This window comes from Calliphora vicina, chromosome 2 (assembly GCF_958450345.1).
Source record: "Calliphora vicina chromosome 2, idCalVici1.1, whole genome shotgun sequence".
NCBI classification, from domain to species: Eukaryota; Metazoa; Arthropoda; class Insecta; order Diptera; family Calliphoridae; genus Calliphora; species Calliphora vicina.
Window position 1 is genome coordinate 25,965,237 of NC_088781.1, and position 72,089 is coordinate 26,037,325.

Below are 72,089 nucleotides of genomic sequence, written 5' to 3' on the forward strand. Positions count from 1 at the left end.
TAAAATTACAATTTTGAAATGCCTATAAATCTGAAATTATAAAAGGATAAATAGCGGACGCAAGCATGTTTTTTCAAGACCTAGGCGATCGCTTTCCAAAAATATAAAAATTCCAGATTTATTTCCAAAAAATTTTGATTCTGCCCCAATGTGCGGTGTGCTTCAGCGATACTTTTTTCAAATTAAAGAAGTTAAGTCAAACTTCCGGCATATGACGCTTTTTGGGTACATAATTCGATTACCCTTCAAAATGCCAATTAAGTTTTTAAAAATAAAAACAGCTTTCAAAAGATACGCAATCTATTGTAAATCCCGCATTTTTCAATCATTCACACATACTACCTACAATTGGACAATTATATAACTAGTTCCATGTAATCAGCTTCTAGAAATGAATTAGATATAAGCTGGGACGAAAACACATTTGGCTTTTTGTAGGTAAGATCGGCAATGTGAACACTAGGGATTGGTTCCTGTAAGGAAGATATCGTGTAGCCGTTGTATTGGTTAAAATTCCACATTTAAAATTCACTGATTAATTTCCAACTTTTTGCTATAATTGCACAACTTAATCACTTGACTAGATCGTTTAAATCAATTTCTCGCAGGGCTTTGTAAGAGCCTCCTTTGTCTGTGACATACTCGCCAAATCCTGCGATCTTGCAGGCCACTCTAAAAATAATATTTTAGGCGACAAAATGTCCATTGAGAGGTCAAAAGGTCTTATATAACTGGAGCAGATTTATACTGTTTGAAAACTTAATAATATTAGTCAAAATTAATCGCCATGCTTTAAATTATGTTTAAGTTTGCTCACAAAGTTTAACTTCAGTTTCTGCCGAAAAACTCGGAAGTGTAACCGAGACATTAGTGACAATCATGGACTATGATTTAGTATAGCACTCAGAGCTCGATTCGATTTGATGACTCTAAATGAATTAATACTCAGCCAATGACTTACTTTTATTTTAACCCTATTAATATAAAAATAAAATAAACATTAGTCAAGTTTACTTGAGCAAGTCTTGAGTAGGGTTTTTATTTTCCCGACCTTTTTTGATTCCCGCGAATAGGGAAATTTTTTTCTACATTCCCGGGTACCCGACTATTCCCGAAATATATAATGATACTGTAAATTAGGAATATTATAGCCAAATTTCATATAAAAACTTAGTGATATTATTATTAAATATCAGAGCTTCGAATTAATAACATTTGAGCTTAATTCACTAAAATATTAATCCGTAATTAAAGAATGTCAGCCTTTCATTCCATAAATCCATTCCTAATATCTAATTTTGTAGATTCATTCCAAAGCCTTTGTTTAAACTGAATTAATTTTAAAGTTAATTAATAACAGAATTTATTCAAACTTTTAATGATTGCATTTTGTGTTAAATCAAATCATTTACTAAATTAATTTAAAAAATTGTTTATTTATTTAATAATTTTTTTAAGCTATTTTGTAATCCATAACAAGAAGAAGAAATTTAAAGAAATTAGAATGATTCAATAAGAAATATATTCTATAAATAATGAATTCACTTTTTAAAGATATAAGCAAAAAACTGTAAAAAACTTTTCACTGATTTTTGGTGAAAAAAAAGAGTTCTAACTTGTTTTCTATATATTTTCGTCAGTTTTTTATCTGACGTGGGTAGTGAAAAATTGGAAAAATTCCCGGGAAATTTGTACCGGGAATTCCCGGGATAAAAACCCTAGTCTTGAGTCTTCTTTCTTTTAAATCTAAACCAGGGAAAGGCAACCTATACTATTGCATTTTACGATAATATTAGTAATACATTCTCTCCGCTCTCACCACGAATCGGTGTTGCCAGTAAACTTTCGTCTCCTTTCCCCAATTAAAAATGTAAAATCTCATATTGTTCATCATACATCTTTAAAAGTTGGGACATTTTTTTTCACTGGCAACGCTGATTCTTAAATTGTGCGATAAAAAAACGATATATAACCTGCTTGTTTGAGTTCTCAAGCTAGACTGATTAAAAGTTGTTTATTTCTCTACAATGCGTGTGCACACGTACGTAAGAGAAGAGTAAATGAAAAACGCGGCGCCCATGTTTTGCCTTTCCCTGATCTAAACCCAGCGCGCAGCCTGAAATTTTGCTAATAGATGATATTTTCATGTAATCACCGATTTAAAAAAACTAGTTTATTCAAACTAAATACTCGCATATTTAATATAGTTTCAAAATGTTTAAAATTTACTTTTGTAAAGTGCTTTCCCAAGTCTATTACTACCAACAGCTTATTTGTTTTAACGGCAGCTATCGGTTTTTTAATAAACTAATTGTCCTGTGTAAATGAAAATGTATAAGAGATGTTATCAAATGATATCTAAAATGCGATTGTGGCGGCAGCTAAAGGCAAACATATTTACAAATGGACAAGCAGCATTTAGCCAACAACCCTTTTGGTCAATAGTTCAAACAAAACCGTTAAAACGCAAACAACGTAAAAAAGTAAAGTGCTAAAGACAGAGAACAGAACAAATCCAAATTACCAAACAATGAATACTTTTAAATTATACTTATCCCTGGTAATTATAAAATTGTATTTGTATAAATTCTTTAATTTCCTAAAAGGGATAAAAACCCAAAATTTATGTTTGTTTAACCAAATTTTTGTTTGCAGATTTATGGTGTCGTGCCTTATGAGCGTCTAAATGCCAAATCAAATATTTTCATTAGCTACGTGCAAATGTATGTAGTACCTTTATTCTATTTGACCTGCTTTGGTCTGGTTAGCTTTGGCTCGTTTGGGGTTTATAAGCAAAGTGGTTGTGATAGCATCTGTCGTTTGGGCAATTCGCTTTTTATACACTTGGGTCTGTTTCTGTACCTATCGACACATTTCCTAACACTGTGGCGTCGTAAACAATTCTTTATTGAATTTCAAAAATCTCTGGACGATATTGATGTGCATCTTCGGAAATGCGATGAGGTGGGTGTGAAAAAGGAGAAGAAAAACGAGCCAAAATATCTATATTATGCCACCTGGTTTGTGGTCATTGTATGCTTTAGTGTGGCCATGGTGTATGATATTAAGGAATTGTTATAGTGAGTGGAATTGTTTTAGTTTTTATTAAAAATTTTAATTTGTTTGTGCTATTTTTTTCAGTTATTATAACGAATACTTTTTTATTGTTTTCGTTGTCTCGAACTTTCCCTATTCTTCGTCCAGCATTGTTTTGGGTCAATTTATTTATTTTGTGGCTGAAATTTCTAAACGTTTTAGAATGCTTAATGAACTGTTTGAGAGAATTAATCGTGAGAGTGAACGTAAACATGCTCCTTTAATGATTTTCGACATTGAATCGGAAGTGAAAAAGGATTTACCAGCGAATCAAGAGCTAAGACATCGTCATATTGTGGATCATGTTTCGATTACTGAGGACAGTGATGAGTTCAATGATGATGTGAATGATTTTAACGATGCCGAAACTATACCAGTGGACGTGTAAGTAGAGAGCACCATCAGAGCCATAATCAGATCAAGACAAGTTTTAGTGTAAAATAATATTTTTTCAAATGAAGTTTTAAAAAAAACTGACTCCTTTAAGAAATACGTTATAGTGTTAACGGAGAAATAGAATTTTCTCTATTTCGCTGCAAAATTGCGTAATCAATAGGGATCTATCTGGAACCTGTTGTTTAAAAGTTCTCTTATATTACGATCCAAATTTAAGAATGCTGTCTTGATATGATGTATGTACAGGAGGGTGGCCCTTAATTAACGAATGTTGGATTTTGGCCATTCTCAACCCCCCCAGTTTGGTGAACATTAGTAAAAAAATCATCCTGAAAAATTTTAGGTAAATCGGCTGGGGTTAAGACGTGCCGCAAGCACTTGGGGTTAAAATGAACCCAAACTTCTAAAACCATAAAAAAATTTTGATTTATAAAAGTTTGGGGTCATTTTAACCCCGAGTGCTACATAGGGTTAATTTTAATTTTTCTACTGTTTTTGTAAATACTAGGCTTTGTGTTATATTTTTGTTGAGTTTAATCAAAATCGGCCCAAAAATATACAACATTTCGCTCTTTAAATTAGAATTTCAAAATATTGAAAAATTTGACCTTTGACCTTCACGATTTAAGGGTTAACGTTTTCCAATTTTAGTAAAACTTTTACAGTATATTTAGAATTATCTGGACTATAATATTCTGAATAGTTTTTACTTAACAGTAAGGAAATAGAGGTCATTCGCCAAAAAATTGCCAAATAATTGGTTTTTCTCGAAAATTTCAAAATATAAATCGCAGGTACGGAAAAACTATAAGAGATATTTTCATAATTTTTTCATATTTTTATTCCCTATTATGTTCTCAATAAATCCTAATGAGATGATAAAAAAATTCTGAAATTTGTTTAACAAAATTTTTAAAAATTTGAAAATTGAGTTTTGAAACTGCCGTTAAAAAAAAATTATTTTTTTGGTCATACCTGCGAATAGTTTAACTTTTTCCTACGAAGACAAAAACTCATTTACAAGTAAATATGGATATATTTTAAGTAAAAATGAGATTTTATTTTAATATTTATCAAAATATGTTAATTTTGTTCCTACATTTTTTCTTCTAGTTGCCTGAGACACGGTAATGGCCTGGCGAATTTATAATAACTTTAACATTTTTTGACCAATTTCTCTTTTTTATGTTTCATTAGAACGACAATTACGTACACATTTCTATTCTTTTAAATTAAATTGAAAAAGTAATTTCTTAATTGCAAAATTTTTACAAAAACAGAAAAAAATGCAATTTTCCCCCTTGTAAATGCATCTCAAAACTTCCGAGGGCTTGCGGCACGTCTTAACCACAGCCGATTTACCTAAAATTTTTTCAGGATGATTTTTTTACTAATGTTCACCAAACTGGGGGGTGAGAATGGCCAAAATCCAACTTTCGTTTATTAAGGGCCACCCTAATGTACAGTAGCAAATCAATGCTTGGTAAACAGCTATTTCCTGCAAGAAGCATATCAGCCTATTAAAAATATGGCAGATCTAGAGTGGATGTGCGATAAAAGATTGTAACGTATCCGAAAGTCTCCGGATTAGGACACTTCCCTATTAACCATATTTTCTTTTCAACTAGAGATTGAATTAAACAAATTTTGAATAACAAGGCAGAACTGTTCATCATTGAGCTTACTAAAGCAGAGCCAGGAGCTCTAGATCCCAATACTCATATTTAAATGGATGACAATTTAGTTGTTGGTTGATTTGTGTCTTAACACAACTTTGGTAGCCATCACAACGCAAGGTAGAAGCATCGATGAGGAACGCAAGTTATACCTAAACCGATGAAGCAGTTCCTTAGAGATTTATATGAACTGAAGATTTCGAGGAAGAGAGCAATATGAGTAAATCAAATTCCGAAAAGTCTAATCAATCTAAACGGGACAACTGGAAAAGTAGTTCGGTATAAAAAATAAATACCACTAATAATCCGAACTGTAGTTCTGGATACAAGTATAGACTTTCGAATGGATCAACTCCCGAAAAACCCAGCTATCCTATCCGAAAGTCGTTGAAATAGTACGGCTAGGAATCATTCTACCAAAATTCGCATTCAAAATGTGGTGCAACGATTAGCCAAATCTCATTCAAACGGTATGTTTGGATACAATTGTGGAGTTTTGGTTAGACCAACTCCAGAAAAGCCTCCCAAAAATTCGGATAAGTCCAGCTTTCCTATTCGAACGTCGTTGAAATAGTGCGGCTAAGAATCATTGTACCTAGATTCCCATTCAAAATTTGGTCCAATGATTAACCAAAGCTCATTCAAACGGTAGTTCTGGATACAATTGTGGAGTTGATCTATCCGAAGATCAACTAAAGAAAAGCCTTCCGAAACTTTGGAAAATCTCAGCTCTGCTGTAAAGATATTGTTGACCGACTAAGAATCATTCTACCAAAATTCGCATTGAAAATGTAGTCCGAAGATTAGCTGAAACTTATCCAAATGACAATTCTGGATAAAATTGTGAGAATTGTAATAAGAGATTTATAAAACCACAAGGGAAATACCAGAATAGAAGTCGATCTCCTCATCATCCATCATCGCACCCCTTTTGGATAATCTTAATTAGGAGATCTAGAATATTTTATTGCTCTAAGGGCAACCTTAGGGTATTTACGGGATTACTGACAGGACGATTTGGTCTTAGTTAATATCAGTAGGTTCTGCGTAAGGGCGCAACAAAATTGTTTAGATTCTGTTGGTTGCAGGATGAAGCCCCGGAGCGGATACTTTGTGACTGAAAACCATTAGAGTCAAATAGAACGAAGTACCAAGGGACATTTAACCCCTCACTCAAAAATATTTTGGGCTTCATTAGAGAACTAAAAAGAGACTAAGAAAAAATAATTGTACAAAATGGGCACTAGTTTCGGGAGGCTTCATTCGTGAACTAGAAAGATCTAAACAGAAAAGGCTGCACAAACGATTGGTATAGACAGCGGTTCTTAGGGCCCTTTTAATTTACAGCACCAGAAACAGCATTATTCTTGCAAATACCTAATTTAGCAACTTGATTCCAAAAATATGTATAATTTTTCTATCTCATAATTTCTGTTTATTTACAAAATGTGTCAAATGTGTTCCAACAACTTTATCTTCATCTAAAGCCATGAAAAATAACTACCAAAGTAAATCATAACTAAATCATTTTCTCTTTTCATTATAGTCCCACCTCCGAAACCAATCTGCCCGAGCTCTTCAAGCTGCACGATAAAATTCTCTCCCTTAGTGTGCTCACCAACGCTCAATACGGACCGCAGTGTGTTCCCTATATGGCCGTTTGCTTTGTCATAACCATCTTTGGCATATTTCTGCAGACAAAAGTGTTTTTCGTAGTTGGCGGCAAGAGTCGTCTACTGGATTATGTGGTATTCCTCTATCTGCTGTGGAGTTTGACAACGATGCTGGTGGCGTATTTAGTTTTACGTCTGTGCTGTAATGCCAACGGGTATTCGAAGCAATCAGCCATGATTGTCCATGAGATAATGCAAAAGAAGCCCGCATTTATGTTGGGCAATGATGTCTACTACAATAAAATGAAATCGTTTACATTGCAGTTTTTACACTGGGAGGGATACTTTCAATTCAATGGCATTGGCTTGTTTACTTTGGATTATACATTTATATTTTCGGTAAGTTGGTGTTTTTTTTATTCCTTTTTTTATGGTTTTCTTAAAAAGATTTTTCAGATATTTAAAATTAACTGAAAAGGAATTTTGTTTATTTTATTTACTTTTGGTTTTTTTTTATTTATTTATTTTTAGACCGTAAGCGCTGCTACTTCGTATCTGATTGTGTTGCTTCAATTCGATATGAGTTCAATATTGAAGCAAGAAGGATTATTGTAATTTGGTTTGGTTTGTTGTTTTTTTTTGGATAATTTATGCTAACTTTTCCTTTTTCGTGTTAAAATGTTAAACAGTTTTTTATTGCATTTTCTTCTAATTGTTCTTTATTATTAAAGCTTGGCAAACAAAATAAATCATATTAAAAATGCTTTTTTCTTTATCTTTTAGCTGTAATTTAATTTTGTAGTTGATGTATTGACAGCTTAAATATGCAGCAGATTTAAAGGTAGGTGGCTGTGTTATTAAGGCTATTCAGCGAGGGAGGAAAGTAAAGTAATGTTTTCTTGGGAAAATATAGAAATGGTGGTCTGTTAGGGTCTCCCGATAGAATAGATAATATCTATCTGATGGCTACGGGTTCGATTCCCGCCAGAGACTCTGGATATATCTACAGACAAGCAAAAAACGTCGCAGTTTGTTAAAAAAAACAGTTGTGCAGGATCATCTCTGATCGATTGAGCGAGATCAGTTTAAAGAGAGGAATATAGAGATAAAATTGAAATATAGAGAAATATAGAGCTGATTTAAAGGTTGTTGTGTTATTAAGGGTATTCCGAGAGGAAGGAAAGCTAAGTGTTTTTTTGTTTGGGAAATATTAAATGGTGGACTGTAAACAATTGTGCCAGAAAAAAAATCACTGATCGTGTGAACTATAAGAACAGTCTAAAGAGAGGAATAGAGAGACATAATTTCACAGATCTATTGAACGAAAACATTGAATTCATTTAGTTTAGAAAGACCCACTTGTGCATGGCATCTTGAATATCCTAACTACTTTTAAGCTTTCATAAAATTCCATCAGCCATTATGATGTAGTTTTCTCCCACTTTTTCCCTCTCCCACTATACAAAACTTTAAACATCCTGTTCCTTGCTTGGTTACATCTTGTACAGAAACCAAAGACTGTTAACTTTTTGTCAGTATAAATAGTTTTGTTGGCTGGCTTTTTAACACCTTTTCGAATGTCATCCTGTGAATATTTTGAGTTCTTTGCAATTGCAATTAGATTACGACTAATGCTTTCCGCTTTAACTTCTGTCTAAGGGGAGCAAGTAACAAGATGGAGCAGTGATAGATCTATATAGTGGTTGTTATTATTACATTGCCAATGGTTGATTATGGAAGTTGTTTGGAAGGGAGTGTTGCTGGCAATTGAGGTTTATGTTGGAAAAAAATAAAGAAAACTTTTTAACAAGGAAATTGATTTGTAAGTGGTTGTTTTTGTGTGTATTTTAAATGACTTTAAAGGCTAATTACAAACTTAAGTGATTGAAGAAGCTGTCAATAAATTAAGGCTGAATTGGAAAGGAAATCTTAATTATGGGATAGTTATAGGGAGGGAATACAAAGTTGCTCATTCTTTAATTTGAAAAAGGGCTCTAGAAGCACACCAATTGCTCACCGGAGCATATGGTGAATGAGTTTTATAGATTTCAGCATCAGAAGTGGTGATTTAGATATGGAAGGCGAAGATCGCACAGGCCAGCCAAAAAAGTTTGAAGAGCAAGAATTGGAGGTATTACTCCATGAAGATTGTTGTTAAACTCAACAAGAGCTTGCAAAATCATTGGGAACTACTCGGTGACCAATTTCAAAATGTTTGAAAGCAGCAGGATTCATCCAAAAGCAGGGAAATTGGGTACCAGACTTTGAAAGGCGATTTTGTATACCTGTTATTCTGCTTGAACATTATAAGGGATAATAATTTTTGCACCAAATCATTACGAAAAATGGAGTCATTACAAGAGATCGTATGTGTAGGCCGGCCATCCAGACGAATCGACACCAAAGCCAAATATCCAAGGTGTTAAGGCAATGCTCCGTATTTGGTGGTAGCAAAACGTTCCTATCTATTCTGAGCTGCTGAAATCTGGCCAGACCATTGAATAAATTTATATTGTAGAAATGTTTCAAAATAAAAGCTAAAAATTTTAAAAACTCCAAACTCATAAATTTTTTATTTTTTTATCAACATTTTTGGTTTCCTCCCTACAACAAATATTTACTTAAAATGTGTAGCTATAAGAATGTTATTTTAAAATAAATTTTAGTAAATGTATGTTTGTTACCATTTCATACTAAAATTTTAAACCTTTTTAAATTCTTCAACTTTTAAACTCTCCCAACTTTATCATTTTGCCTTCATACTTTAATTCCTTCTTTTTAACTTTAATATTCTTTAATACTGAATTTTTTGTGCCATCAAATATATTTTTTTTTGGTCTCCAAAAAAATAACAAAATATTTTAATAAAAAACATAATTTTTCCTGGTTTTTTCTGTTTTTGCTTTTTTGGGGTTTTCTTTTGGTTTTTTCGTTAGCTTGTCTTATTTTTCATCTTTGTACAGATTAAGATTAAGAAATTTTTATGACCATACACACAATTACTCAGTATGGTAAGTGTGGTTTCATTTTTATGGCCATCTCCATCTTTAATTTAATATATGGAACCTCTATTGAAGGTGTATAAAATTTATTGTACTATTGGCGACACTTCTAACATTGTAAGTGTAAGTTCCAAAAACTAAGGTTTTTGTAGAAAATTATTGAGTGCATGACTGAACAATAGGTGACGTATCTTCTGAACGTGGATTTTAGTTTTTATTCTATCATTTATTCTCAAATAGTTATTGAATATTATACGAGGGCGGATCAATAAGTCCATGAATTTTTGAATGAAAAACTGTTTTTTTTTTTTGCAAAACAAAAAAAATATTTTTCAACATAATCTCCTTTTAACTCAATAAACTTAAGCTGGGTTTCCGCATACACCGTAATCGGCGACGATAACGAAAACTGAAGCTGAAAAACGTTGGTGTTCGTCACCGTCTCGTTTCTGAATTGTTTTCGTTTCAGTTGGGTGCGTTGCGGCATAAAACAGAAACGAAATTATTTTTTAATTTTGCATGTCGCACATTAACTAGAATTTCATTATTTTTGACAAAATGTATTATTTGTTCCTCTTCCAATAAAGAAAATTTATTTTTTATTCATTTTGATTTTCTTTCAATTTGAAATAATTAAATTATTTCGTTCCTACAGCATTGAAAACAACCTACTTGAAGTTGTTTTCGTTCCGGCCCCAAATGACAGGTTTTTCGTTACTGATCGGTGCCGTTTCGTTTTAAATTTTCGTTGCCGATTTCTGAAACGAACTTTATTTCGGTGCAAATGTATGGAATTTCGTTTTCGGTGCCGATTACGGTGTATGCGGAAACGAAGCTTTAGTCCAATGTTTCTTCAGTTTTTATCCCTTCCCAAAAATAGGATTTTTAGGTCCTTAAAATAGGCATTTTTTCGTCAATAATTTCATCATTGGAGTTGAATCTCTTTCCACCGAGCCATTTCTTTAGGTTTGGAAATAGGAATTAGTCACAAGGGGCTAAATCTGGAGATGAGGTAGATAGTGTTTTGCCATTGAGACTGCATGCGTGTGCACCCTCATTCCAAAACTCATTCAAAACGAGCCACCCATCTTCTTAAACCCAGCTGATCATTTAAAATCGAAACCATACTGCCATATGAAATGCCTATAGCATCAACAGTTACACGCACTTTCACTCTTCGGGCGGCCAACACCATATCGTGGGTTTTTTCGACATTTTCGGGTGTACTGACCTCAATGATGACAAAAAATGACAACGAAATTCAGTAAACCACTTCTTTACCATTGAAATCGATGGTGCATTACAAGAGGTTGTATGTTTTGAACAGCTATTAAAGGCAAAGTAAATGACGACACTTGCTCAAAATTTAACAGTAGTCTTGATGGGAACAGTGTTGCATTTCATATAACTACGAGGGAAGTTCTAAAAATCACGGAAATATTGATCCGCCCTCGTAGTGTAAACAACATCGGAAAGTTTTTGAACACCGATTGTTCACAAAAGCTTATGGTTCGGTTTAGAAGTGGTGATATTGACACGGAAGACACAGATCGCCCAGGCCAGCTAAAAAAGTTTAAAGACCAAGAATTGGAGGCATTATTCCATGAAGATTGTTGTCAAACTCAACAATAGATTGAAAAATCTTTGGGAGCTACTCAAGCAGCAAATTTCAAAACATTTGCAAGCCGAAGCATCCATCCAAAAGAAGGAAATTGGGTACCATACACATTGAAGATGAGAGACCTTGAAAGAAAATTTTGCATGTCCGAAATCGGTGAATGCTATAAAAGAAAATCATTTTTGCACCGTATCAGTGCGATTGAAAATGGATTAATTTCGATAACCCGAATCGTAAGCCAAATATCCGTATTGCTAATATAATTATCTGTATTTTTTGGGAGCAAAAGAGTCCTATCTATTATGAACTCCTAAAATTTGACCAGATAATTACAGGGAACCTGAACCGAACTCAACTGATTCGTTTGAAGAGAGAATTTGCCCAATAGTGTAAACAACAAAGTTTGTTTTGCTTTGAAAATGTCGAATATTCCAAATATCCATGTCGCTAAGGTAATTCTCTGTATTTGGGTTGAGCAAAAGGCTGCTATCTATTATGAGCTGCTGAAATCTGACCACACTAATACAGGGAACCTGTACCGGGCACAACTGAATTGTTTGAAGCGAACATTTACCGAAAAAAGCCCAGAATATGCGGTCAGACATGAAACCGTGATATTACATCTCTTGGCCACATGTTGCAATAAGTGTTAAAAACTTTTTAGAATGAAGAGGTTGGGAAGTTTCGCCTCCCTCGATTTATAGCCCAGACTTTGTCCCGTCCGACTAATATTTCTTTCGATCGATGCAGAACACTCTCTCGGAGAACAGAACAGAGTATCCAAAATAAGCATGATTCTTTCTTGGCCTCAAATCCATATGTTGCCAGAATGATGGGAACAGTTCATAGCTAACAATTTCCAATATTTTGAATAGATGTATATTGTACAAATTTTTCAAAATAAAATCGAAAAATTTTCAAAGATCCCTAATTTTTCAGTCATACACCCAATAATGTATTGAAATTATAGCGTATCTACAAATCTGCTAGGTCCATTACTGCAATCTTATTTATTTTTCACTGCTCTTCAACTTTTTGGCAACAAAATGATTGACTAGAATTTTTATTTCTACAATATTTCCTCCTCATTTTGATTGTGTACAAGTTATGTGTAGTATACAAGTACAGTTTTATGTTCAAATGAATGTGCAACTCAAGTAGATACTACTTCTAATAAAGTTTATCTTGAAATACAAACACAACCCACAAAAACACGCACACAAAATCAGCCCCATTAAGGAAATTATTTTTCTAAAACCAAATTATTGCATAATAAGAATCTACATAACTGGGTCAAAAGATCAATTGAAATATTCCTTTGGTTCCAGATGTCTACCAACGCAAAAATTTTAAAATCAATTATTTCGAAGTGGCAAAAAAATTATACACTATTGTTTTATTAAGGGGACGATATATTTGGTTGTAGTAAAACATATTAGTTTGTAAAGTAGCTATACTTTTGCCAGAATAGGGCTGAACCAAAAGGGGGTGGATATTATTAGTATTGAATAACAGAAGTAGCCATCAGTAGTAGTTTAGTTTAGGCAATATAAATGATTTTCCTAACTTTCATATACTTACATCTAAATATCTATGTTTGTATGTAGAGTTAAAGATTCTGTATAGCCACTCGTAGTTGAATGTTTAGAATTACAACTCACATTTGAAGTGTAATCAACACTATACGATAGCACGATAGATACAAGTACTTAAACATGAAATGTAACGAGAGGAATGCATGTCATGTTTTTGTAAATGGCCAAAAAAAAAACTTTAAGAAATTTGTATTTAGGATTTCTTGTTTTGATTTTGTGGCTGAATATAAAGTGAAAGTATTTTGTAGCTTATAAATATTGCAAATATGCTTGCGAGAGGAGAAAGTGAAAAAGGACTTAAACAAACTAAACATTTAGTTTTGAAAATATTGTTTTTGACACTAACTTTCTTTATAAAACCTATTTCAATTTATTATTCATAGATCATTCTGCTCTTTTATTCTCCTTTTAAGTTCTTTTTAACTTTCGCTCATCAAAACTCTTAAAGTATCCTTCGAAACATGTGTTTATTTTGCTGCTATGTTTAAATTAATGTTTTTCGAAAACACACATGTTCAAGTGGTTTTAATTATGCCCAGAAAGAGCTATTAAAAAACCTCCTTATCTTGACAAAACATGGGGTTAATTATAATTAAAATTTTATTGACAACACAATTTTCTTAATAATTCACAAGGTTAAGGTTGGTTGGTTAGGTTAGTTTGCCCCCAAAAACTAAAATGTTATGAAAATAATAGAATTTAAATCTAAATAACTACAAACACACAGCAGCGTTAAACTCTGGGGAAATTAGATTTTATTATGGTAATAAACTTAATACAACTATGTTTGAGAAATTAGAAACAGTCTTTGCATTTTTGTTTTGGGGATAGATTTAAGAGGAAATTTTATTTAGGTTGAATATGAAAATGAAGAAATGAAAATACTCACAGTAGTAACCAAAACATTTATTTAATGTATAAAAGTAGTTTCAATATTTTTAGTTTAGAGTGCAATGAAGTAATTTCCTGTTTTGTATTTTTTTAAGAGAATCATAAATGTTATAAAAATCGTACTCTAAATGTTAAAAATACCATTTAAATATTGTTTTTTTTACCGAAAAATCATAAAATAGTCCATCCCTGGTCATATTATTATAATTTGCCAAGTCAACAACCATATTGATTTTAATTGAAGCAACTAAAAGTATGCTTTAAATAACAACACTTTAATCTTTTTGTTTTCAAAGCGAAATTTTAACAGTTACAAACCACGATCATGATTCATACGAACACAAACGCACACTCGTACTCGCTGTCTACTGCAGCAACAACAAAAGCACCCTCTTTATTTAATAACAAATTGTTGGCTGTTTTAGCTGATTTCTTTTGTTGTTATTGGAAAAATCTTTAATCAATAATAAAACAAAAACACACTCAGAAAACCAGCAAAATATTTTTGTGAATCCATAAATTATTAACAACAAACGGCAGTCGTCGATGATCATTGATTGGGGCAAAGACAGACAAGACAAGCACCAAACCACATATAATAAATATAAATAAATATTTAAACAAAGCACAATGCGATATACAAGATACTTGAACTCGTAAAATACTAAGTAAATAATTAAATTAATAAATAAATAAATACAAAGTAAATTTTTGTTAATTTGGATCATCTTTTTGTGAGTGTCATTGTTTGTTGTTAAAAAAAAATATTTAAGGAAGCCAAAGCGGTCACTAATCAGTTAATTGTTTGCAATTGTAAATGCTGTTGCTCAAAATAAAAAAAAAATTGATAACAGCCAGTTGAAACGCATTTGTGGTAATTCAGTGTTTGGAGTTTTGTTTTATCAAAACGTTTATTAGAGATAAACAATAATTTATTGATAATTGTTTGCTAATAAATGCATATAACAGATTTAGTTTTATTTGTTTAAAAGTAAAAAAAACATGATCAATTATATTGAAAACAAAGCAGAAACGTTGGAAGAAGAAGATGTCAATAGAAATCTATTGTTGTGCGAAAAAATCCCTGTGAAATTAACATCCTCTGTGATACCTGTGAAATGCCTAAAGAAACAAATTTAAATTTATTGAACCACGCTAAGAAAGTTGAACACAAAGAATTTATAAATGATTTGGAATATAATAAACGTATTTGGAAGGTGCCCTGGTTTATATTGATAATGTGCTTCCTACAGGTAAGTAAATATATAAAATAAATAAGAGTACTTCATTAGGTAATATCGAATATTAAATACCCTTTCCAATAGTATCGATAACACAACAATTTTCTTTACAAAATTTTCGATAACAGCTAGAATTTTTTAAAGAAAATTCAAGACTTATCGATAGTAGCGAACATTTTCTAAAGAAAATTCAAGTGTTGATAACAGCAAAAGTGTTTTAAAAAAATGCATAAGTTATCGATTGCAGTGAAAATGTTCTAAAGAAAATTCTAGATTTATTGATAACAGTGAATATTTTTTAAGAAAATGTAAAAGTTATCGATAACAGCGAATATTTTCTAAGGAAAATTTATGAAAATTTATAAGTTATCGATAGCAGTGAAACTGTTCCTACGAAAATTCATGTGTTATCGATTCATGTGTTATCGATATGAGCGAAAATTTTCTAATGAAAATTTAACAGTTATCGATAATAGCGAAAATTGTTCTAAAGAAAATTCATAAGTTATCGATAACACAGACAATTTTCTAATGGAAATTCAAGATTTATCGATAACTGGAAATTCAAGAGTTATCGATAACAACATAAATTTTTTAATGAAAGAAAATTCAAGAGTTATCGATAACAGCGAACATTTTGTTGAAGAAAATTCAAGTGTTATCGATTACTACAAAATGGTTCTAATGAAAATTCATAAATAAGTTATCGATAACAACGAAAATTTTCTATAGAAAATTCAAGTTTTATCGATTACAGCAAAAACTGTCTATGAAAATTCAAGAGTTATCGATAACGTCGAAAATTTACTGATGAAAATGCATGTGTTATCGATAGCATCGAATATTTTCTAAAGAAAATTGAAGAGTTATCGATAACAGCGAAAATTTTCTAAAGAAAATTCAAGTTTTATCGATTACTGCAAAATTGTTCTAATGAAAATTCATAAGTTATCGATAATAGCAAAAATTTTCTAAAGAAAATTAATGTGTTATCGATAACAGCGAACACTTTCTAAAGATAGGAGGTGTCGTAAAAAATAAAGAAAATTCTTGAGTTAGCGAAAATTTTTTAAAGAAAATTTTTGAGTTTCGATAAAAGTGAAAATTTTCTAAAGAAAATTCGTGAGTTATCTATAACAGCGAATATTTTCTAAAGAAAATTCATAAGTTATCGATAATAGTGAAAATTTTCTAAGGAAAATGGTTGAGTTATCGATAACAACGATCATTCTGTGAATAAAATTGTTGAGTTATCGATAACCGCGAAAAATTTTCTAACGAAAATTGTTGAGTAATCGAAAAGTGTGGAGTTATCGATAACACTAAAAATCTACTAACCCCCAGTAACACGAAGTCTTGTTATGTATTAACTAATAGTTAAACTGACAGTTTTCATACAAAAATATTTTTAACCTACAGTATAACTATTAGTTAGGCCATAACCAGGCTTCGTATTGTTACGTTTTAACCTTTTCAAAACGTTTGTTTAATTCCTTTAAATAAACCGGATGCTTTTGATTGCAAATAAAAGCCGTTTAGTAGTTTAAAAAATGTAACAACTCTTTATTTATTTAAAATGTACAACGACCACAGAATTAGATAGTCACTCACTGTCTTTTTATACACGTTCATAAATACGCAGAAATACAGCCACACTTTATAATGAACATGAATTCACTTTAAAATACAGCACACTTTAAGGCACTCAGTTGATGTTTATTCAAATAGCGTCTCTGATAAACTGACTAACGACTGCAACCTCTGCCACTATTTATAACACTGCCATCTACATTCTAGATTGCGCTTTAACTGTCTAGAGCTTTCTAATACATACTCCATCTGTAGTGTACTTTCTACAATGTTGTTTAACTGAATATTCGAATTCGAAAATACGGTCGCAGCAAACAGCGTTGCCATACTTACGATCAATGGTCAACTGAAAGCTTTTATTCAATGTTAATAATGCCCACAGATATGTTACAGTTTGCTATTACAGCACTGCTATTTGAAAGCATTTAAAATCAGCCGTTAAAACCGTTATATTTGAATTCAAGTACAATTTCGTAACAGTATTAATGGAGGTAAAACACATTTTTTAAAGAAAATTGTTGAGCTTCTTTTGAAAATGTTCATTGTTGTAAAGAACATATGAACTTTCATTTGACAATTTTCAGTGTTACCATTATACATAAAGAAAATACATCAATTTTCTTAAGAAAATTTTCAGTGTTACCAATAACACATGAAATTTCATCTTAAATAGCAATATCACTTGAATTTTCTTTAGAAAATTTTACATTTTAACGATTTCACTCGAATATTTATTGGAAAATGTTTGAATTTTATACAAACAAAAACCTTCTTCATTTAAAAAAAAATAATTAACTTCACAATTCTTCATGCATTTGTCATCTTAATTAAGTAATAATCTGTCAATATACTAAATAAATGAATTATTATAAATAAATTACATTGAATTTTAGTTTACAAAATTTTATTAGACCACAATTAGCTGCGGTTTACTAAACAAAATAGGGGAAATAACAAAACATCAACTAAAACACTGGTTAAACACAAATAAACTAGTCACTTAATTAAATCAGGTCGTTTTGTGTGTCGGCCTGGTCTGTCTGCCTACGTATTTGATTGCAGACTCGGCGCGTAGCTGGTGTTGTGGTTGATGATAATAAATTTACAAAAAAATAAAAATATTTTTGTTACTAACTATTTAATACAATAAGTTAATAAATGATTCTATTCATTCAAGTTTGCAATTCTTAACTAATTGTTATTATTAAATTACATTTAAAAATTTACCCCTCAATTTAGAAAACACTTCACCTAACATAGGAAATATTTTCATAGCAATTTTTTAAAGACAAAAAAAAATTCTTAAACTGAGGTTTAGTAATTTACAAAACAATGCTCTTATTTTTTTAGAAGGTAAGAAAACGAAATTACAGTGTTTCGTCCAAAAATGAGGGATTAAAATTGTTGCCCCAAATTTTTTAAAAAAAATTTAATTGGTTGAGTAAAACTATATTTAAATCCTCAATTCATAACTATATTCCTCACTCTAAAGTGTGCAGGAAATCATTTGTTATCTACAAAATAATTCCTTAAACAAACTAAACAATTTAATACTGACTATTTGTACAAAACTATGAACATCTCATCACCCCCAAAAAAAGAGCCATTGACAAATTATTCGTTGAATACCTTAATTTGGAATTAATTTATCATGATTTGTCATATTTTATTTTGGTAACGTTGACATCAATAGTTTATGAACAACAAATAAAATAAAACCACAAACTGATTTGCAAAAAAAAAGAATCAAATAATACGTATTATGTTTTGCGACATTTGCGCATCAAGTGGATGTGGAGCTTTATGTTAATGCAACCACAACCAGCAGCAGCAGCACCATCATCTCCACCAACCAACCACCACAGCGCAGACAAAACGTCAATGCCAAATGGAAAACAAAATCAATGAATGAATGATTCAATGAAACCCATCATACTCAACTGGAAGATACTTTTAATGCACATTTATCGCCGCTGATTTTCAGTATTTGTGTGCGAGTGTTTTTTCCATCTGTTTGTGTCTTTTTTTCAATGGTTTAATGCCTTTTTCAAGCCATACAAATTTGGTTGGCAATAACAACTTGCGGTTTTTTACTTTTTGGCTTTTGATTTCGTTTTCGATTTTTTGTTGCAAGCCTGAGTGCACTTTTTTTTTGCACAAGAGAGACGTCAAATCTTTGGTAAGATTTTTAAATTTCAGATAAAACCTAAACGAAAATGGCTAATTGGGAGACAATATGAAGACAATAGGAAATTTAGATGAAAAAGTAAAAGGATTTCGAAAACAAGCTTTAAATTTAACTTTAATTTTTGAAAATTTCCCATTGGCCTTTAAATTATACGTATGACTGACTAAATGGTTGACTGGCTGCTTATTTGGATACGGCTATTGTATCATTTGTCACTATTAATGTGTGTCCATTCGTCTGTTTTTGGTTTTCATGTAGTTAGTGTTGCGGTTGAAAACTGCATCATCGATAACAAGCAACTACATACAATCAATAACATGTTAATCCATGTTGAATTTATGTCACGGTGACTTTATTGGGAAAACATGATTTCATTATTTTATCCATACAAATGTACGAACCATGGTAGGTATTATATAGATTACAACAACCGTCTAATGAACCATCTTAATTGAGTAATAGTTAATTGATTTTACACAATATACGTTCAAGTTGTCATTTTAGGTATTGATTGAAATTCTTTTAATCTTAAAGTATTTATTTAAAATTCTTGAAAATTTTTATCATTTTCTTAGATCTCTTTGTATTGGATTGCCTGCATGCGCCAGCAATTAATGTTTATGCCGGAAACAATCAATGAATATTGGAGATATTTCACTTATATGCTGCTGCATTCGGATGTGTTGCATTTGTCGATGAATGTGTGTCTGCAGGTGGGTGATATGATATCGATATAAATTATGTTTCTAAGAAATATTTTTCATAATTTGCTGTTGATAACAAAACAATTTGTTATCTATTGAATTTTCTTTAGAAAATTTTATATGTTATCGATAACTCTTGAATTTTCTTTAGAAAATTTTATGTGTTATCGATAACTCTTGAATTTTCTTTAGAAAATTTTATGTGTTATCGATAACTCTTGAATTTTCTTTAGAAAATTTTCATGTGTTATCGATAACTCTTGAATTTTCTTTAGAAAATTTTCATGTGTTATCGATAACTCTTGAATTTTCTTTAGAAAATTTTCATGTGTTATCGATAACACAAGAATTTTCTTTAGAAAATTTTCATGTGTTATCGATAACACAGGAATTTTATTTTGAAAATTTGCATGTGTTATCGATAACACAGGAATTTTATTTAGAAAATTTTCATGTGTTATCGATAACACAGGAATTTTATTTAGAAAATTTTCATGTGTTATCGATAACACAGGAATTTTCTTTAGAAAATTTTCATGTGTTATCGATAACACAGGAATTTTCTTTAGAAAATTTTCGCTGTTATCGATAACACAGGAATTTTCTTTAGAAAATTTTCGCTGTTATCGATAACACAAGAATTTTCTTTAGAAAATTTTCGCTGTTATCGATAACACAAGAATTTTCTTTAGAAAATTTTCGCTGTTATCGATAACACAAGAATTTTCTTTAGAAAATTTTCGCTGTTATCGATAACACAAGAATTTTCTTTAGAAAATTTTCGCTGTTATCGATAACACAAGTATTTTCTTTAGAAAATTTTCGCTGTTATCGATAACACAAGAATTTTCTTTAGAAAATTTTCGCTGTTATCGATAACACAAGAATTTTCTTTAGAAAATTTTCGCTGTTATCGATAACACAAGAATTTTCTTTAGAAAATTTTCGCTGTTATCGATAACACAAGAATTTTCTTTAGAAAATTTTCGCTGTTATCGATAACAAAAAATTTTTTTTTTGAAAATTTTCGCAAAAAAAAAATTTTTTTTACATTTTTTGCTGTTATCGATAACAAAAAAAAATTTTTTGTTGAAATTTTTCGCTGTTATCGATAATTGATGACTTTTCTTTAGTCAATTTTCGCTGTTATCGATAAATGATAAATTTTGGTTATAAAATTTTCGTTGTCATCGAAAACTGATAATTTTTTTTAGAAAATTTTCGCTGTTATCGATAACTGATGAATTTTCTTTAGAAAATTTTCGCTGTTATAGATAACTGATTAATTCTCTATAGAAAGTTTCCCTATTATCGATAACTGAGGAATTTTCTTTAGAAAATGTTCGCTGTTATCGATATTCAATGAATTTTCTTTAGATAATTTTCTCTGTTATCAAACACACTTTTTAACACTTTTTCGCTGTTATCGATAACTGATGTAGTTTCTTTAGAAACTTTCCTTGCTATCGATAACTGAGGAATTTTCTTTAGAACATTTTGTACATATGAATTTTCTTGTTATCGATAAAAGAAGAATTGTCTTTAGACCATTTTTGCTGTTATCGATAACGGATGAATTTTTCTTTAGAAAAATTTCACTTTTACCGATAACTGATTAATGTTCTTTACAACATTTTCTCTGATATCGATAACTGAGGAATTTTATTTGAAAATGATCGTTGTTCAAACATCGATAACTGTGTTTTCTTTAAAAAAATGTTGCGGTTAATCGATTATAAAAGAATTTTAATTAGAAAAGTTTTCCTGTTATCGATAATACATGGATTTTCTTTAGAAATTTTCTATTGCTATTGATATCATATGAATTTTCTATATTAATATTTAATATGTATTTACTTGTGGCAAAAATTAAAATTTGTTTAATTAAAAATATTTTAATTTTATTTTTAACTAATATGTACGTCTTTTTCTTTTTTATTATCGAGACAGTTCGTTATTGGTTTTTGTTTGGAAAGTGAACAAGGTCATTTGAAAGTAGCATGTATTTATGTTATTGGCGGAGTTGCTGGTTCATTGGCCACTCTTTATTTGCAGCCACAACTGTCACTAATGGGTGCTTCAGCCGGTGTCTATGCCATGTTGATGAGCCACATACCACATTTGCTAAAGGTTAGTGAAGCGTGCCGCAAAACAATCACCCATACACACACCACACCACTGGACTGTGATCACAATGTGTAAACACAGATATATATACATACTACATAGATATAAACTTAATTGTTTATTTAATTTTGTAGACACAACAGATCCATTTTTACACTAACACCCCCTCCGGTCTTTCTTTACAAAATGTTCCTTATATTGTGAACAAAATGAAATGCTTTATTTCCACTAGAAAATATATTTAAAATGTTTCGTTTATTTTTATTATTTGCAGAATTTTCATAATTTGCCCTATCGTTATTTGCGTATTTTGGCTCTGGTGATTTTATTTATAAGTGACATGTGTTTTACCACATTCCATGTTCTCATCAATCACAATACGAATCCACGTATTTGTTTGGAAGCTCATGCAGCCGGTGCCATTAGCGGTGTGGTGTTTGGATTTTTAATATTTAGTGCAAACTATGCAAAGACTTTGACAAGAAGGAGACTGAGGGCTGAAGGCAGAGGTTGTGATCAAACAGTATGACGACTACAAAACACAATGAAATTATTATTTAAAATTTCCAGATAATCAATTCAATCTCTACTCAATGATCGATTATTGCTGTAGTTAAAATTAGTTTTAATTTTAAGGCAGGAAATTATCATTTATTTATGGAGAAAAAATATTTGCATGAATAGTTTTGATAGGTATGCTTAGGTAGGTTTAATTTGTTTATTACTTATTAGTAGTTCATATAAAATTTAATTATAATACAACAGTTTTTATTTTTGTCTATAATTTTTGACACTTTCATATGAATTTGTTTATGATAATTAAAGTGTAAGTCACGTAATTGTTTAACCAGTTGTTTGTACATATGTTTCACTTTCATTTAGCATACGTTTTAGTATTGTATGAAGAATATACTTGTATTTATGCAGTAATAATGTTTTATTTTTATTGTTTAATAACATTAGGGGTAATCACAGTATGTGCTAGTTTTAAGAGAAACGTGGTTAAAACATTAACCATTGCATAAAACATATGAATATACTCATTTTATGACACTATGATAAATATAACTATAAATTCCTTAATTAGTTAGTAGGTTTCTTAGTCATTATTGTGTTTCTTACTAAACTCTACCAATCATAATTTATTTTGTTTTAATACACAAAATCGTGTTGAAAATATAAAATTTGTTTATGGTTTTTATTTATTAGTAACATGTACTTGTTAAGAGTTTAGTAATTTATATGTAAAATTAACTAGAATTATGGACATAAAACACTTAGCTTTACGAAATTACATCTAACCAGGTTGGATAGCCAAATCGATCAAACAAGAATTTCAATATTTTGTTTATGTATTTTTCTATAAACTATTAGAAACTTAAATAGGAATTGTTTACAATGTTTTTCATTTTGTTTCAGTTTTTTAAAAATCAAGTATGAGTGTTATAGTCGTCTGTGCCGAATCTTGTATACCCACTATGAAAATGTGACAACAACATATTTTTCTGATATAGGGGATATATGGGGGTAGGATCAATTATTTACCGATCTTCACAAAAGTTGGTAGAAAGATTTAGGTTCATATAAAACTTGTTTATGTTTATATTTCATCACGATATTAATTACACTGTGCTTGAATTTGACACTTTTTTTCTGTCAAGAGGGGCACCCGACGTGTTAAAAATTCGAGTATGCTGAATCCTGTGGTGATAACCGTTTTTTTTAGGTTAGCTCTTGTTTTCGAGATATAAAGTTATATTCGCGTAACTCAATAATGGTTTAACTTATTGAATAAATTTCGCTATAAATTTTTTGTTACAATAACAAAACACATGTAAAATTTACATTTACAAAGTACACGCTTGTAAGCACATACAATTTTCTGAAAATGAGTGAATTCACTTAATTGTAAATAAATTCGAAAACAAATAATCAATTTTTATGATCGATATCTCATTTTATTCCTACTACATATGGCTTTGCAATTAAGATATAAATATGAACAATTTCTGCCGTTTTCGATTTTTCATGATTTAAAAAAAAAAAAAATTTGCTATTTTCACATAAAAAATATATTTTTTGCTTAAATTTTTTATCATAACTCCGAAACTACTGAGCCGATTGAAACGCAATATATATATGTGAAAATTTGTACATAGCATGGGGAAAATGTTTTCAAAATTGAACCAATCTAAAGAAGAACATCAACTACTCAATTTTATGAATATCAAACAAAAAAGTAAAATTTTGTGAAAATGAGCGAATTCACTTAATTGTGAATAAATTTGAAAACGATCAATAGATTTTTATGACCGGTATCTTATTTTGTTGCTATTATATATGGGATTGCGATAAAGTAATAAAACTGAACAATTTCTTCCGTTTTCGATTTTTCATAAGTTTTTAAAAACACAAGAATTTGCTATTTTCACGTAAAAAATATATTTTTTAATTCTATTTGTTATTATAACTCCGAAACTACTGAGCCGATTAAAACCCAATATATAAACGGATTAAATGTTATGCAACTTTATGCACTTTTCTAAGTTTATTTTAATAATATCGAACTAACGGTTTTTGAGTTATAATAAATTATGTGGAGAAACTTCTAATAAATTCACAATTTTATAAAAACATTTAAAATAAAAAAATCTCCATAGAATTTAAAATTTGGACCATATTTGTACTACTGGAACCATAATACATAAAAATTATGTAGTGGTTTAAAAAGCCTCTAAAATTGTTTCGATTTTGTTGCCCTGTGTAATAGATATTTCAAAGACCTTTGCAACGGCGTAAGTAAGTCGGATCTACAATTGGTCAAAACCGATTTTGTTTTACAAATAAAAATTTTTTTATTATAAAATTTTTTCACAAATAAAATTAATTTAAAAATAAATTAATGAAAATTGTTTGTCCTAATATATTTTCGCTAATAAATCTAAAAAAATTTTAAATTTGAACATATTAAAATTTTTCTGTCTGTTGAAATCAATTTTCTGAAGACCCAGATATCTTCGGATCCAAATCTTCAATAATTATGTCAGACATGCTTTCGAGAAGTTTCTTATTTAAAATCAGCAAAATCGGTCCACAAATGGCTGAGATATGAGGAAAAAACCAGGACAACCTCGATTTTTGTCCTATATCTGGATTACTAAGTCAATAATATAGACAATATGGATATCTAATGATAGATTTTTCAAAGACCTTTGCAACGACGTATACAAGCTAGTAAGTTTGACCTACAATGGGTCAAAATCGGAAAAAATATTTTTTAACCCGAATTTTTTTTTTTCAAAAAAAATAAAATAAAAAACAATTTGAAAAAATAAATTTTGTTTACCTAAAATATTAAAAAATTTAATTTTGAAGTGTAATTTGGTGAAGGGTATATAAGATTCGGCATAGCCGAAAATAGCTCTCTTACTTGTTTTTCACCAACAATATTTAGCAAAGTTGTAGCTACGGTAAAGCTGAACAACTCTAGTGAACACATCAATGCATTCTGAACGTGTCTTGGCACTATAAATAGCTCACAAAAATTACTTTGTACCTTAAAATTTCATTTTTATTTTTTTACTATTTTTTGAGGACCGTTGGAAGCTCTTCTCTTTATATTATTACAATGAAAAACTAGTTTATTTAATAGATGTTTTATTTTTAGAGTTTTTATTAAATTAAATTTAGTTTAGAGACTTAATAAATATGTATTTATGTATGTTAAATGTTAATGGGATGTATAAAATTACAAATATTTTCTTAAAAACTACAAATAAATATTGTGACGTATTAGTTCATAGCTTTCAAAATAAATTAAATAATAATTTATGATGTAAATGAATATTTCTATTAAATATTGGAAAATGCTGTATTTCCTTAAATAATTTAAAACTCGCCATGAATAGGTTCGATAAACATAAATATGCCTAAAAATATTTGGAGAAATTTAAGTATCATTTCATATTTATTGTCTTACAATTCCTTATTACTAAAATTTAATACTATAAAGAAAAATTCTTTAAATTTACAACTTAAAACCTAATGTTTTTGACTTAAATTCTAAAAAAAATCTTATAAAAATATTTATGTATTGTAAATCTGTAAAAGTATTGTGTTGATAATTTAATATAAATATTATATTAACCCCTTAAAGCATTGATTCAAATCTTTAGATATCTTTATACTTCTTTATGATTTTTAGTTAAACTAAGTGATCGTTTTTTGTGTTTCACAAATGTTAATGATAAGTTTTATGTTGTAGTAGAAATCTATAATTTAAGTACAAAAATAATTTAATAATAATGTTTTACGAAAAATGTATTTCTATCGTCATTTTTAAAATAACAATTCTCTAGCAGTCTAATGGTCCACACTTAACACCAATTTCCGTGCATTTACACTCTAAACAGGGTGATGAAAGTTCAAGTATGATGCGACCAACGCGATACATTCGTCCATAAATATTACAACCCGCCAATTTTAAAATACCTGTGGGATCAATTAAATTATTTAGTGATGAGGATGGCTGTTGTGGTGCTGGTTGTTGCTGTGATGCTGATGACGATGACGAGGGTGATGACACCTGAGAGTTGAACTGAGCGGAGGTAAGGTGAGAGGATGTGGGTGAGTTTGAGTTAGAGGCAGCGACAGGGGATGAGTAAGAATAATGCTGAGGGCGTTGTTGTGTTGAAGGTTCTAAGCCCTCCAATTGATTAAGTGTATGTTTGTAGTGTACCAAACCCATTAATTTGTGCCTGGAAGATGTTGCAGACGAATCATACTCATCTTGCTCATCGTTCGCACCATCTAGCAAGGCATCAGCAGCAATTGTTGCTGCTACAGCAAAATGTTGTTGTGGGGAGGCGGTTGTTGTCGTTGTTGTTGTGGAGGGCGTTGCTGAATTACGTTTCACTTCAAAACTGGCATCCATGAAAGGTAATTTGTCAAAAGGTGACATAAAAAATGGATTTGTAGTTGGTGCCTTTTGTAATGATGCTGGAGCAACGTAAGATGGTGAAGCAGACAAAGAGCTTGTTGTTGGTTTTGTTGTGGTAGTTGTCTTTTTAGTTGTTGTGGTTGTTGTTGTTGTACTGGTACTAGTTTTAGGTATATTTGCATTAGCTGTTGGTTTTGCCGTCCGTCTAGTGGCCACAGAGGTTCTATCAATATTTATTGCATTTGGTTTAGGAGTGCTCTTTATTGTGGCTGTTGTTATGGGTGTCGTTGTGTTGGTGGTCGGTTTATTATGTTTTGTTGGTTTTGTACTTGCTACACGTCGTGTTGCATTGGACTTAGTTTTCAATGTTGACACAGAGCCGCCAGATGATGACGAAGAACTAGAAGAAGATGATGTAGTTGTTGATGATGCCAATATTTTCATCTCACTGCCATTCACTGTGGAATTCTTATTTATTTTTGTAGGCTTTTGTTGTTGTTGTTGGTGCTGCTGCCCAAGTGGTTGTTGCTTAGTTCGATATGTAGTTGTGGCAATTGTTTTATTACGATTTACCTTAATGGTTGCTGCGGCTGCTGGCCTTTTCGTTGTTGCTGTTGTGGTCATTTTCCTGGTTGACGGTGTTGTACTGCCTATTGGCCTTATCGTTGTTTCTGTTTGCTTTAATTTGTTGTTTGTCTGTGATGTGACAGACTCTTTACTCAGTGTTGTTGTGTTGTTGTCTTCATGTACCAATTGTTGCTGTTGTTTTTGTTGTTTTACCACCATCGCCGCCGATGGCAATGATTTAAATGGAGGTATTGTACTCACATCATTTACATCAGCATTAGCTTCACCATCGTCGTCCTCATCATCATCATCATCCATGTCATCGCCAAAGGTTTGTGTTAGTGTTATTCTATGTTGCATAGTTTTTTCTCCAACTTCTGCCTGAGTTTTATTAAATCCAAATCCATTGTTCTGGCAGTCATTGTTATTTGCAACGTGCGTAGCTGTCATTTTGATTTGGGTTGTCGTTTTTGTATTCATTGGATTTGAATTTGTATTCGTTTGTTTTGAATTCATTTCAAATTCTGGTGTATTTTGCGGTTTATTATTTGACTGACTACTTGTGCTTGTAGTTGTTGTGGTCGTTGTGCTTGATTTGCTAATCAAATTTTTTAATTTGTCTTCGATTAGAGATGTCAAATCAGGCGGTGTTTCGGTGCGTATGACATCCTTGAAGGGATCGGGTGTTGTGATTTCTGTGAAAGATAAAAAATATACACAACTTTAAGCTAAATGTTGAAATTTAAAGACCAGTCAAATACACATTTGAGAATGCGGAGTATTTTCTAAGATTTTTATGCAAGTTATGTTGTATTCTAGAAGAAAAATATTAGTCTATAATATGCAAAAAGTTGACAGTTAATCGAGAAACACATAAAGTAGTCAAATACACAGAAATACCGGCAACAAAATAAACTAAGTTCCATGAATATAAATAATAAATTACACAGGCTAACAGCAAAAAAAAGGATTGAATAACCACTATATTGATTTGATGCATCAAGGCTACCGAAGTACAAAAATGGTAAAGCCCGACCATATAATACCCTACACTAAGTAAAAGAGCAAAAACATTTTTCTTTTAAAATTTCAATAATTTATACTTTTGAGTGATTTTCGGAAGTGGGCCTTATATGGGGGCTATGACCAATAATGGACCGATAACTATGAAATTAGGTCGTGTGATTTATGTCTATTTACTATGTTGAATTTTGTGAGTATACCAACATTTTTAAGTGATTTATGCACGTTAAAGTGATTTTCGGAAGCGGGTCTATATGGGAGCTACGACTAATTATAGACCGATCGTAACAAACTTTGGTGACATGAAGTTTGTATATATAAAACTTATTTGGAGCGCAATTTGTGGAAATACATTTATAAATTAAACATTTATGACCGATAAAGTCCAATTTCGGAAGGACATTTGTATGGGGGCTAGGTGAAATCATGGACCGATTTCAGTTTCAATATGTACCAAATTTGATTGAAATATCTTCAAAATTGGGACCAGTACTCTGCGCACAAGGTTTACATGGACAGCCAACCAGACGGACGGACGGACATCGTTTAATCGACTCAGAAAGTGATTCTAAGTTGGTCTGTATACTTTAAGGTGGGTGTTAGACTAATATTTTTGGGCGTTACAAACATCTGCACAAACACATAATACCCTTCCCACTATGGTGGTGTAGGGTATACAAATGTTTAATTAAAACTATAAATTTTATTAGACGTTTCTCCACATAATTAATGATAACTCAAAAACAGTTAGTCCCATATTATTAGAATAAACTTAGAAAAATTAAAATTTACATAACCTTTAATACGTTTATATATTGAGTTTTAATCGGCTCAATAGTTTCGGAGTTATAATAACGAATAAAAGCATAAAATATATTTTTATGTGAAAATAGCAAATTTTTTTCAAAAAATCATAAAAAATCGAAAACGGCAGAAATTGTTCAGATTTATTACTTTATCGCAAAGCAACATATAATAGGAATAAAATGAGATATTGATCATAGAAATCGATTAATTATTTTCGAAGTTATTTACAATTGAGTGAATTCGCTCATTTTCACAAAATTTTTGTTTTTTTGTTAGATATACATAAAATTGAGCAGTTAATGTTCTTCTTTCGATTGATTGAATTTCGAAAACATTTTCCCCATAGTATGTGGCATGTATATATTGTGTTTTAATCGGCTCAGTAGTTTCGGAGTTATAATAACAAATTGAAAAAAAAAATATTTTTTTCGTGAAATTAGCAAATTTTTTGTTTCAAAAAATCATGAAAAATCGAAAACGTCAGAAATTGTTCAGATTTATTAGTTTATCGCAAAGCAACATGTAATAGGAATAAAATGAGATACTGCTCATAGAAATCGCTTAATTATTTTCGAAGTTATTTACAATTGAGTGAATTCGCTCATTTTTACAAAATTTTTGTTTTTTGTTTGATATACATAAAATTGAGCAGTTAATGTTCTTCTTTCGATTGATTGAATTTCGAAAACATTTTCCCCATGATATTAAAAAATGTTTATATTTATATTGCGTTTTAATCTACTTTGTAGTTTTGGAGTTATAATAACAAACTGAAAAAAAACAATTTTTTTTAGTGAAATTAGCCAATTTTTTTTTTTTTAAAAATCATGAAAAATCGAAAACGGCAGAAATTGTTCAGATTTATTATTTTGTCGCAAAGCCACATAAGTAGGAACAAAATGAGATATTAATCATAAAAGTTGATGAATTATTTTCGAATTTATTCACAATTAGGTAAATTCGCTCATTTTCACAAAATTTTATTTTTTTTTTGATATACATAAAATTGAGCAGTTAATGTTCTTCTTTCGATTGATTGAATTTTGAAAACATTTTCCCCATTATATTTACAAATTTTTATATTTATATTGCGTTTCAATCGACTCAGTAGTTTCGGAGTTATAATAACAAATCAAAGGAAAAAATATATTTTTTTAGTGAAAATAGCAAATTTTTTTGTTTTAAAAAAATCATGAAAAATATAAAACGTCAGAAATTGTTCAAATTTATGGCTGCATCGCAAAGCCATATGCAATGGAAAAAAAATGTGATATCTATCATAAAAATTTATGGATTCTTTCTGAATTTATTCAGGATTAAGTGAATTCGCTCATTTTCACAAAATTTTAGTTTTTCGTTTGATATAAATAAAATTGAGTAGTTAATGTTCTTTATTAGAATGATTGAATTTTGAAAACATCTTCCCCATACTATGTACAAATTTTCATATGTATATTGTGTTTTAATCGGCTCAGTAGTTTCGGAGTTATAATAACAAATTGAAGCAAAAAATATATTTTTTACATGAAAATAGCAATTTTTTGTTTTAAAAAAATCGTGAGAAATCTAAAACGGCTGAAATTGTTCAGATTTATTACTTTATCGCAAAGCCACATGTAATAGGAACAAAGTGCGATATCAGTAATAAAAATTCATGGATTTTTTTCGAATTTATTCACAATTAAGTAATTCGCTCATTTTCACAAAATTTTAGTTTTTTGTTTGATATACATAAAATTGAGTAGTTAATTTCACGCTGTTTTTGAATCATGGTACAAACTATTAGTGTGGTGGATATTTTCCAAAAGAAACTGACTCTATGGTGATGTAATATATAACTTAGCCTTTCCATCCGTTTTTCAAAAAATATCTTCAATGAAAAAAAATACTAATTTTGAAATCAATTTAAATTTGAAGTTGTAACTTGAGAAATCGTTATTTAACTACATTTGCTAAATAAAAATGTACTAAGCGAAGTGATCCAGATATGTTATACATATTTCCTGTCTATTTGGACTTCAATAAAATATAATATTTTCCAATATGAAATAGCAACTTGAATATCAATATAAATCGTTCAACTTACCGATAACCTTTGTCGTATTCAGCACATCTCCCGACGTTGTTATATCTATAATATGCTGAGTCACATGATAACTATCACCAACTTTAACACTAACATTATCATGATCATCGTCGTCCAAAATCAACGGCTCCTTTGGCATAAAACCTCCTTCGGTCTTGGTGGGCGGCGAAAATCCCTTAGTCGATGAGGGTGTGCCAGAGCCAGCAAAATCATATTTCAAGAAGGCCGGCGAACCCAAGGTGCCATCAAATTTACCAGCATTCGAGGAAACCAAAGAGTCGGGACCTTCAACATTAAATTTGTATATATACTCGGCTTTACTACCATCTTCCAAATCAGGATATAAGGGATATTTCTCCGTGATTGAAGGATATAAATTGGCATCATCATATAAATCATAGTCTATGCGTGAAATGGGTGCTGAAGAATGATGATAATATTCATAGGAAGAGGCTTGATTGTGGTCGGCTTTAACAGCATCGGTGGGCAGGAAGGGTATAATTTTAAGATTAGGCAAACTGGGTGGCAAAGTAGGTTCGGAGTTTTCATCTAAGGGTTCGGATTCTAAAATGGTGGGATTTGTTTTGATCAGTACCGGTTTTGAAGTGGTGGTGGTTGTGGGTTGAGCTGTTGTGGTAGTTGTTGATGTAGTGCTGGTTGTTGTGGTTGCCTCAGTGGTGGTGGAGGTTGTTGTGGTAGCCACTGTGCTGGTAGGCACAGTTGTTGCTTTTACGGGCATAGTAGGATTTTTAGTGTCTTTCACAGCCAAGGGTTTAAAAGTAGTTTTCATAGTTTGTTTGGTGGTTATAATGGGTGGCTTTACTGTTAAATTGGCTATTTTGGAGTTGATGCGTGTGTAAGTTTTATCCTGAGGCAAAGGTTTAAACGAGGGCATGGGTTTAGGTGTGGGCAATTTTACCGTGGTAGTTCTATTTAAATTCTGCTTTTTATTTACAAATTGTGGTGTATTATGGCGAGTTTTATTTTCTCCAGCCAAAATACCACTTAAACCATCTAGTAGTTGGGCTAAAAAGTCGGAATTTTTCTCAGGTTTTGATTGTGTATGATTCTTGCCAGGACTATGATTTACTTTTGTATGCACTGGCTTTATCTTTTGATGAGGGTTAGTAGTTTTGGTGGATTTTTTCGTAGTGGAGGTGATAGGTTTCCTAGTAGTAGTGGTGGTCGAGGTTGTAGTGGGTTTCCTGGTAGTTGTGGTAGTGGTTGTTGTAGTTTTCTTAGTTGTGCTTGTAGTTTCTGGTAAAATTGTGGTATAAATTTGTGTTGTTTCCTCATTTATTTCCGGTTCTATTGTGGTGGTCAGTAGTTTTTCTTGTTGTTCTGCATCTAATTCTCCCTCAGACTCTGAACTGTCTATAAAACTGTCTTGGTCCACCCGATCTATCGAAGTAGTACTTTCAAAATCAAGCTGATCTTGTACATTTGTTGTATCAGTCTTATCTACTTTATCCGATATAGTACTGGCTGAATTTTTCACTTCCTCCTCATCAGGTCCTAACAGCAAATCCACCCAGTGTATGCCGGTGCTAGTGGGAGTGGTTTTCTCTTCTGCTGATTCCGTTTCTTCTGAGGAATTTTCCGTTTTTTCTTTATTGGGTTCTGAGGGCCCTAGAAGTAAATCTAGGAAACTAACTTCCGTGGTACTGGGTAAATTGTGCATGCTCAGGGGTATGGGTGTAGGTGAAGGTCTGACTTGTTTATGTTGTATTTTTTGATTGGGCATAGCCACTAAATCCATATTGTCTTTTATCATTTGATTATTATTGTTATCGATAAATTCTAAACCTTCTCTTATCGAATCAAAAATACTTTTCTCTGTTGTAGCAGCTTTATTCTTCAAGGGTCTTAAGCTTACCGGTTCCCTATCATGGGGATATTGTACCGGTATTTCAGTGGCAGCATTTTCATCTTGTTCCTCATCTTTTCCAAAAAGCAGAGAGAACAAATTGAATTGCCTAGAATTTTGTGATCTCCTATAATCCCTCTGACTACCACAATCATAACTGGAAGGACAACATTGCCCTTTAGGCACCACTGGTATACAGTTTCTTAAGGCGGGAGCACACTTCTTGGGAGCACATTTCCTTTGTCCTCTTATACAGAAACATATATCGCAGGGTTTATCTTTATCAGTTTTCATTTTCTGTCCTTCCGTATAGAATTGCTGACCCACTGTGCAGCCATGATTACGCTGCAAACGCTGCGACATTCTCATATAATGTTTGTTAGAGGTTTTTCGATAACGCACTTCCTGGGATGATTTGCCTGTTTGTTTGGTACTGCAATCGTAACGTACGGGACAACAGGTGGAATCCACAAAAATCGGTTTGCATCCTTCGACAGGCAGCATGCATTTGGGTTTCACACATTTCTCAGTGCCACCTGTAATGAAAGTGGAATATTAAAATGGAGTTGTATGTTGTAAGGGAGGATTTAAAGTAACTTACCAATACAATAGCAATAACTGCACAGGTTGGAAGAGGACATTGCAGAGCCGGACTTGTAAACTGTGCCATTTTTAACACAAACTAGAAAAAAAATTAAAAAATGTTTAATAGTTTAAATTTAGTTTTTTGTAACGACTACGTCTTATACTAAAGACTACGTCTTATACTAAAGACTACGTCTTATACTAAAGACTACGTCTTATACTAAAGACTACGTCTTATACTAAAGACTACGTCTTATACTAAAGACTACGTCTTATACTAAAGACTACGTCTTATACTAAAGACTACGTCTTATACTAAAGACTACGTCTTATACTAAAGACTACGTCTTATACTAAAGACTACGTCTTATACTAAAGACTACGTCTTATACTAAAGACTACGTCTTATACTAAAGACTACGTCTTATACTGAAGACTACGTCTTATACTAAAGACTACGTCTTATACTGAAGACTACGTCTTATACTAAAGACTACGTCTTATACTACATACTACGTCTTATACTACATACTACGTCTTATACTACATACTACGTCTTATACTACATACTACGTCTTATACTACAGACTACGTCTTATACTAAAGACTACGTCTTATACTAAAGACTACGTCTTATACTAAAGACTACGTCTTATACTAAAGACTACGTCTTATACTAAAGACTACGTCTTATACTAAAGACTACGTCTTATACTAAAGACTACGTCTTATACTAAAGACTACGTCTTATACTAAAGACTACGTCTTATACTAAAGACTACGTCTTATACTAAAGACTACGTCTTATACTAAAGACTACGTCTTATACTAAAGACTACGTCTTATACTAAAGACTACGTCTTATACTAAAGACTACGTCTTATACTAAAGACTACGTCTTATACTGAAGACTACGTCTTATACTAAAGACTACGTCTTATACTGAAGACTACGTCTTATACTAAAGACTACGTCTTATACTACATACTACGTCTTATACTACATACTACGTCTTATACTACATACTACGTCTTATACTACATACTACGTCTTATACTACAGACTACGTCTTATACTAAAGACTACGTCTTATACTAAAGAATACGTCTTATACTAAAGACTACGTCTTATACTAAAGACTACGTCTTATACTAAAGACTACGTCTTATACTAAAGACTACGTCTTATACTAAAGACTACGTCTTATACTAAAGACTACGTCTTATACTAAAGACTACGTCTTATACTAAAGACTACGTCTTATACTAAAGACTACGTCTTATACTAAAGACTACGTCTTATACTAAAGACTACGTCTTATACTAAAGACTACGTCTTATACTAAAGACTACGTCTTATACTAAAGACTACGTCTTATACTGAAGACTACGTCTTATACTAAAGACTACGTCTTATACTGAAGACTACGTCTTATACTAAAGACTACGTCTTATACTGAAGACTACGTCTTATACTAAAGACTACGTCTTATACTACATACTACGTCTTATACTACATACTACGTCTTATACTACATACTACGTCTTATACTACATACTACGTCTTATACTACAGACTACGTCTTATACTAAAGACTACGTCTTATACTAAAGACTACGTCTTATACTAAAGACTACGTCTTATACTAAAGACTACGTCTTATACTAAAGACTACGTCTTATACTAAAGACTACGTCTTATACTAAAGACTACGTCTTATACTAAAGACTACGTCTTATACTAAAGACTACGTCTTATACTAAAGACTACGTCTTATACTAAAGACTACGTCTTATACTAAAGACTACGTCTTATACTAAAGACTACGTCTTATACTAAAGACTACGTCTTATACTAAAGACTACGTCTTATACTAAAGACTACGTCTTATACTAAAGACTACGTCTTATACTAAAGACTACGTCTTATACTAAAGACTACGTCTTATACTAAATACTACGTATTATACTAAAGACTACGTCTTATACTAAAGACTACGTCTTATACTAAAGACTTCGTCTTGTACTAAAGACTACGTTTTATACTAAAGACTACGTCTTATACTAAAGACTACGTCTTATACTAAAGACTACGTCTTATACTAAAGACTACGTCTTATACTAAAGACTACGTCTTATACTAAAGACTACGTCTTATACTAAAGACTACGTCTTATACTAAAGACTACGTCTTATACTAAAGACTACGTCTTATACTAAAGACTACGTCTTATACTAAAGAATACGTCTTATACTAAAGACTACGTCTTATACTAAAGACTACGTCTTATACTAAAGACTACGTCTTATACTAAAGACTACGTCTTATACTAAAGACTACGTCTTATACTAAAGACTATGTCTTATACTAAAGACTACGTCTTATACTAAAGACTACGTCTTATACTAAAGACTACGTTTTATACTAAAGACTACGTCTTATACTAAAGACTACGTCTTATACTAAAGACTACGTTTTATACTAAAGACTACGTCTTATACTAAAGACTACGTATTATACTAAAGACTACGTCTTATACTAAAGACTACGTCTTATACTAAAGACTACGTCTTATACTAAAGACTACGTCTTATACTAAAGACTACGTTTTATACTAAAGACTACGTCTTTTACTAAAGACTACATCTTATACTAAAATAAAAAGTTTTTAATCCACTCTTATCTACCAGAGGCCGAACAGGAATAATTATTCAGGTGTACACAACACGAATGTTGAGCGAAATTCGTTAAAATTATTAACAAACGAATTGCATATTGTGAATGAAAAACATAAACATAAAATTCATTTTGTTCCATATTCTGTTTTAAACTGATCACTGCATTAGATCAATTTCATTACTAATTTAGTAATATTTTAACTTATTTGGAAATAATTCTAAGAGCAATGATTCTTCATTTTTTCACATTGTTTATAATTTAAAATACTTTGTATTGTAAAATAACTCAGATTACTAATACTTCATTTAGCCTAATCTCAACATACAAGATCAGTTAAACAGCCAGTAATTTAAAAAATTTAACAAATCTCTCTACCACTATTTAGCTCCTTCTTTTCCCACTAATGATCCTGATGCAAAAAAAGAAACATATTACGTTACATTCATGAACGTATGCGTTTCTATGTGACTATGATTTTCATTTGTGATTAATTGCAAACTCGTGCATTAACACGTTTCTTTGCCTCAGCTCAGATAAGAAAGACTGACTGGGCAGGATGAAAAAAAGAAGGGTTCTTAGCGAATTCCATATAATTAAAATAATCATCAGCAATTTAAAGTTGTTCGTACTGGCAAGTAATGACTTTAAAATGAGTAAGGTTTCCAAAGGGGGTGCCAATAAGAGAGGTTTTTTTCTATAGTTTAGAATTGTAGAAAGATGGAAAATAATAGCTAAAATTGTGAATTTGGGGGCTTATCTATTTTGTTTGATTTGTTGATGTAATTAAACGAGTTTCAATTATTCAACTTAAATGGGAACATAAACATATATTTTAATATCGCTCAAATAACACCTCTCCATTTCAACCACCTGTTTTATTTTCAAAACCAGCCCTGCAAAACTCTGTTGATTTCTGTAAGTAACAAACAACTTACCATACAAATCGACATCGGTATCATCGGATCTGCGCTGCAGCATATTTTCATTGACTACACGATCAATTGATTCACGCTCGTAATGATCTAAATATGCGATAATGCGACGCGTGGCTGGTATCTTATAGAAGGCATCTAAACGTGCACACGATAAATATGGACAACATGTGTTCTTCTTTTGGACAACAACACAGCCACGAGGTGGTGGCATCGGCATCTCAGGACATACTTTTAAACGGCAGACTAAAGTCTTCTTATTACACTGACAGTTCAAACATTTCTCGGTGGTGGGAACAAGTGATTTGTCTGCATACCAAGTACCATTGTGATGGCAACCTACAACGATGTTGTTGTTGAATTTTATTTTATTTTTTTTTGTACGAAGCAAGGAACACAATATGTTGCATATAGTTTCAGCATTTTAGCAGAAGAGGACGATGGCGACGGCGACGACGATGGTGATGATGTTGATAATGACAATCATGGTTGTTGTCGTTGATTACACAAATGGTGGGATGGGAAAAGAAACATAAACATATAGAAAATTAGTATGGAATTAAATAAGTATAATAATAACAAAAAAAATATATAAAAGTTTTTTTACGATGCTGTCGTTGTTGCTGCTGCTTTTAGAGTCTTTAGTTGCTGTTGTTTTTGATAAAGATATTAAGATTATTTTTGTTTTAGCATGAGTCTTGTCTTTTCTTCTTTCTTTAAATTTTAAATAGAAATTGTAGTGAAAAAAATTGTACAAATTAAATTTGTTGTAAGTGAGAAGTCTCTGGCTGTTGTTGGCCATAAAAATCAAGCTTTCCTCTTGTTCGAATACAAAAATGGTAAAAATGACAAAGAGAAGAAAAAAAACAAGTAAGAGCTATATTCGGCTGTGACGAATCTTATATGCCCTTCACCAAATTATACTTCAAAATACAAATTTTAAATATTTTTAAGCAAAAAAAAAAAATTATTTTTTTTTCTAAAATTGTTTTTTTATTTTTTTGAATTGTTACTTTAATTTTTTTTTAAATTTTAATTTTTTTTTTCAAATTTGAAAGAATTTTTTTTTTGGTGAAAAAAAAATTCGGTTTAAAAAATATTTTTTTCGATTTTGACGCATTGTTGGTCCAACTTACTATGGTCTTTGAAATATCTATCATTAGATATCCATATTGTCTATATTAATGACTTAGTAATCCAGATATAGGTAAAAAATCGATGGTATCCTGGGTTTTTCCTCATATCTCAGCCATTTGTGGACCCATTTTGCTGATTTTAAATAGGAAACTTCTCGAAAGCATGTCTGACAGAATTATTGAAGATTTGGTTCCCGAAGATATCTGTGGTCTTCAGAAAATTGATTTCAACAGACAGATAGACGGACATGGCTTAATCGATTTCGCTATCTATAAGGATCCAGAATATATATACTTTATAAGATCGGAAAATTATATTGTGGAAATTACAAACGGAATGACAAACTTATATATGTGTACCCTTCTCACGAAGGTGAAGGGTATAGAAAAATTAAGTATAAATTCACAATGGGCAGTGGCGAAACTTATATACAAGCTATTAGGACTATGTACAATAAAGCAAAACGAAATTCTATAAGACGTAGACTTTAAAATAAGACGTAGTCTTTAGTATAAGACGTAGCCTTTAGTATAAGACGTAGTCTTTAGTATAAGACGTAGTCTTTAGTATAAGACGTAGTCTTTAGTATAAGACGTAGTCTTTAGTATAAGACGTAGTCTTTAGTATAAGACGTAGTCTTTAGTATAAGACGTAGTCTTTAGTATAAGACGTAGTCTTTAGTATAAGACGTAGTCTTTAGTATAAGACGTAGTCTTTAGTATAAGACGTAGTCTTTAGTATAAGACGTAGTCTTTAGTATAAGACGTAGTCTTTAGTATAAGACGTAGTCTTTAGTATAAGACGTAGTCTTTAGTATAAGACGTAGTCTTTAGTATAAGACGTAGTCTTTAGTATAAGACGTAGTCTTTAGTATAAGACGTAGTCTTTAGTATAAGACGTAGTCTTTAGTATAAGACGTAGTCTTTAGTATAAGACGTAGTCTTTAGTATAAGACGTAGTCTTTAGTATAAGACGTAGTCTTTAGTATAAGACGTAGTCTTTAGTATAAGACGTAGTCTTTAGTATAAGACGTAGTCTTTAGTATAAGACGTAGTCTTTAGTATAAGACGTAGTCTTTAGTATAAGACGTAGTCTTTATATTTATCTTTATTCAATTACAAACGGAATGACAAACTTATATATGTGTACCCTTCTCACGAAGGTGAAGGGTATAGAAAAATTAAGTATAAATTCACAATGGGCAGTGGCGAAACTTATATACAAGCTATTAGGACTATGTACAATAAAGCAAAACGAAATTCTATAAGACGTAGACTTTAAAATAAGACGTAGTCTTTAGTATAAGACGTAGCCTTTAGTATAAGACGTAGTCTTTAGTATAAGACGTAGTCTTTAGTATAAGACGTAGTCTTTAGTATAAGACGTAGTCTTTAGTATAAGACGTAGTCTTTAGTATAAGACGTAGTCTTTAGTATAAGACGTAGTCTTTAGTATAAGACGTAGTCTTTAGTATAAGACGTAGTCTTTAGTATAAGACGTAGTCTTTAGTATAAGACGTAGTCTTTAGTATAAGACGTAGTCTTTAGTATAAGACGTAGTCTTTAGTATAAGACGTAGTCTTTAGTATAAGACGTAGTCTTTAGTATAAGACGTAGTCTTTAGTATAAGACGTAGTCTTTAGTATAAGACGTAGTCTTTAGTATAAGACGTAGTCTTTAGTATAAGACGTAGTCTTTAGTATAAGACGTAGTCTTTAGTATAAGACGTAGTCTTTAGTATAAGACGTAGTCTTTAGTATAAGACGTAGTCTTTAGTATAAGACGTAGTCTTTAGTATAAGACGTAGTCTTTAGTATAAGACGTAGTCTTTAGTAGAAGACGTAGTCTTTAGTAGAAGACGTAGTCTTTAGTAGAAGACGTAGTCTTTAGTAGAAGACGTAGTCTTTAGTAGAAGACGTAGTCTTTAGTAGAAGACGTAGTCTTTAGTAGAAGACGTAGTCTTTAGTAGAAGACGTAGTCTTTAGTAGAAGACGTAGTCTTTAGTAGAAGACGTAGTCTTTAGTAGAAGACGTAGTCTTTAGTAGAAGACGTAGTCTTTAGTAGAAGACGTAGTCTTTAGTAGAAGACGTAGTCTTTAGTAGAAGACGTAGTCTTTAGTAGAAGACGTAGTCTTTAGTAGAAGACGTAGTCTTTAGTATAAGATGTAGTCTTGTATAAGACGTAGTCTTTATTATAAGACGTAGTATTTAGTATAAGACGTAGTCTTTAGTATAAGACGTAGTCTTTAGTATAAGACGTAGTCTTTAGTATAAGACGTATTCTTTAGTATAAGACGTAGTCTTTAGTATAAGACGTAGTCTTTGGTATAAGACGTAGTCTTTGGTATAAGACGTAGTCATTAGTATAAGACGTAGTCTTTGGTATAAGACGTAGTCATTAGTATAAGACGTAGTCTTTGGTATAAGATGTAGTCTTTGGTATAAGAAGTAGTCTTTGGTATAAGACGTAGTCATTAGTATAAGACGTAGTCTTTGGTATAAGACGTAGTCATTAGTATAAGACGTTGTTGTTGTTTTCTACACCTCCGCATTATGACAGATTTGATCCTAAGTTTACCTATGTTTTATAGTAATTGTGAACAATATGTTTAAAAATTTGAACACGTCTTTGGTATAAGACGTAGTCATTAGTATAAGATGTAGTCTTTGGTATAAGACGTAGTCATTAGTATAAGACGTAGTCTTTGGTATAAGATGTAGTCTTTGGTATAAGAAGTAGTCTTTGGTATAAGACGTAGTCATTAGTATAAGACGTAGTCTTTGGTATAAGACGTAGTCATTAGTATAAGACGTTGTTGTTGTTTTCTACACCTCCGCATTATGACAGATTTGATCCTAAGTTTACCTATGTTTTATAGTAATTGTGAACAATATGTTTAAAAATTTGAACTTTCTAGTTGCTTTTTTTATGGCTCTATCACGCTTTAAAACAACTCATCTTTCAGTCATGTATTACGATATGTTACGAACTCAGTGATAAAATTAATATACTAAACCTCCCTATCTTTTGCTAGTGGTGATAAAAATACACAAGATTTATCACTTTTACCACAATTAATTTCCGTAGTTATTTATTAAATACTACTAAATAAGCAAAAAGCGAATTGACTTTATTGTCTTGCACATGTCTGGCCGACTGGTAGGGTTGCCTGAGATGACAGGTTGTTGGTTTAATACCTTCAGACTACATAAATATTGTTGTTGCTGTTGTTCGTTTTTTTGTTGTTTATTTACTACTTAAGCTTTAAGCTGGTATTTAAGCTTCTTTAGTGCCCCATACTAGTATGAATGTATGGTTGTACGTTAGAGTTCAAAAATATATGAAATGGTCTAGTACGAATGAATTGTTTATCTTTTAACATTTAATCAGCAATACAATGTTATTATTATTTTTATATACATAAATAAGTAATTTATTTCTGTAGGTCTTTTTTCAATGAATGAGTGCTTGAATTTAAAGAATATCAAAAAAAAGAAAACAGCAAAGGAAATTTCACTTTTACTTATAAAAAAAGTACAATACAAAAGTTTGTTTTTATGAGATTCGTTTTAAATTAAGGAAATGTTTTCTTTTTAATTTAAGATTGTAAGATTTTGTTAATCAGATAACAGAAGCTTTTATTACTTTGCAAAAAATTCAAGGAAATTTGTATAGATTTTTAAATATTTCGAAAATATTTAGGAGTAATTTCATTTTACAAAATATTTATTCGCAACTAAGAAAGCTGGCGAAACAAGATAATAATTCTTTCATTGCAATCCTGACCAATTAAATTATAAGATAATTGCAATTTCATTGTTAATCTTCTCAGTTCTAATTAAATATATAAATCATTAAAAAGAAACACTCTACAAAAGCACAATTTATATTCTTAGTTAATGTAATTGAAAAACTCATAATCGCAGTTGAACAATCGCTCAGAAAAAAAACCTATAGCAAAAAGAAATTTAACAAAATAAACAATAAAGCAAAAACTGAAATAAATAGTTGATGTAGTTTAATGCTTCCAAAAGAATCTTTACTTCATTATATCTATTATATTTGCAGTACTTGAATGCTTAATTTAACTTAACAACATTAAGCGCAATAAAAGAAATTGTTCCTTAAAGAAATGACTCCATACAATAGATTTCAATTATTTTTTCAGCAATTTGGCACAAGTTCTTAACTTAAAGCTGTGTAAAGAAACTAAAATTGTCTGCCATTCACTTTAAATTGTCATACAAAAAGCAAAGAAAACCTAGAAATTAGAAAAAAAGACCTTGTGTTAGTATTAACTAATAACAGACTTTAGAGACAACCATATAAAAATTGATCTGGACCATTAGCTACAAATACCCTTTTTCTTTATATTCTTCTACTTCGATTGAAAACAATACACAATTTCAGTTGCTTGAAATTGTTTGTTTCTTTGTGAAAGGTTTTTATTTGTGAATTTTGTTTTTCTATTTGGTTTCATGATGATATTTCTTTTATAGTATCTAATGACTATTTAAGTTAATGTCTTTTCAACGATATTATTGTTTTTTTTGTGATTTGGAGAGGCTTAATGGGTGGATTGATATTCTTACATAGTGATTTGAGTTTTATTTTTTATTTTTTTGATAATAAGAAATGAAAACTTTCACCAATATATAAGTTTAAGAAAACAATCTTATATTTGCCCAGCAGGAGAACTTTGCTTTAGACAGCTTAATTTTCCATTAGTTCCACATGGATTAGTTGTGAAAATCTATAAAGATCATTCAATAATCATGAACAAAGAGGATCATTAGTTTTTAAGAGCCTTTATGTTGAGGTTTTCTGTGATTTTTATTTACTATTTACTTGTGAAGAAATATTCTGTAGATATCTTAAGAGATTAAACGTTGTTAGATATTGTATTTCAGGTGACCTACAATCCCGTTAATAACTAATATTATTCTTAGTTAATATTATATTTAATCAAGTATTATACACTTTAGTTATTTCAAAATGTTAACAAAAGCAAAATTGATTTGAACAAATATTTGTAATTTGTTCGAAATCTTTTCTATTTGCATCGTGATCAATTTGTCGTATTTTATAGTACAGAATTTTTTTTTTCCACCAAATTTTTTTTTTCACCAATTTTTATGAACATATTTTCTAATTTTTTATTTAAAACTAAATATAAACATAAATTCTTAATTTATAATATTTTAGCTTTCTCTGGCCTTTTTTTGAAGTCAATATAGCTTCTTTTTTTGCCAGCTCCTGGCAACACTGGTTATAAATATGATTTCTTTGGATCATATTATGATTGATTTATATCATTATATGATTATTTCAGAACATGCTATGATTGATTTGTATCATAATTTGATTATTTCAGAACATATTATGATATTTAATGATACTAATAATGATCATAATATGTTTTGGACTACAATCATAAATCTGATCATAATATGTTGCTCTTAGTTTATGGTTACCACAATTATATTTTTTCTCTGCGTGTATATACATGAATCATACATCAATATATCGAGAATTTTCCGGCTCAGTTGCTATTTAAAATCAACAAAATCGGTCCATAATGGCTGAGAAATAAGGAAAAAACCTGGATAATCTCGATTTTTTGGCCTATTTTTGATCTAAATCTGGATTACTAAGTCATTAATATAGAAATTTGCTGCAAAGTCCATTGCAACGACGTATATAAGGCTATAGTAAGTTGGACCTACAATGGATCAAAATAGGGAAAAATATTTTTTAACACGAATTTTTTTTCACCAAAAAAATTTTTTGTCATAAATTTTTCTTTTTAAAAAAATTTAAAAAAAAATTGAAAAAAACTTTTTTAAAATAAATTAAAAAACAATTTCGAAAATAAAAAAAAAAATTTAAATTTTGTTTACCTAAAAATATAAGTATAATTTGGTTAAGGGTATATAGCATAGGGTACAACTAGAGGCGCAACTGAGAGTAAGCTGAGAGTAAAATAATTACTCTCTTCACACGTACTTGTGATCAAGGTTGCCAATTTAGCCATATTCCGGCTAGATCTAGCGATTTTATTTTCATTTAGCCATAAAAAAATGGCTAGATTAAATCTAGCCGGAAGATCTAGCCATTTTATTTTGTCCTAGCCTTTTTTATTTTATACTTTTCTTGAAAAATTGTGGAATTTTTTTAAAATAAAACAGTATTTTTTATCAAATGACAAAGAAACAGTATTTTTAAACAAATTCGTCTGTTGATGATTTGATGAGAATATTATTGATTTTATGAAAACAGGCTTCGAAATTGTTTACAAAGCAAACACATCAGGCATATTCGAAAATCAATTTTGCATTTCCTTAATGGATCAGATTTTGATTGTAAGTGCCCAGAAATTTGTTTAATTTATCAAAAAGGAAAAAAAATATTGATATTACAATCTTAATCCCCATTTTCTCAATCTCTGGTTATTTTTTATCGTGATATACTGACAGTTCTCATACAAAGATTCTATTAATTGGAAGTATATCGTTACGAAAAACGATAACCGGAGATTGAGAAAATGGGGGTTAATTTTGAAAACTGTCAGTATAACTATTAGTTAACACATAACCAGACTTCGTGTTATTGGGGGTAAGATGTGTAATATTTATGAACTTGTATTCAGTTATTTTGGGTTTTAGCCATTTCTAGCCATTTTTAATTCAAAATCTAGTCATTTTCTGAGCTGAAAAGTTGGCAACCTTGCTTGTGATATGTGAATTCAACATACTTGTGAGAGAATTAAACACATACAAATACTTGAAATTTTAACTTCTATATTCCGATTAAATAGAGAACGAACCACTTATTACACTTCTACACAATATTTGACATTTATTTTTGAATACTTTTCAGGACACTTTTTTGCCGAAACACATTAATTTTGCTCAAACGAAAAAAATATTTTTTTATACATTTTTGACAATTAATTTTATTTGTGGTGGAATTTAATTTATAGAACAGAGTTTCAATTTTTGGCATTGAAAAATAGAAGAAAATTTAAATAAATTAAAATTTAAACATTTTTATACAACTCTGTGTGTCTGGTGAAAATTAAAAAGGCACCAATACAATATCAAAACTATGTACTAATACATTCTCACGACTTAGGTTTTTGACAACAGACTTAGGTTTTCTCCCTCTCAGTAACGCTTCTATGGATATATTATTCTATGGTATATAGGATTCGGCACAGTGGAATATAAGTAGCTCTCTTATTATACCCTTCACCTTCATTCCGTTTGTAATTTCTACATTTTTCATTTCCGACCCTATAAAGTATATATATTCTGGATCCTTATAGATAGCGGAGTCGATTAAGCCATGTCCGTCTGTCTGTATGTCCGTCTGTCTGTTGAAATAAATTTTCTGAAGACCCCAGATATCTTCGGCATCCAAATCTTCAATAATTCTGTCAGACATGCTTTCGAGAAGTCAGCAAAATCGGTCCATAAATAACGGAGATATGAGCAAAAAACCGGGACAACCTCGATTTTTGAGCTATTTTTGATCTATATCTGGATTACTAAGTCATTAATATAGACAATATGGATATCTAATGATAGATATTTCAAAGTCCATTGCAACGATGTAGATAAGGCTATAGTAAGTTGGATCTACAATGGGTCAAAATCGGGAAAAATATTTTTAACCCAAATTTTTTTTTCATCAAAAAAGTTTTTTTGTCACACATTTTTTTTCCCAAAAAAAAAAATTTTAAAAAAATTTTGAAAAAACTTTTTTTAAAAAAAATTAAAAAACAATTTCAAAAAAAAAAATTTGAAAAAAAAACTAAAAAAAAATTGAATTTTATTTACCTAAAAAAATTTATTTTAAAGTATTATTTGGTGAAGGTTATATAAGATTCGGCACAGCCGAATATAGCTCTCTTACTTGTTTGTTTTTTAAATTTTGTTTCTAAACTATTCGGCCAAAATGTAAAATTTTGCACCCTCTAACTCAGAGAGTTCGTAGCAATGTCCATTTGGTTAAAGGAAACGTACCATATTTTCATAATGTCCTCATATTTCACAACGGATTCAAATGCCTTTCAAGTAAAAAAATGTCTTAAAATAATATTACTCTGTATGCTATATTATTGTGTTATCGTAACTAACCAGCAGAGACCTGCGCTGAACGATTAAGAATTAACCGATTCTTAGGCGCTCCCAAATCGTGAAATATTAAGACAATATGACTGATAGGAGACCTTGTGAATTTACCAATAATATAAAAAGTATATGAATCTTCAGAGATACAGCTTATTGTTATTTACTACAGAAACTAAAACAGTGGAGATTGCAGCCTTTACTTCTACACGCCTCATAAATAAAATCAATCATATTATTATAGTGTTGATTGCTGTCACTCTAAAAAATTCCACATTCATAACCGTATTGCTATGAAATTTCTTTTTTTAGAATTTCTAAAGAATTTTTTATTAATAAAATAACAGCCAACAAACAAATTTATTAACCTACATCCATACATACATAAATAAATATGTATATGACAAGTGAATTTTAAATTCCAAAGCTTTTTAAAAATAACAATAATTCAAATGAGAAAACGAAAGTTCTTAAGTATTTAGCAAGTTAACAGCTAAAAACCATAACGATCATATTAAATCATTAATAGCGAAAACAAACCATTTAACACACTAATCCAATAAATATTGACAATGAATAAACTATAAATAAGCAACATCTTTATTGGCGGCACAGCACAGCAGCAGCACTAGCAATAACAACATCGTTAACATACATATTTAAGCATATTAACAGCTCTAAGCATATTTTGGCACAAAAAGCAAAAACACATTCTTGCCTTAAAATAGACTTATCTTTCGTTTAAATCATTGATTTGTGTATTGAATATGAATTTTAAAAATTTGTCTCACCTGTATTTGGTGTGTAATATGCTTCCAACTGGGATGGTAGAAAAACCATTAAAATAGCAAAACTCGTTAGAATATTAAAGCAGCTAATAAGAGCCATTATGATGAGTTAACCAGCTAAAGAGGGGAACGCTTTATGGGGGGAATGGTGATTGTTGTGTTTGTCAGTGGGCACGTCGCGTCGTGCGTGTGAGCATGCGCTGATATTGATGTTTTAACAAGCTTGTGATTAATGTTAAACGAACGAATATGAATGAATAAATGCCTGAATAAATGCGTCCAAATGATTATGAATGAACAAATAAATCATATAATTATCGACGATTGATGATGAACAAGACAGATGTTAAAGCTACGGTGGTGATGTTGTTTATTTTCTCTCTTTGAAATGTATGTCACAGGGTTACACATGTTCTCTAAAGGCATGCGGCGTCATGTATTTCTACCGCTTCGTTGCAATGTTGTATATTTTGTGGTAATTACTTATAGCTTTTAAGATTTTTATGTTATGTGTGTGTAATTATAATTAATATGTGTTGAAAACATAAATTTCTTTTTATTAGTGTTATTTTATTTTGTAGAAAAGCGTGTTGGTTCTTTTATAGATTTGTATGCTTTGTGGCAGCCATCATCATGTTGTTAAAAATGTTTTGAAAAGTAACATCTTGGTTTTTTCTGAAATTAGAAGATATATTTAAAAATAAATGGAAAATGATTAGTGATGACAACTAAATGACGAATAATAAGTTGATTAATAGGAAAAAGTATGCAAATGGCAACCTACTGTGTCTGAATAATCGTTTTGTGCTATAATTGATAATAAAAGGTTAAATTTCAATTTGTTTTAAATTGCGTGGAATTGTGATTTGAAATTCTGCTAGAAACTTTGGAATGGCAAATTAAGATTTTGAAAATGTACTTATTTCTTTAAGATGTACTTGGCATAAAACAAATCAAAAGATAAATTATATTTCCATGAGTTTTGAGAAAAATATAAAACTTGTCCGATAACTAAAATCCATTATAATTTGATACCAAAAAAGTTCATGAAATTTCATGCACAACTCAAATCCGAAATTTTACATTTTCAAAATTTTTTTTGAATCGAAATTTCAAAAAATTATTTTCGATTCTAATAAACGCTAAACAAAGATTAAAAATTCAAATTTTAGCAATTATATTTTAGCGTGGCGGATTTTAGATTGGAGGATTTAGATGAAATTTAATTTTTGCTCACAAATTTTTTACGATTATTTATTTAAAATAAATTTCACAGTCTATTTTGCATATAATATTCAATTTCATAGTTTCCTTGTGTTGTGGGTGTATGACATAAAAATGCGGGATTTACAATATATGGCGTATCTTTTGAAAGCGGTTTTTGTTTTTAATAACTTATATGTAATTTTGAAGGGTACATATCTGTCGTTTATTTTCACTTAGTAATTGAACATTATAGTGTAAACAACAAACATTTTTATTGCTTCGAAAATGTCAAATTTTGTGCCAACAAAGTGTCATATGAGGGAAGTTTAGCTTTACTACTTTAATTTGAAAAAACTGCCGCTGAAGCTTACTTATTGCTAACCGAAGGTGGTTCGGAAGTGGAGATTTTAACACGGAAGACAAAGATCGTTTAGGTCAGCAAAAAAAAGTTTGAATACCAAGAATTGGAGATATTACACCTGCAGATTGTTGTCGAACTCAACAAGAGCTTGTAAAATCATTGTGAGCTATTCAAGCAGCAATTCAAAACGTTTGATAGTAGGAGGATTCATCCAAAAGCAGGGAAATTGGGCACCATACGAATTGATGTCGAGGGACTTTTAAAGAAGATTTTGAATGTTCGAAATGATGTTTGAACGCTATAAAATAAACTAGTTTTTGTACCGAATCATTACTTGCGATAAAAGTAATCCGAAGCGTAAGAGATCGTATGTGAGCCCGACCAAAAAACCGAATCGACACCAAAGCTAAATGTCCAGACCATCACAGCAAACCTGTATCGGATGTAACTGAGTCGGTGGAAGCAATCTTTGGCCGAGAAAGGCCCAGAATATGCTGTCAGACATGAAACGTATTACATCATGACAACGCTAGGCCACATGTTGCAATACCTGTTAAAAACAATTTCGAAAAAAAGTTGATGGGAAGTTTTGCCTCACCCACTTTATATTCCAGACCGTGCCCTGTCCGACTACTATTTGTTTCGATCGATGCAGATCACTCTATGTGGGATTCACTTCATAACAGAGTATCTGAAATTGTCTTAATTCGTTCTTGAGCAGTTCTTTTGGCTTGGAATCCATATGTTGCCAGAGAGATTGGAAAAGTTGATAGCTAATAATGGCCAATACTTTGAATGAATTTACAAATGTTTCAAAATAAATGTTAAAAATTTTAAAAAATTAAGCATGTTTAAGTCATACACCCAATAAAAAAGCAAAAGATAAAAAGCATGTTTTGGATTTTTGATTTCAATTATATTTTGATGTTAGCCAATTTTCATTTAGTACTGGGAAGTCGTTTTGAGGAAAAAATTTCTGATGCAAGTAAAAATTATACTGTTTTAAGTCAAAAGAAAAAAAATTACAAAAAATATGTCGAACAAAAATTTAGTAAAAACAAGTAAGAAAGTATGGTCGGTCAAGCCCGACCATATAATACCCTACACTAAGTAAAAGAGCAAAAACATTTTTCTTTTAAAATTTCAATAATTTATATTTTAGAGTGATTTTCGGAAGTGGGGTTATATGGGGGCTATGACCAATTATGGACCGATCACCATGAAATTAGGTCGTGTGATTTACGTCTATATTAAAGTTAACTATGTTGAATTTTGTGTGTATACCAACATTTTTAAGCGATTTATGCACGTTAAAGTGATTTTCGGAAATGGGTCTATATGGGAGCTATGACTAATTATGGACCGATCGTAACAAAATTTGGTAACATGAATTTTGTGTATATAAAACTTATTTGGAGCGGAATTTGTGGAGATACATGTATAAATTAAACATTTATGACCGATAAAGTCCAATTTCTGGAGGACATTTGTATGGGGGCTAGGTGAAATAATGGACCGATTTCAGCCAGTTTCAACAGGCTTGGTCCTTGAGCCGAAAAAATAATATGTACCAAATTTCATCGAAATATCTTCAAAATTGCGACATGTACTCTGCGCACAAGGTTTACATGGACAGCCAGACGGACGGACGGACATCGTTTAATCGACTCAGAAAGTGATTCTAAGTCGATCGGTATACTTTAAGGTGGGTGTTAGACTAATATTTTTGAGCGTTACAAATATCTGCACAAACGCATTATACCCTCCCCACTATGGTGGTGTAGGGTATAAATACAATAGTTTTTAAACCCACCATCAAAAAAGAAGGGGTATATTGGTTTTGACATTCCGTTTATAACATATCAAAATATATATCGCAGACCCTCATTACTATATATGTATATTCTGGGTCCTCATTAGGCTATGACGATCTAGCTATGTCCGTCCGTCTATCTGTTGAATACACTATAGAGCCCAAACTAAAGGAGCTGGCTGAACATTTCTACAAATAACCTGTATTGACGACGGTTGTTTGGCATTTAAAAGTGAGCTATACCACCTAGTCCCTCCTGAACTGTAGAACAGTCATAAATATGTTGATTATGCGGCAATGCAGACAAAGTTTTGCCCAAATTAGTTCTGTGTAGTCTGAAATTATACTGTAAAGTATGGCGAAAATCGGGAAACATTTGTTCCTATTCCCCATACATAATTGTCTTATAATAATTAATATCGTGATGAAATTGGACATTAACAAGTTTTATATGAATCTAAATCTTTCTTCCAACTTTTTTGATTATCAGTCCATAATTGATTCTACCCCCCATATAACCCCTATATCATATCGATGGTGGGTATACTTCAAATAAAATGAGCTACTTCAGGACTTTATCCGATTTGGCGAAAAATTACAGCATTTGGTTTTTCAATGATGGAGAACATTGTAAATCCAAAAGGTCCAAATTAAGGGCCAGTCGAATTATATTCTCTTAAATTCTTTATTTTATTATTAACCCCCGCATTTTAAAACCAAGCATATTTTGCCATTCGATTTTGTTTACACCTATTTTGCGCAACTGATCTCACAAATTCATGCATATTCATTACAATTCCTGCAGAAAAACAAATCGTTAATGTTGGCTAATTAGTATTAATAAAAATTCATTATTTGATAATGACACTAAAAATGCTAATGATACTTAACACATTTATGCCGTTACATTTCAAAAGATTTATTCAACCACAAAAACAACATCATCAACAACAACAACATCACAACAGAAATCAAGTTTAATAAAATCAACATGTATTAAAGCAAACAGACAGAGAGACAAACATTAGAAAAAACACCTTTAAGTTTATCTAATAAATATATGCGGCTGCATTTGTAGTACGAGAGTATTAATGTTGCATTACAACTGTTAAAGTGCAGCATCATTATGATGTCTCAACATGTTTCGTGCATCATGTAATTGCAACACACACCAGCACTAGAAAAACTAAAAACTAAAAAATCAAAAACCAAAACTTAAACGACAAAGTCATGGCCAGCAAAGCTGCAGTCGCAGCATGCGGTCTAATCCCCGTTAGAATCACAGCTTAAACAAACTGTCTTAGACACTGAGATTTCCATTGAACGTAAAAACACTGGCTTATTTATTATGAAAATGTTGTTAGTTTTTGTTTTTATTGTTTTGGGAATAACAAATCTTAGCAAATGGTTTTAGACTGGTGAGTTGAATTATTTGAGACAGTTTTGTTTCGTAACAGGAAGATTGTAGAATTTAAGACATAATATTAAGTTTAATAAGAGAGTTTTAAGTATGAACAATTTAAGAGAAATTTTGTTATTTATAAAAAAAAATTCTGCTCGCAATTACAAAACGTTTCTATTAAGTAACATTTTGTTCTGGCTATACTTTATTCATTTTTTGACATATGCATCTCATATTTCAAAGTTCATTAATAGTAAGACATCCAGTTTGTCCAATAAGAACACCATCCAGATAATTGTCTTTATATAAAACCAATAGAGGACGAAGTATTGGATTATTATAAATGTAGTTTTTATTTGTATATTATTGGGTGTATAACTTAAAAATGCGGGATTTTTTTAAATTTTTACATTATATTTTGAATTATTTGTACAGTATAAATTTATACAAAATATTGGCCATTATTAGCTATTACCTTTTCCCATCATTCTGCCCATATATTGATTCCGAGCCAAATAAATTGCTCAGCTTTTGAAGCCAAGAACGAATCAAGCCAATTTCGCATACTCTGTTTTGAAGTGATGCTTCTTCCAGAGAGAGCATTCTGCATCGATCGAAGCAAATAGTAGTCGGACAGGACAAGGACTGGACTGGACTTTAAGACGGGTGAGGCAAAACTTCTAAACCACTTCTTTCTAAATAGTTTTTAACAGGTATTGCAACATGTGGCCTAGCGTTGTCATAATGGAATATTACGGTTTCATATTTGACAGCATATTCTGGGCGTTTTTTGGCAACTGCTCACTTTAAACGAATCTGTTGCATTCGGTACTGGTTTCCCATGATGGTTTGGTCAGATTTCAGCAACTCATAATATGTATATAGTACACTTTTATTCCCACCAAATACCGAGAATTACCTTAGCTCGATGGATATTTGACTTTGGTGTCGATTTGGCTGGATGGCCGGTCTTCACATACGATTTCCTACGCTTCGGAACATCGTAATGAATCCATTTTCCATCGTAAGTTATGATTCCCTTCTCTTGGAAACGTTTTGAAATATCTGATTGAGTAGCTCCCAATGAATTTGCAAGCTTCATGGAGTAGTGCTTCCAATTCTTGGTATTCAATTTTATTTGGCTTGCCTGGGCGATCTTTGTCTTCCGTGTCAAAACCATCACTTCTGAAACACACAAACCACCTTAAGCTTTGGTGAGCAAGCGATGCACAGTGGTATAGAATAAAAAATAGAGGGAAATAAATCTGTAACTTATAAAAGCTTAATCCGATTTAAATGAAATTTGACATGAACAAAGAGGTAGTATTTTCGAGTCTATGTTTTGAATTTAGACCTCATGGGCTCATCAGGGACGCGGCCAGTTGTCCCCGAAATATAACATCTCAGGTGTGTTACATTTTTAAAACAATGCTATTTCTTAGTTTAAGTTCCGATTTCAAAAAAGTTACAATTATATCCCTGCAGTTCATCGTACTAGTTCCGCAACGTCGAATTAGTTAGCGACTGAGAACTACTACTAGTGAATTTTCAACCCACTCGCAATGTTATTGACTGGTGAATTTAACACGGGGATGTCATTGCGGGTGGCCGATTGGCATATTCTGCATAACACTTCACTATTAAATTCATTAGTACAAATAATCCAGCATTTGATAAAAAAAAGAAAAAATAAATATTTCTGAGAGCGGGGTTGAACACACGTTGACGTTTTCTAGTCAAATGCTCTAACCACTAAACCACAGAGCTCTTATTTGTACTGCTCTCTAATTGTTATTAAGAATTACATATGAGTCTACTCTCAATTTTTGCATTTTCTGCATCATCATTGAGAATGAAAACACAAACGGCCACATTCAGCATTACATGTGGCCATCGAAGTGGTATATTTTAGAGGATTTTATTTTTCTTGAATTTATTTTCAAAAACTTAGGACAAATAGCTGACTATTGCTTATTACTGGATATGCTGGTGAAATGTAGTGCAAGTGATAACGATTTAACTACCACTTTAGCAGCCACAGCGAACTAGTTTGTTGTTCAAATAGTAATATAACTAGTATAAGGTTTCCAATTGGCACTATTCAAACTGCTGGGATCTTATAGCTTAGGATATATTTGCATTTGAAAATTAAATTTTTTAACATTTTTAACATTTTTAACCCACCCTACTACATTTTTTTTGTTAATAGCGGGTCCAAATATTTCCCGATTTTCTCCATTTTTATTTTATTAGACTTACAACAAATGTATGTGATCAAGAAAAAGAATTCTTTAAAAATCATGACCGACTCCAAAGTTATATAGATGGCTTAATATAAAATGGACCTAACTCGTGTTTTTTTTGGTAAGTCCAGATTTTAGTTTATTTCGATAAATGGTCCGATCATATAACATAATTAGCCAAAAAAAATTCTACTTAAAAAAACTCTAGTTAGGGCCTTTTTATATTAAGCCATCGATATGTATTTTAATTTAAAACATTTAAAAAAGGCGATTTTTTTCGAGAGTTTTTTGAAAATAATGTACTTTTTAAGTTATCTAGCAAATTTCTAAGAAGATATATAAGGAATTTATACTTGTTGAAAAGTAGACTTAACAAAAAATATTTTAAATGCAAAAAAAATTTACAAATTTTGATGCCGAGGGGACCAGGTCCATCCAAAAACGTATATTTTCTATGAAAAATTCAACTTTAGGGCAAAATCCCATTCACTTTGTTAGTCCCCGAAAAGCCGCACAGAGGGATCAAAAAGTCAATTTTTCAAACACTTAATTTCAAAAATCAAATGATGCAGTTTTATATAGAAATGTTTAAAGATGAAATGTACACTGACAGTTCTAAGAAAAATTTTATTTTTTTTTTTTAAATTTAAGTAAAGTCCATGCAAGGGTGTTAAGCAAAAATTTACTTATATTTTCACGCAATTCAGTGGTTTAATTATGTATAATTTTCCTAATAATACCATTTACCTTTAACATATTTGAAAAATAGAACATTTCTCCATAAATACAAAAAAAAAATTATGGGGATATCAAAAACCGTTAAGAAGATATGGCCATAAGCCTCTAAAAATTATTTTATTTTTGATTTTCCATGAAGAAAAAAAAAATGTGCCCCACTTTCCCCCAAGCGGTTTTTTAATAAAATGAAAGTCGAGAATGTCTTGTTTCGATTTCAAAAAAAATAGTTTTCGGAAGTTTTCGGAACAGGATGAAAATATAAAATTTTTTGTCGAATAATAAAGTAAATATCCAAAAAATTCTTATCTATGTATGGGTTTCGTGGGCGGTGGGCGTGACCGATTTTATTGAAACTCGGCATGCAATCCTTTTTTGTTTCAGTAAATGTATGTACCAAATTTCTGGACTTTTGCTTGGATATAAACAATTTTATGCGAAAAAATCACTTTGGATTGTATGGGCAGTGGGCGTTGGGCGTGGTCGATTTTGATAAAATTTAATTTTTTTCTTAATTTGGTTCATATAATTCTCGTTGCCAAATTTCAATGCTCTACGACCACTCCTTATAATTTTTGCACAAAAATGTATTGCATTTGGATTGCATGGGCGGTATGCGGTGGGCATGGCCGATTTTAATAAAACTTAGCACACGTTCTTCTTTTGTTTCAGAAAATATATATACCAAATTTCTAGACTTTTACTTGGATAGGAAAAATTTTATGCGAAAATATCTATTTGGATTGTATGAGCAGTGGGCGTTGGGCGTGGTCGATTTTGATAAAATTTTATTTTTTTCTTTGTTTGGTCCATATAATTCTTGGTGAAAATTTTTTGCGCTCTACGACTACTGTTTATAATTTTTGCAAAAAAATGTATGAAGCCATCCCTCTGTGAGCCGCACTAAATATCAGGCTGTGGCCGTAGACCCAGGTGCTCAGAAATTATAATGAGTGCTTCTGTAAACTAGACTATCAATCTGAAATATTAGAAAATAAGCAAAATACTAAATATTTTAATGTTTAATTTTAAAATTTTATTTTGAATTTTCGTTTAAAAAATATTTTATAAAGTAAAATTTTGGATGTGAGTTCTTCATGCAATTCTATGATATTTTTTGTGGTATCAAGTTGTAATGGGTTATCTATCGATGTCATAGATGCTTATAACGCCCAAAAATATTAAACTAAACCCACCTTAAAGTATTCCGATCGACACAGAATCACTTTCTGAGTCGATTTAACCGTCCATCCGTCTGGCTGCCAGCACATGCACTATCTTCAGCCCATATATTGAAGCTGATAAAATTCGGTTTATTATTTCACCTAGCCCCCATAATCCTCTCGAAATATATATGACCGATAGGATTTATTATATAGGCCTCTATACAAATTTCGTTCCTAATAATTTTTATATGTAAGGAAGTCTGTACCACTAAGTGCATGACGCTTGGTTCATAATTGTTCCTAACTCCCATGTAAGGCCCACTTCCGAAAATCACTCCCGAAAATAAGTTATCGAAATTTGGTTTTATAGAAGTGGAGAATAATTCTAGCATCAAATTTAGAAAGTTTCAAATTAAGGCCACCCTAATATTCACATTTCCATCTCTTTTAACTTAACGGTTTCTAGCTATGTAACTTTTGTAAAATATTGTATTAATTCATTTCAGTTAAAATGTAATTTAATAAAGATGCATTCAAACAATGTGTGTTGTGTTCATGCACTCCATCCGTTAGAAATATCATGTTCAAATTAAAATTCTTTTTTTTTTTGTACAAACTATAAAGAATAAACCTTTTTATAAGGCTAAATATACCTAAACTGAGACTTTTTCTTTTTTTATATGTTTTTCATTAGAGAAGATTATGATTATGTGCAAAAACTTCTAATTAACTAACGGTATGAAATAGAAATACATAGAAATGTTTATGGTATAAAAATAACTCAGTAACTAAGCAACTAACTAGTACTTAATGCTAAGTAAATAGCTAAGAAACAATTCAGCTAGCAATAAATAATTAAGCAAAAAAAGGAGTTGTTCTTCGTACTCATATGAAAACAAAAGAATATATTTAGTTTTAACGCGTTTATAGCTTAACTCTTTTGTTTTAATTTATGCATGAATGTTAGTTTAAGCTAGAATTATGATGATTTTACACAAAATGTTGAATGAATTTATGCAGAGTATAAAATAACAAATAAATAAATGTATGAGTTTAACATTTAATTTCACATTGTTGTTATAATTAAAAGAAAACATCTCTATTTGCAACAGAATTACATTTGCCTTTACAATTCTTTCTTTTGCTACCGGTATATACATATGTTTAAATATTCATAATAACGTGAAAACAATGTTTATGGCAGAAAATAGAAACGGAAGCAATTATAACTGAAATCCCTTAATTTTTATTGCAATGATGGCTCACTTTTTTGGTTATGAAAGTTTTGTTTTCTTTTTAGTAATACAATTTTTGCAAATTAGTTCATCATATATGTTTGCTATCATCATCAGGGCACTTGTCATGCTATTTGCTTTTAATCATTTTAAATTTTATGACCTAAAAACTTTGAGAAAAATAATAAAGATGCGGGTTAACATGTGCAAATAGTGTCATTTTGTTTTAATGGGTTTAAGTTATCTTCCCAATGTTTACACATTAATATGGATATTGGTACAAAATAAAAACTAAATAATAACAAGTAAGAATATTATATTTGGCTGTGCCGTATATATTGGTTATGTGGTAATCCTGATGAAATTTTGCAAAATTCTTTCTAGGTACTTTAAAATCATTTGTACCTAGTCCCCCTCCGAAAATGACTTGAATTTTCTTATAATAATTATGAATTTTCAAATCATTTTAAACAAGATCGATAGAGAACTCTGTGAGTTAGACATTTTGGCCAAACAGGTGTGTGGATGAGCAATCCATGTAACTTATTACCTATTGTTCTTAGCAAAATGTGTCCCAAATAGTTAAGACAGCTATTTCTTCTATCTTTCGAAAAAAAATAAAAAATGTTTGAAATTTTTTTTTTAAATCAAAAACTTTTTTGACTTTTTTTTCAAAACGTGCCCCTTTTTTTCTCAGATATTTTCATTGAAGACCTATTTGGTCGCTAAGTGGGATGCGAGTGGGATATCTATCAAAATAAATATTATGTAACTGAACACAAAATTAAACCCCTCTAACTCAGATTGTTCTTGACCGATCCTGTTGAAAAATTGTGTCTAAATTACTATCCAATAGAACTAGCTTGACATGGTTCATTTGACATGAAATCTCCCATACACTAATGCGGGTCTGCGACAAATATTTTAATGAGTTACAAAGGGAATGACAAAATCAATATACTCCCATCTTTTCTGATGATGGCTATAAAAATGTCGAATTTGAAAATGTCGAATTTTATGCCAACAAAGCATCATATTCGAGAAGTTTTGCTTTACTTCTTTAATTTGAAAAAAAAAGTGTCGCTGAATCACACCAATTGCTCACCGAAGCTTACGGTGAAGATGTTTCCTCGGTTTCAACGTGCGGGATATGGTTTGTGCGGATCAGAAGTGGTGAATTTGACACGGTAGACAAAAATCGCTCAGGCCAGCCAAAAAAGATTGAAGACCAAGAATTGAAGCATTACTCCATGATGATTATTGTCAAACTCAACAAGATATTGCAAAATTATTGAGAGCTACTCAAGCAGCAATTTCAAAATGTTTGCGAGCAGCGGTGGAAAATCAACTGAAGATGAGAGACCTTGAAAGACGATTTTATGTGTCAGAAATGCTCCTGCATCGCTATAAAAGAAAACCATTCTTTCACCGAATCATTAATTGCGATGAAAAATGGATCCGGTACGATAACCCGAAGCGAAAGATATCCCGACCAGCCAGTTGAATCGACACCAAAGCCAAAAATCCATGGCGCTAGAATAATGCTCTGCATATGAGGTGATCAAAAGGGTCCTCTCTATTATGGGCTGCTGAAATCTGGCCAGACCATTACGGGGATGTACCGAATGCATCATTCGGTAGCATTGGCCGAAAAATGCCCAGAATATGCGGTCAGACATGAAACCGTAATATTCTATCATGAAAACGCTAAGCCACATGTTGCAATAAGTTTTAAAAACAATTTAGATTAAAGTGGTTGGGAAGCTTTGCCTGACCCGCCTTACCTTGCATCGTCTGACTATTATTTGTTTCTATCGATGCAGAAGGGTCTCTCTGGTATATGGTTTACTTTGGAACAGAGTATCCGAAATTAGCCTCAAAACAAACAAATATCTTGGCTCGGAATCCATATGGTGCCAAAAGGATGGGAAAAGGTCGTAACTAACAATGGCCAATACTTTGAATAAATTTATGTTGAACAAATATTTCAAAATAAAAGCTAATCTAGCATTTTTAAGTCATATAATCAATTGAATTTTTATTCAAATTTAATTTTTTAAATTGAAACTTCAAATAAAATGTGCTACCCTCTAGACGGTATACGATTTCGCTCAAGTTTTCGGCAAATGTTCAAGTTTACGGAGAACAATATTAGAACTAAAAGGCATCGAAAATCTAAAAAGTGTGAAATAAAGTCCATCATACAGAACATATTTGAGAAATTAAACAAAGTAGTAAAGTTTAATATGAAATAGTATTTTTTTAAATAGAAAACATGTTTAAAATAAATAAATGTAAAAGATTTATTATATTCCTTCTTAGATTTTAACATTGTGATAACTAAACATTGTATATTAACATTTATTACAATTTTCTAAATATAATAACTCACTTTTAAATTGCTATACCAGCCAAAGCCATTAGGTTAAATTTACAATTAAAATATTTCCCATTTAATATGCTCAATTATAAGAAAACACACTTTTCTCATAAATTTCCAAATAACTCTATTCTGCTCTGCTATTCTTCAAACGCATCCAATTGTTAATTGAGTATTATACAAAAGAAGTCTATGTCTTCTAAAACAAAAACTATATCTAATTTTCAGCAACATTTCATATTAAATTGGAGCACAACTAATTAAATTAAACTGATGATCTGTAAAGAGTAGCAGCAGACAAAATAAAAAAAATAAAAACTAAAAATACAAAACTGAAAAACCAACTCTACTAGAAATAACCATAAACTATATCATATTTCACTTGCCGTGCGAAAAACAAAAAAAATAAAAAAAAGCAACTAACTTAAACAATTCCTGTGATGGTATCACAGGAATGAAAACATACAACAAAATTCTCATAAATAAAATAAAGTGGAAGAAAACGTAAGACTGCAGACACAAACTTGATTTGTTAAGAAAACAAACTAAACAGACACACAGACAGACATACAGACACAAATACAAACAAACATTTACACACACACATACTAATAAATTATTAATAACTGTTGCTGACCGTAACCCAGTACACTACAAATAAAACAACAGAACCACGACTATGTTCCAATATTGGCTGGACAACAAAGTGTTCCTTTTGTTAGTTAAAACAAAACAAAACAAGAAAGAAAGAAATATTTGTGAATGTAATAAATAAATATGACTGGAGGGTTTGCAAAAGATGTGAAAAAATAATAAAATAAATATTTTTGAAAAGACAGTCATTTTCTAGCAGTCTTTTTTAAGATTTACAGCTTAGTTGTTAAGAAACAAAATAAAAAAAAACATCTGTATAATTGATATAAGGCGACCTTAATGTTGTCTCTACTATTTGTTTTTTGTTACAATAATATTCAATGTATAAAACTCAAATTTCTGATATTTTGGAACTTCCTCAGAACGAAAGACAATAACTTAATGATCTTAACAAAATTGGTGCTTGTGTTAAGCAGATTGACCATATTTATTTTCATCACATTGAATTTAACATGCAGGGACGTAACATCCAGAGAAGTACTTGAAAATACATTTATCACCACAACACGGTTAAAAATATTATAGAGTTCCGTATCTAAAACGGTTTTTGCAAATTTTTGTTTTCTGAAAACTAAACCCTTTGTTAAATTTCGTTATAAATTTCATGTCCTTGTGGTTGAAATAAGTGGACTAGTTTAAATCTTTCAACATGTATGAGAGCTACAAATAAATTTCAAAAAAATATTGTATTAGTGAAAAAAAGCTATGGTTGGAAAAAATGTTATGGTAAACAAAATTTTATTTTATGCTAAAAATTCTCTGGTTAAAAGATATTTTTTCCGATTTTGTAGGTGCGAATGATGTTATACATGTCGTTGTAAAGATCTTTGAAATATCTATCATTGGATATACTGTCTATATTAATGACATAGTAATCTAGATATATGTAGATCCAAAATTTGGTAAAAAATCGAGGTAATACTGGCTTTTTGCTTATATCTCAGCCATTTGGAGGCTGAAATAGCAACCGAACTGGAACTATTGCTGATATATTGATGTATGAATAATGTATGTAATTTGGGGGATATGGAAATCTTGCCAATTTTGTTGAAGATTATAATAAACAATCACAAAGAAAAAGTGAGCCAAAAAAACTTATGCTTGTATGAAGTTAAATAAAACTTAAACCATTCAATATAAAAATTCTCAAAATTACTAAAATTTATTCAAATATTGTACAAATTCATTAAACATTAAAATATATTACTTGGTATTTATAAATTTATACACTTTTTTTCGGAAATACTCCTATTAATGATTTTATAGATGCTTCCGTCACCTTGTTGGACGAGGTGGTCCACCTGTAATGCGATTCACTAACTTTTATAACGATAATCGTATCGTTAAAATAAATATATAGAAATTTTATCGAATTTGCTATTCAGTAATATTTTTAACGATATTCGCTGTCGGTTGAAGTCAGCTGTTACCTTAAGCAGTTTTTCTTTCGCTATGTTAACGACAATAATTTAAGTTGTGTTTATTTAAGCGATAAAGCGTATTTGCAATTTGTTCTTCCTCATATTCCTTTTGTAGCTGGAACTATCATAAAAATAATGAAAACACAATTTAGTTTACTTAACTTTCAAAAAAATAAGCCGAAAAATCGGATTAATTTGACGATTCGACTACTTATTATTCTACTGGAAGAAGTACTTATTTTTGTTCGCGACGTCCCAAAAATAATCCTTTACATTTTGGACGGAAATAAGTTGTTTTGTTAGTGGAGTTATTTATAAAATTATGTATTAATAAAAAAAGTAAGTCGCAGCCAAGTGTCGAACCAACAACCTTCCGATTGCTAGTCAACGTTGTACTCACTACACCACTTGTTAATTATTTCATTGTGTGTCAAATGATGGTTTTCTGCTTTTCGCTTATTTTGATATTTTGTAGACAGATATGTCATATCTTAAACAATCGTTAAAAATAAATTACTGAATCACACTATCGTTACTACAAGCGATTATTTATGTCGATTCGTTAAAAATTATTGAATCGCACTACTGGAATACCTTTTCTGAGTTTTTGAATTCTTATTTTTTTAAGAGCCCAATACCTTTCCACATGCCGAAGAACATGACAGTTTGGTGAATTTGCCTCCCGTGGTACAAAATTGACATTACATATTATTTGAATACCACTCAAGGGCCTTTTGTCCATAGTGGCATGATGCCAAATAAGGCCAGAAATATGAAGGCCTTCTGTGCTTTTCTAAAGAGCATTTAACTTTACGAACTGCGAAAAATGTTAAATTTTCGCCTACTTTACTTTATAATTTTGTGAAAACTTTTATTGTGATAATCAAGATATTTATGACTGTTCGAACAGTATTCCTGGGGGACATTATTATGGGGGCCGAAACAAGTATTATTAACAGAAAGTATTTGTGGAAAATTTCAACCAGCTAGCTCCTTTCATTTGGGCTCAATCGTATTTGCAACAGACATCGCCTTAGAATCGTATGAGGACCCAGGATATCAACAGTTTTTAGTTTTACTTTTGATAGTGGATATAAAAATAATAAATTGGATTTATCTAACTTCAGTTAGATTCTACATTTTTAAGATAAATTTGCCGGAAAAATAGGTTTTTCGAAAAAATATCTCAAATATCCCAAACATTTTAAATGAGCAAAAAAGTACATTTTGTTCTTCGGCTCTTCAAATGTATTTGTATGTTTCAAAGAGGGATAAACACCTTTTTATACCTCTTTATATCAATGGTACTTGTTTGGTACATTTATTATGCTTTGTTCTAAATCGATCAAAATTGAGTTGTAGCTTCGTAGACTCATAAGCAAAAACTAAAACTATTTTTTTTTTCATTAGGCGGTAGAAGGTAAAATGGGAATTTTTAATATAAAAATTTCATAAAATTTCAAATATAGGCTTCTTAAGCACACAATATTACAAAAATCAATTTATCTTTGGGAAATATATAATTCGAAGGTGAAAGGGTAAAAATGTAAAGTTTGGGACTTTTAACCCTACACCACCATAGTGGGGAGGGTATATTGGGTTAGTGGTGATGTTTGTAACGTGCTAAAATATTGTCCCAATACCCACCTTAAATTATACCAATCTGCTCAGAATCACTTGTAATCAAAGTACAGCCGCAATTTCAAGGATAATTCGACAAAATTTGGTACAAGCTTTCCTACTGTCCCAAGGACGAAGCCGATTGAATTTTGTTAGAATCGGTTCATTGTTTCTCTGATCCCCCATACGATTGCCCTATCTGAAAATAATTAATCTCTCATAAATATTTTATTTATATTGATATCTAAACCAAATTCAGCTCAAATAAGTTTTATATAAGCCTAACTCGCACTACCAGTTAGGCTTATTATTTTAAGAAAAAAGGGCCCATTTTAAAAAAAGTCAAAAAAGTTTTTGATTTCGGAAAAAAAATATTAAATTTTTTTTATTTTTTTTTCGAAAGATTAAAGAAAGAGCTATCTAAACTATTTGGGACACATTTTGCTAAGAACAATAGGTAATAAGTTACATGGATAAGGAAAAACACCAGCTTGACCAATGTGTCAAATTTTGACCCCCTCTAACTCAGAGAGTTCTTGACCGATCTTGTTGAAAAATTGTGTCTGAATTACTATTCAATAGAACTAACCTTGGTGAAATTTCGTAAGGCATCGATTTCAAAAGTTGGCTCACTTGACATGAAATGCCCCATATTAGTAATAATCAGGGAAACCAAAATATGCAAATGCATGTTTTTTCTGGTGAGTCTAATGAGCATATGGATAAGATATTTACACGTTTCAGAACTATTTAAGAATTTTGGCATCGATTTGTTAGTGCATATTTTTGCATATTTTACCCTTAAAGAGCATATTTATGTCATATTTTGCGATTTTAGAGCATATTTTACTATTTAATAGCATATTTTGAGTTTATCAAAAACAAATTTTGTCTTACTTATTTTTCGCTGTTGTGTTACAGGTTTTTACTTCCTTTGTTTAAAATTCAAAATAGAAAAATAGATGGCTTTTCACCAAAAAAAAATTTAAAAAACAGAAAAAAAAAATTTTAAAAACAGAAATTTTTTTTAAATGTAAAATAACAATTCGAAATCTTTTTTTATCCAAAAAATGAAAAAACTGAAAAAAAATTTTTGTTCACCTAAAAATATTTAATTTTTTTATTTTGAAGTATAATTACTTGTTTTAATATAAAATAAGCACTATTTTAATAATAGCTCCATCTAAATATCAAATTTTAGTTCTAATTCAAACTTAACCGTTCTAAGTGTTAAATAAATATTGTCTTTTAAATTTGCTCCTGTAACATCAGTTGATGTCGAAAGAACATTTTCTATGTTTAAAAATGTTTTCAGATCCAATAGACAACGATTTTTATTTGAAAATTTAAGTAAATTTTTTTGGATAAAAATGATGTAAAAGTTTGCTTTTTTAAGAGCATATTTTTTAAATTTTAAGAGCATATTTTAAAGTTTTTACTGCATATTTAAAGCGCCTAAAATGCTTTTTTTAGAGCATATTTCCGGTTTCCCTGGTAATAATAATTAACACTATTTGTCCAATTGCGATATTTGGCTTTCGAATAACTTAATTTTTTTAAATAATTTGAATACTATTTAAATTGGATAATAAAACGTAAAAACAAATATTTTCAATAAAACTGTGTCATCCAACAACCAAACGTATATCATTTATTTATGGTGGGTAGGTAGGGTATCATATAGAACATAAACATAAGAGTGTCAGATAAAATTTACTTTGACATGCAAATACATGTTAGAGACCAACCAGACATGTTTAACATACAAACAAAAATTTCATTTTAGTTCAAATGTTTTTTATTCTTATTTTCTGGCCAACATACCACAGGATATTCCAGCTCATACATACATATGTATGACTTGTGATAGGCTTAAGAAAATTTCTTCAACACGAGGTGGATTCTGAAATTGTTGGTCATACATATTGTATATAAATATAAGCAAGTATGACTGTGGCCAAAGGAAATGAATCATGCAATATTGCATTGGTCAGTTCACATATTTATACAATAAATACTGCAACATGCATTGTCTGTAGGCTGGTTGCAAAAATTACTGGTAACAAATAAAGAAAACACAAAAAAAAGACCTCACAGATTTCTTTTAGCAGACAGATAAAACGTATTTACCAAGTGTTGTTTAGTTAAATGTCTTTGTAGTTATAGGAACAAAAAAAAATAAACTATTGCTGCTGCAGCAGAGTAAAATGATGAGGATGATGGTGATGGCAAAGAGATGATGTTACAGCACTGTGTGTTGCAACCAACTGCAGAAGCTTGTAATTAATATCAGTGCAAGCTCATCTATAGACAAGACACCAGCAACAATAGCAAAATAAGAAAGAAAGAAAGAAAAAAATTTAAACTTTAAAGGAGTTTGCCACAATTGAGTTTAGTATTCTAGACACATAAACACTGCTGTTGATAATATATTGCCACATTTTGCCGCATGCAGCATGCTACTAGGCAATTTTAATTCACTTAACAATGTCTCGATGATGATAATGTTTTCTCAGTTTTATTCTTTATGTTTTTTCTTCTGTTTTTTTTTTTTTGGTTAAATAATCACCTTGTTATATTGATGTAATAAATGGTAATTAATGTTATAATCTTTATAATATTATTTAAACACACCGGTTTTATTAAATTTTATTACGAGGCCTTTTTTATCTTTTATTTTAAAGAAATTAAGTTCTTTTGTTTTATTATCTTAATGGGTAATAAACACCACACATTTGTTTTTCTTCTTATCTGTAACGCTTCAATAAGTTTTCTTTGAATTAGCCACAAACAAAAACTTAAAAAGAATTATTTTTTATTTCCACCTCAAAATTTAATTTCTTTGTATGATTCTTTTGAGTTTAAAATTCTTAATACAAAAATAATTCCGTTCATGCGTTCAACGATCTTAACCCGTCTTATTCTTGTTTACAACTGACTGTAAATCATGCATGCTGCAAAAGTTTCTTTCTGACTGGAAAAAAAATTAAAGAAGAGTTTTAGTTTCTGCTGCCTGTGCTCGACTGGTAGAAAGTTTTTTTCTTTTATTTATTTTGTTTTTGCCGGTTTATTTGGTGGCTTTTCTGTGGCTGTTGTGCGCCTGAGAGTTTGTCTATATCCGAGGTTGGAAAATGTTCTTGTTAGGTTTTTGTTTAGATAGAGACTGTATTCGAAGAGTAATTTTGTTTGCTTTGTTTTAAAAATAAGAGAAATTTTTTCTTTCTGATTATCTAAAAGTTATTTTTTCATTTGTGTGTTTGTGTCTCAACTTCCGAAAGTCATTAAAATTTTGATTTTAAAGCCTTAAATTGAACATTATTGATGATAAGTTAAAACACTCCCAGAAATTTCAGCCAAAAAAAATGTTTAATGAAATATCGTTTTGCAAATTGTGGATAAAAATTAATAAGTGTTAAAATTTTTAAGGATTGACTCACTGAATTTGACTCACCTTTAGCATAAGCATAATTTATTCTAGATTATTCATATACCACATACAGGTATAATGCCAAACAAATAATTCAGCTTAACCCACAAACTTTATTTAATAAAATTTTAGTTTTTGCAAAAAAAAAAATCTTTAAATTAAAATGTAATAAAATTTTGTCATTTTATGGATTTAATTATTTTTACAATTGAATATACAATTTTCGTTATTGGTTGAATTTCAAATACAAAAATTATTGAATAGATAATTTTCGTAATTGAAACACAAAAACTAACAAAAATATCTTTTCAATTACGAAAATAAAATATCAAAATAATCAAATTCAAAACTCAAAATTCAATAGAAAATATCAAGAAATTTTGTTTTTGAGCAAATGAATACTTGATTTAATTATAAAATAATTGAAACCAGTTCAATATGTGACAAATATTTGAATTGAAACGGTTTAAGAAATAGTTTTTTCTGTGTAATAGTACTTTTGGAATATTTTATAATAATAAACATAAAAATTAGACACACATGATTCTGAATGAGTTAGAATTCACAAAAGATGAATTTAGTGGTACATTTATTTTGCATTTTCAATAATAATGGAACCAGAAATATGAAATTAGGCATTCATGATGCTGAGTGGGAATACAAAGTGTGGATCTTTATGGTACTTTTTTAATTCTAATAATACGTCTCGAATGAGCTAGAATCCACATTACAATTAACTAGAGTTTCGTATTCAGTTTTAATCGAAACCGAAACCGCGGTTTTTCAATGCCTAAAAGCGAAACCCAACCCGACAATTATTCTTCGGTTTTTACTTTTAATATATTTTCAGTAGGAAAATTAAAAATTTAGAAATGAAAAACAAACTTTTCATCCAAAGATTCATCCAAGTATTTCCAGACAATTAAACTTCAAATGACTGTTTATTTATTTAATTTAAAAAAAGATTCCAAAGTGTTTTTAACAAAGACTTAGTTATTTTCAAATATCAAATACAAGTATGGAGTATTGGCTGACCCGGTGCGCTTCGGCACCCCAATTAGAAGAAAGAAATAGTACAATTAAGTGTCCCTTTGTGAATTAATAATAATTCAGGATAACATGCCACTAGTTTCAAGCTTATTTGGTTCATTGTAATATGGATTCTATATCATTCGGAACGTATTGTTAGAATTAAAAAAATTACCATAAAGACCCACATTTTGTATCCCCAATCAGCATCATGAATGCATAATTTCATATTTCTGGCCCATTATTATTGAAAATGCAAAAGAAATGTTTTCCTTTTTTGGTATCATAATACCATTGAGCCCCCTATTCTTGATTATTGTTTCATTACTGAGAAGCATATTAGCCAACTTTAATGTATGTATATAACCTAACTAATTTAATATATTAAAAAAATACCATTAAAAGAAAAAGTACCAATTTTCCTTTATCCTCTTGAACACCCGTCAAGTTTGAATTTTAAATTTGTTAACTTTTCCTATATTATCAACTGATTTTGTTTCTTGATATTTAATAAATTATCAGAAAACCGACCGAAACCGATCGGATTTCAATTTTTTAAAACCGAAACCGCGGTTTTGAAATTCTTCGGCTTTTTGGAAACTCTAAAATTAACCAATAAACTTGAAACTAGAGACACAAAGGGAGACTTAATACTACTATTTCTTTCTTCTAATTGGGGTGGCGAAGCGTACTGGGCCAACCAGTACTCCATACTTTTATTGCCTTGAAAAATCTCTGTTTCGGTTTCGATTAAAACCGCACAAGGAACTCTAGTCGGTTTTGTGATAACCATAATATTATGATAAGATTTATGTTTATGATCCAAACATATTATGAACATTATTAGTATCATGAAATATCATATTATGATCAAATATTGTCGTAACATCATTATCATTCATGATTATAATAACTATGTTCTGGAGTATTTCATATTATTGAGATCCAATAAAATCATATTATGATCCAAAGTCATATTATTGGTTGTATGACTTAAAAGTGCGGGAGATGATGGTAAGATGGTGAATATTTTGAACGCTGTTGTTTTTAATAAATTATATGCCATTTTGAAGGGTAACTATCTGTCTTTTAATCTGACTTAGTTATTGAACATTACAGTGTAAATAAAAATGTTTTTTTGTTTCGAAAATGTCGAATTTTGTGCCATCAAATAGTCATATTACTCCTTTAATTAGAAAAAAGCGCCGCTTCCTTGGTGATTTTGACACGGTTGACAAATATCGCCTAGGCCAACCAAAATAGTTTGACGACCAAAAATTGGAAGATTATTTGTCTTTATTCTGCCTCACTGTGCGCTGTACTATCTAGCAATTCGCAAAAGTTGTAATTAATCTCATAAAGTCCTAATATTTTATATTCCAAAGAAATTATAAAGTCACATTGTATAATGTACGAAAGCAAAAGATGTTTTGATTAATATCATCTTCAATCAAAACTAATTGCAAATGAATGCAATTTCTCTAATTTAAAGATTAAAATCATTATTTTTATAACATCAAAAAAAACTATAAATCGCTTTCTTAAAAAACAATTAAAAATAATTAATTTGCCTTTTGCGAAACCATTTTTAGACAAACGTTACCCTCAAAAAACAATTACAATTCAATTATCATGACGGCTTTCAACAATCACTTAATTCTAAAGACATTCTACCAAAAACATAACGAAAATAATGAAAGTTTTCGTTATTGAAATGTCCAAGACAACAAAATGTGTTACAAAATATAAACAAAACTATTCTTAAATTGTTATTTAAACATAAGTTTTGAAGAAAAAAAAAAACATCATTTAGTGGGTGAAAGTCATGTCTTGTTAACAGCAAAAATTTTGTTTTCCTCTTTTGTATGTAGCTACAAATAGAATGATTATTTTCTATTGTTTCACAGAAGAAAAAAAACACAACAAAAAACCAGCACAAATTCCAAAACAATAATAAACATAAACTTAAAATTACACTGGTAACAAATTATTAGAATGAAATTCAGTCCATTTAAAATCAAACAAACCAAAACTCATTCACAACAACCAAAAAAAAAAAAAAAATACAAACGCCAACATGAAAACCACTACAACTTATTTTCAATCTCGATTTTGTTTTGGTCTGTTCTTGTGTTTTTGGCCAAAATCATTCAATGTTAAATGTTGGCTGTCTTAACTTGGCCAGTTGTCCAAAATGACCAGCCTTTCACAATTATTGCTAATGATAGTTACAACTTTTTTTTATGAGTTTTTGTGGCATGCTTTTTCCTAATGTCATGAACATCATGTACAGATATAGCAGAAATAGCCAAAAATAGTTTTAGAGCAAAATAAAGGGCCATCATTTGGTTAAAAGAAGCTTCCGCTGGCTAAATGTAGACAGACATGATTACTTTTGTTAGTTTTGTGTGAAACTAAAACGATATAATTTTTATAATGACAATATTATTGTGTGGATTGTTGAGAGGAAAAAGCAATTTCGGAAAGTTTCAATAAAGTGTTCTAAAATTAAGCTATTTTATTTAGCAATAAAATGCTTCTTTTTTCTCACCAATAACATAATTTTTAACCTAAAGAGGCTTTAAATATAATTAAAGCTTTTTTTATAAAATGGCTTTTTATTGACTCCGAGAAATTATTTTAAAGCCTTATTGTAGCAAAAGCTTTTTGATAAAAATATTTTTTTTTTAATTTTTTACAATTTTTTTTAATAAAATAAAATTATTTCACAAAAGCTTTTTCCACAAAAATATCATACTTAAAGCTTTTTCTTAAAAAAGAGTTTTCTATAAACAAGCATTTGCCTATACGTTGAAAAGCTTTTTTTTTAACTTTTTTTAACAACCTGCTACAAAAAATTATATTTAAAGGTTTTTCCACAAATTAAAGCTTTTACAAAAAATCACATTTAAAGCTTTTATCATACAAATGTTTTTAATAAAAAAGCTTTTTATCAAAAACTCTTACAGAAAATTATATTTAACTTTTTTTATTTTTTTTTTTCAAAAACGATATTTTATAAAAAAGCTTTTTTCACAAAATTATCTTTTCTACAAAAACAATTTAAAGCTTTTTTCAAAAAAGCTTTTTTTTATAACAAAAATGTTTGTAACAACAAATTCTTCACTCTGTTATAAAAAAAAATTTCAAGTTTTTAAAAAAAATACTTGGTGTATGACTTAAAAATGCCGTATTTTTAGAAATGTTTTAACTTTTTTAGCTAGTTTATGTTGACTTTATTTGAAATATTTTCCCCTCACCAATACAATTACCTTAATTTCCAAAAAAATATACATTTCTCTGCACAGTGTCCATATAAGACTTACTCAAAATTTTGTCTTGAGCTTGTCTTAAATTTCACAAACAATTCTGTTAAACTCTCCAATTTTGGAATTTTTAGTTCTTTTAAAGCACAAACATCTCAATTAAGGGTAATTAGATTTAAAAAATGATAATAATTTGTGTTTTTGTCTTGTCTAAAATGTTAAACAAGTTTATATTATGATAAAGTTATAAACTCCATTGTCTTTAGTTAAATGCAAAAATAATTAAATGGTCATAAATTGAACAGAATTATTTTAACTGTTTAAAATTGTCGGCATTGAAAGAGATATTTAAGATCTAACAATAACATACAAAATATTTAAATACAACTTTAATAAATTTAGAGAAATTTAAGCGTTTTCTTAAAGCTTAACACCACCAATCAAGTGTTTACAAAAAGGACTAAAGATATCGGCTTTAGAAAGTATTGAAATTTTAAAGGTTGTATTGACGAAATATTTCTGTAGAAATTCTTTTTAAGTTTTCACAAAATTATCTTTACAAAGATTTTCTCCTTAATTTAATACATACATTTTCTCTAGTTATAATTTGTAATATTTCCTTAATTTTTATGCCGAAAAAGAAAATCTGTCTAAATCAAAACAACAAAAAAAATCTGTATAATCTTTTTAATCGCTGTGAATAATAAAATAATAATGTGTTTGGGAAAAAAATCTTCAACAAATAGCAACTTGTTGCACATTCTATATTATAGTACCACTAAGAATACAACATAAATATCTTATCTTTTAGTTTATTTCCTCTTCAAACTTACTTCACACGACTTGTTATATT

General features: G+C 30.4%; 3 protein-coding genes across 3 annotated transcripts in view; 2 read left to right on the forward strand and 1 right to left on the reverse strand.

Annotated features, from left to right (window-relative positions):
- The window catches only part of Gr33a (Gustatory receptor 33a), an 8,851-nt gene extending 1,429 nt beyond the window's left edge, over positions 1–7,422 (forward strand). The window contains exons 2-5 of the mRNA XM_065499907.1: positions 2,656–3,080; positions 3,142–3,480; positions 6,715–7,180; positions 7,313–7,422. Of these exons, the coding sequence (XP_065355979.1) occupies positions 2,656–3,080; positions 3,142–3,480; positions 6,715–7,180; positions 7,313–7,396 (1,314 nt within the window). The 3' untranslated portion in view covers positions 7,397–7,422. The remainder of the gene's footprint in view (positions 1–2,655; positions 3,081–3,141; positions 3,481–6,714; positions 7,181–7,312) is intronic.
- Positions 7,423–14,976: 7,554 nt separating this feature from the next.
- On the forward strand, positions 14,977–22,921 carry rho-6 (rhomboid-6). Its single transcript, XM_065500610.1, has 4 exons — positions 14,977–15,140; positions 19,482–19,619; positions 21,561–21,740; positions 22,012–22,921. The coding sequence occupies exons 1-4, from the start codon at positions 15,006–15,008 to the stop codon at positions 22,264–22,266; spliced, it is 708 nt and encodes a 235-aa protein (XP_065356682.1). The 5' UTR covers positions 14,977–15,005; the 3' UTR covers positions 22,267–22,921.
- A 3,086-nt stretch (positions 22,922–26,007) lies between these two features.
- Positions 26,008–47,436, reverse strand: LOC135950938 (mucin-2). The gene is made up of 5 exons (XM_065500469.1): positions 47,282–47,436; positions 37,226–37,561; positions 33,628–33,708; positions 31,160–33,562; positions 26,008–27,938 (listed from the first exon to the last, which is right to left on the reverse strand). Exons 1-5 carry the CDS (start codon positions 47,376–47,378, stop codon positions 26,092–26,094), a joined length of 4,764 nt encoding a protein of 1,587 aa, XP_065356541.1. The 5' UTR covers positions 47,379–47,436; the 3' UTR covers positions 26,008–26,091.
- Between the last annotated feature and the right edge of the window lie 24,653 nt (positions 47,437–72,089).

Excerpts from the sequence above, each read along its gene's own strand:
- rho-6 (XM_065500610.1), top strand. The coding sequence starts at position 15,006 with ATGCCTAAAGAAACAAATTTAAATTTATTGAACCACGCTAAGAAAGTT. Across the intron at positions 15,141-19,481 it reads TGATAATGTGCTTCCTACAG|ATCTCTTTGTATTGGATTGC; the intron begins GTAAGTAAATAT and ends TCATTTTCTTAG. Across the intron at positions 19,620-21,560 it reads CGATGAATGTGTGTCTGCAG|TTCGTTATTGGTTTTTGTTT; the intron begins GTGGGTGATATG and ends TTATCGAGACAG.
- LOC135950938 (XM_065500469.1), bottom strand. The coding sequence starts at position 47,378 with ATGGCTCTTATTAGCTGCTTTAATATTCTAACGAGTTTTGCTATTTTA. Across the intron at positions 37,562-47,281 it reads ATATTACACACCAAATACAG|GTTGCCATCACAATGGTACT; the intron begins GTGAGACAAATT and ends ACATCGTTGTAG. Across the intron at positions 33,709-37,225 it reads TACCGATGTCGATTTGTATG|TTTGTGTTAAAAATGGCACA; the intron begins GTAAGTTGTTTG and ends TTTTTTTTCTAG.